Source organism: Cibotium barometz, chromosome 62, assembly GCF_041138505.1.
Source record: "Cibotium barometz isolate CiBa-2024 chromosome 62, ASM4113850v1, whole genome shotgun sequence".
NCBI classification, from domain to species: Eukaryota; Viridiplantae; Streptophyta; class Polypodiopsida; order Cyatheales; family Cibotiaceae; genus Cibotium; species Cibotium barometz.
The window spans coordinates 7,333,681-7,405,769 of record NC_141107.1 but is presented as its reverse complement, the minus strand read 5'-3'; the positions used below and the strand labels follow the sequence as shown (position 1 = coordinate 7,405,769).

The 72,089-nt window shown below is 41.7% G+C and overlaps 1 protein-coding gene across 1 annotated transcript; it reads right to left on the bottom strand.

Moving 5' to 3' along the window:
- Positions 1-32,648: 32,648 nt before the first annotated feature.
- Positions 32,649-52,641, bottom strand: LOC147604091 (P-loop NTPase domain-containing protein LPA1 homolog 2-like). The gene is made up of 8 exons (XM_086795102.1): positions 52,215-52,641; positions 51,784-51,947; positions 51,208-51,551; positions 35,018-35,099; positions 34,364-34,867; positions 33,519-34,286; positions 33,210-33,323; positions 32,649-33,125 (listed from the first exon to the last, which is right to left on the bottom strand). The coding sequence occupies exons 2-8, from the start codon at positions 51,943-51,945 to the stop codon at positions 32,742-32,744; spliced, it is 2,358 nt and encodes a 785-aa protein (XP_086651228.1). The 5' UTR covers positions 51,946-51,947; positions 52,215-52,641; the 3' UTR covers positions 32,649-32,741.
- Between the last annotated feature and the right edge of the window lie 19,448 nt (positions 52,642-72,089).

Sequence of the window (72,089 nt, the reverse complement as noted above, 5' to 3'; positions counted from 1 at the left end):
TCTAGGGACAGTCCGAGAAGTCTGGGCTACACAGCCGCTAGCTCTCTCTCTCTCTCTCTCTCTCTCTCTCTCTCTCTCTCTCTCACATCTTGCAACAAACACACACATGTACGTTGCAGGAAACATAGAAAGAGCTCACCCGAAGGCGTCCCACTCTCATCTTCCTCCCAAAGAGGCTCTGATACCACTGTCAAGCCTCCAAGATCTCCCTGTAAGGCAAACCTACAAAACAAACCATAAACCATGAAGGGGGTGCAGGCATACTCGACACCCAACCATGACAACCGTGAGCAAGTCTCACAATCTTGGCCGTCCCCACCAAGCCACGAGCTAGAGCGTCATGCCTACGTGAGTGCCCTGCCATCGTCCTCATCTAGCGTCCCATACCACACCCGGGGTTGTCCCCCAAGGATGACGGCCTCCTGCGGAATGGTGCTCCTGCTCCACGTGCTCTGTAGTCCTGTGCTCCATCCATCTCGGTGTGTGCCCAACTAGTACCCCTCCCTCCAATAAATAGGGAAGGAACGCCCAAAAAGCACATGCTATCAATAGTGTGTGTGCCCAACTAGTACCCCTCCCTCCAATAAATAGGGAAGGAATGCCCAAAAAGCACACGCTATCAATAGCGGACCAAAAAGCACATGTTCGCCCACAACATATCACACTCTACCTCGCCAATCTGCCTGCCCCTAGCATGCACATGATAGTAAGCTTGATGACAAAGCCACTAAGTGAATATTTGTGGACTACAGTAATAGTAGTAAAGGCTACCGTCTCTTTAATCTTGCCACACAAGATTTTAAACAGCAGAGATATTGTGTTGCTGAAAATTCAGACCAACCATTGGCTGAATTTTTTGGACAGCCACCTTCAGGCCCACTTAACATGTTTGAAGGACTTCTCCCGTTGGGAATTGATGGCACAACAGATCAACCACATCAACTTTGCTTAATGAACAACATTTGCCATAAACGAGCTCATTACACCTCAAAATGTAGAGGAAGTAGTGGAACAACAGCGGACAGCAAACGGAAGAGGCTAGAGTTGTGCCTTGTTGGCTGCTCTATACCTTATAGGAGAGCAAACTTTCAGCTCCACTTGGTAGTAGCAGGACACGGGCTGATTCACGTAATACAACAGAAAATGTAGATGTTGCTTGCATGAGTACACTTTGTGATGCAGATGAGCCAGATTCATTTAAAGAGGCTCATGAGGATGAGCATTGGGTAAAAGCCATGCAAAATGAGATGGATTCTATTTAAAAACAACACATGGGATTTGGTAGACTTGCTTGCAGCAAAAGAAGCCCATTGGCACAAAATGGGTATACAAGTTGAAAAGAAAGTCTAATGGTACCATTGAGACAAGTACAAGGCCAGGCTAGTGGCCCAAGGATATGCCCCAAAAAAGGGCATTGATTATGATGAGACTTTCGCACCTGCTTCTCGTATGGCCATAGTTAGATGTGTTGTTGCATTGGTTGCGCATCATGGATGGAAAGTGCATTAGTTGGACATAAAATCAGCTTTTCTCAATGGGGACTTGTAGGAAGAAGTTTATGTAGATCAGCTTTTCCTCGAGCTTGGTATGAGAAGATACACAATTATTTGACCAAGCAGGGTTTTCGCAATAGTCCAACGCAGAGCACCCTTGATGTGAAAGAGGATCATGGCACTTTGATTATGCTCATTCTTGGATAAAATTTCAGCATTCAAAGCTGAATTGCAAACGCCATTTGAGATGATAGATTTGGGATTGTTGCATTATTATTTGGACATACGATTTGTGTAGATAGATGTTGGGATTTATGTACAGCAAAAACAAAATACATTCAAAAGCTATTGCACAAATTTGGATTTCAAGATTGTAAGCCCATCTCTACTCCGATGGAGCCAGGGCTCAAATTGAGCATGTATGATGTTGGAGAGTCTTTTGATATGAGTGTTTAAAGTCAAGCAGTGGACTGCTTCATATACTTATGCAATACACACCTGGATGCTCAGTTTGGGGTTTCCCAGTGTAGCAAATTTATGCATAGCCCAGGTACAAAGCATTGGCAAGCAGTGAAGCAGACCTTCCACTATCTTTAGGGCTCTCTAGATCTTGCTTTGGTATATCCCAGGGGGCAGCTTGCAGTTACATGCTTACAGTGATTCAGACTAAATTGGTGACTATGATACATGGCAATCTACCGGTGGGAATTGTTTTTTTGGGACATTCATGCATATCATGGTTGAGAAAAAAACAACCCACTATTGCGACATCTACTTGTGAGACTGAGTACAAGGTAGTGTTTACAACCACAGTAGATTGTGTATGGTTGAGGAGATCGATGGCTGATCTTCGTGAGTGTCAACAGACACCCAGCACCATACTCACCAACAGTCAGAGTGCTATAGCCGTGGCATGAAACCCAGTGTTTCATGCACGTGCTAAGCACATAGAGATGAATTATCATCAGGGAGAGGATACATGCGAGGGACTACATTGAAGGTGAACATTAGGAGGCACCAGAGATACAAGAGATTAATCCAACTGCTACAGATGTAAAAGAATTCAAGGATTAGAATCAACAAGCAAGGAAAGTCATGTATTGACTTTCTATTTATGAGACACCTAATGGTAGTCATACGAGATGTGGGTGCAAAGTTCTCATCATAATCAATGCCCTTTTGCTAGGCATACCCCTTTGCAACAAGTCTGCCTTATAGCGATCAATGCTACCATCTTCTTTGCGTTTTAAGTTGTAAACCCACTTAGTACCAATGGCCTTCTTTCCATGAGGTAGATTTGTCAAATACCAGGTGTCATTCTTAAGTATAGAATTATACTCATCCTACATAGCATGCATCCAATGATCATCATCATGTGCTTCCTCAAAGGAAACAAGTTCCTCCTCATTACATAAAGTAGAAATGAGAACATGATCCACATGAGAATAATCTACATGATGAGAACCTGCATGAGTTCTGCTAGGTAAAGGAGCTGCCAGCTTCCTATCCCTTAATGTCTGCACACAAGCCATTTTGGCATATGCCTAGATTCTTCTATGGCTACTCTCTCCTCATCCACTACATCCTCAATAATTACCTCATCAAAAGGCTAATTTGTTGGCTGATTCTGCACCTACAAAGGCTAAATTTCAGCATTTGATTGAGCATTCAATTGCTCTACATATGGCTGCCCTCCATTAAACAAAGATAGGAGAGCGAATCAAACATGTCCTGTGAGCATACATTCTGCTGTTTTTTGCATAAAAGCATGGGCTGAACTGAGTTTTTAACAAAAACAGCATCCCTACTTACCAAAATCCGCTTTGAGTCCAGATGGTAAAGTCTATATCCCTTGCTTTTTGAACTGTATCCCACAAACATGCATTTAATTACTTTATCATTAAGCTTACTACGTTGTTGCTCAGGCACAAGAGCATAAACAAGACAACCAAAAACACGCAAATGAGCCACATAAGGCTTCCTACCATGCCAAGCTTTATAAGGAGTTTTAGACTACAAGGCCTTAATAAGGCATTTGTTCAACACATAGTTTGCGCACATAGTTGCCTCTAACCAAAAACCTTGAGATAAATCTTGGGCTTTCACCATACATCGTGCCATCTCCATGAGAGACCCGTTCTTCCTCTCAACCACACCATTTTGCTCAGGTGTGTATGGCACTGTACATCGATGCCTTATGCCTTTTTCAGTCATATATGCATGAAATTCCTTGGACATATACTTCCCCTCCCCCAGGGCGCGATCTGAACGAAGGGTGCCAACTTAACATTCACATGCATTTTCAACCATGGATACAAGGTGCCTAAAGCACATAAAAACCTTTGACTTATGCTTTAATGGATACACCCAGCTATATCTGTAGTAATCATCAATAAAAGTGAGGAAGTAGAGATATCCCCCAATAGATTGTGTCCTCATAGGACCACATACATCACTATGTATAAGCTGTAATTTCTTAACAGCTCTCACAGATCCATCCTTTTGGAAATGATGCCCAATGCATTTTACCAAGAATACACCCCTCACATACATGTCTAGTAGGGGTGTCAAGAGTTGGCAACTCAGACACCATATCATGCCTTTAAAGGCATAACAAACTGCCATAATTCAGATGGCCAAATCGTGCATGCCATAATTCTACATCACTCATTGCACAAGTCATAGAGACTAACCATGCATCATGCTGCAACTTCTCAAATACATCCATCTTGTATAGGCCATGAAACAAGGTACCCGGGACAATGATAGAATAATCATCATGTCCTAAAAAACTGTACATCTGTCATTCACAAATTTCACCGTCAAGCTTGACAAGGCTAAGGCTGTGAACTGACAACAAGTTCTTCTTAATGCCTGGCACATATAAAACTTTAGAAAGAGTAAATGCGCCCCCATTTATGACAGTGAGCACAACACTACCAACTCCTTTTGACAGGATATGAGAAACCATTTGCACATGTGACGGTTCTTGCACTTGGGACAAATTCTAGAGATGCGCCCCCATTTACGATAGTGAGCACAACTCTACCAACTCCTTTTGATAGGATATGAGGAACCATTTGCACAAAGATTCTAGAGATGAGAACAATTTTTTCTATGAAGTAATGTGCTTACTAGCACCACTATCAAAGTACCAAGCATCTAATTCTTTTCCACTGATCATGAATAGAAGGGTCATAACTACAATGTATAGTCCATGCCCAATCATCTTGAGAAAAACTTGCAGATTCCTTCTTCTCTGCACTTGGTGCATATGCATCAGCCACACACCCATGCCCGATTCTTTCTTTTTTTCCTTCTCTAGCCTTTTCTTGCACTCATTTATGTAGTGCACTGGTTTCCTGCAATAGTGAAACTTGCCCTTCTTTTTAGGCTTATCACCTTCTTTCTCTGCATCCTTACCTGACGATTCTGATTTTGGCTTATAGCCACCATGCAAAGAAGCTTTATCTTTGCCTTTCTAATTGGCAACAACAAAGCTTGGTCACCAACTCACATAACAAATCTATTTTGCCTAGACAGCTCTTCTTGCAAGAGTATTGAAACCAGCTCATCAAATGTAAGGGCATTTGGATTTCCCTTCATCTCATGAGTCTAAGGGTAGAGGCAAAACTTTGATAAGAATCCGGCAATGCATTGAGAACTGTGGGCACCAATGTACTATCAAGATATATCTCATCCACACTAGCAAGTTACTCCTTAAAATCTTTGATCTTGGTCAAGAAGTTGTCCATTGAGTCTCCCTCATTCATATGCTCAGACTCCAACTATTTTCACAGATATACAACACGTGCTTCATTGCGCACCTGGTATAATGTAGCAAGTGTATCCCATGCCTATTTTGAAGTCTTACATAACCGAATATGAGGAATAATGCTTCGCTTCACAAAAAGTGCAAGAAATGCATGTGCCTGTGCATATCTTCCATCCCATCTCGTTTGAGCAACAATTGGAGGTACTAGTGGTGCATGTGGAGGAGCTACATCTGTATTAGATTCTACTTCCAGATGTACCTGCAGCACCTGGTTGCACTGGTAGTTGTGAAACAGGATGAGTTTCACTAACATTAACCACATTCCAAAGGCCTTTAGCAACCAGTACATGCCTCATTATATAGGACCACAATGGGTAGTTAATCCCATCAAGTTTGTCCCATCAATGGGTAGTTAATCCCATCAAGTTTGTCCCATCAAAATGGGTAGTTAGTCCCATCAAGTTTATCCTCAGAGAGAAGACAATATGTTGAATATATCACTACTACCAACCATGACTTTCTACCAAATGCAAAATCTTTCAACACACTGTAAGTACCAAGTATTCATTGAATGCAACCCTGGATGGCCGCCAACTGACTAAATCACCTGCAAAGTGTATGAGAAATAACATAGAGTAGAGAATAGAGTGTTACTGGCAAAAGTATGATGGTCGATGTTGTTGAAGACACTGTAGATGTTGCTGCACACCAAATCTTTGTCGCTACATAGCCCAAACACCCAAAATCGAGCAAACAAATCCAAAATGACACCTCTCTAGAACATCTGCAAAAACCTTGCAGAGCCCAAAACGCGCCCGAATCGCATCGTGCAGACCCCGAAAATGTTGTATACTTACTTTGTATACATCACACTACAATATATACCTTCTTCTCCTAAGACTGTATCTCAATCAGAGACAAAAAAAATAGGGTCGTAAAGGAGGGAGGCAGACTACTAGATCAAGTGTCAAGGAAGCTAGCTCTGATACCAATTGTTGGAATTAGGGTTAGGGTTGAAACAATGCACACACACAAGATAGAGAAGCTTGAGAGCACACAAACTCACTAGATTAGAATGAACAAATGTGTGCCACATACAAAAGATAAGTACACACCCCAAAATGAGTAGATAAAAGGGTGTACATACGCACAGGGAAAAAAACCTCCTGAGGGAAAAAGTGCCCCGGTGGTCCTAAGTGTGTTCACACACATCACTACCATATAATGATACAGACATCTGTTGGGCTAACACAAAGTTTACTCCACCATTTATAGGGGAGGTGTTTAAGCTGCATGTTTAAGAGGATGTGGCAGTAACCAAGTGCTGAGATGCATATTTAAGAGGATGTGGCAATAACCAAGTGCTCATATGCTATTATGAAGAAAGAGTTTGGTGCTCCAAGGGTTAGGAACCTGCTGATGCCACATTAGATTTTGACCTATTGATGCCACACCATCATCTAACCTATTGATTCCACGTCAACTTCTGACCTGCTGATTCCACATCAGCTTTTGACTTGCTGATTTCACATCCAGTCAATTCCACCCTACACCGTTGATTCTGCATCCGTTCAATTTTATCTGCATCTTTCGACGTGCAGATTATTGGTTTGGTGAGTTTACACATGCATTGAGCAGACATTTGAGGTACTATGAGTCACGTTCATTTCTGCCTTTGTCAGATATACTTTAATTTGCGCATTAATCTACTATGTAAAATGTCTGGAAACACCAATGACTTTTTGGCTTGTTGTATATATTGATGGCAAGTTAGATGGAACCAACTATCCCATGTGGGCATACATGATGAAGCATGTACTGATGTGGCAAAGAATCTGTGGATGTATATATCTACTAGAGAAGAATTATGACCTTTTGGTTTGCATCTACTGGTTCCACATCTATAGCTAGCATGTTAGGCAGATCCAGTGTTGGAACGAGTGATCCTAGTTTCAGTGGAGTCGGTGCACCACCTGCACCTATTCCTTCTACACAAGAACAACTCCATTGGGATGCTAAAGATGTGCAGGTTCAAGCCTTGATTGCGCTCTTGTGTAAACAGTAAGCCATACCTCATATCCGTTCATGTATCTCTTCTAAAAGTGCATGGGATATACTTGCCTCTCTGTATTAGATCCGCAACAATGAAGCTCGTGTAGCTTATCTACGAAAAAAGCTTGACTTAGGGCATACGACTGAGGGTGACTCTATGGATGGATTTTTAACTCGTGTCAAGGATCTGAGAGAGCACTTAATCAATATGATGAGGTCATACCTGACAGTTCGCTTGTCTTTACAATTCTCAATGGCTTACTTGAATCCTATCAAGGATTTGCTACCGCTCTCCACCTCCTGATGAAGCGGAATACATATTTATATATATTTGATGATTTGGTGACTCTCTTGTTTTTACGGGAAGAATAATCTTGTTCCAATCGGAACAATATAATTGCTATAGATCAGGCTTTTGCTGCCTCCCATTATGTGACAAAGGAAAATCTGGGCTGCTTCTAGTGCTAAACCTAACGGCAAATCACAAGCCGAGTCAGATCCTCCTAAGTCCTGAGAGGAGAAAACTGAGAAGAAGAGATACAACTATTGTCAGAAACCTGGTCATAATTGAGGAATGCTGAGTGCAAATAGAGAATGAGAAAAAGAAGAAGCACCAAGGTCTTGTTGCAACTACCACTGACAATGCCAAGGAAGCAAATTTCACACATAATGGCTATGCCTTAACAGTCACAATGATTTTCCTACTTCTTGTTTGTCATTGTCGGATGTTGATTGATACAAATGTAGAATTGTCAACTGGTGTTGGTTCATATGATGCAAAGGAAGAGGCTAATTGGGCTCATGATGATTGTGCCTTAGTCACTACATCCTCATTGCATGATGTTGCTCTACCAGGCATAGATTCTAGTTATGATCCGTACTCTGATGATTATGCTTTATAGCAATTGTCAACTGAGTTTTCTCTATGGCTATTGTATTTGAGGGGGGGACACATGCCATGTATTGCTATTGGTGATGTCCTTGGTCACTTATGCATTTGACCTCTCAATTGTGCTATCTCTTGGAGACATACCTTTATGCAGTGATGCTTACTTGATGAGATGTATTACTTTCTTTCCTAGCTTCTTGTTTGAGTTTCCTACCCTTTGCAGCTCATTTACATGGATGTTCATGATGTCAAACTATTACATTGTCTTCACCTTTGTTGCCTTATCACTATGCATAATCCAGGGTTTCTTTACATCAATCTATGTGGGATCCCACATCCACCATATTTTGCCATACACATCACTGTGCATGGTGTTAGTGAGAGGTTGCCTTATAGTTTCATAGTAATGGCTGGATGTATACCTTACTGCCCCTACTTGACATATTATTTCATTTAGGATTTATATCTCCCTTTATTTTCAGCATTTTCAGCCCACTTATTACAATGCTGAAAGATTGTTATATCAGCCTGTTTCCATTGTTGATTATCACCTTGTCAGCTTGGCCATTAACTAAGGTTTCTTTATTAATGTATTGACATTCATTAGACCTTGACAGCTTATGCATTTTTGTAGGAAATTTTACCATAGCACATTGTCCATAGTGCTAAAATCTTTATGCCATTGTTTGGTACCAGTGCTAAATCTGTTGAGCCTCCTTTGGCTCCAAATCAGTCTTCCGCTTTGCTGTTGATAATCAGCCAATTATGCATCCCAACTTTCGCATATTGCTCCAGATCAACCACACTTTGATCAAGATGCCATGGTTGATGCATTAATTGAAGAGGATGCAACCATTTGTTCCCCACAGAGAGTTCCCCACTGACAGCAGTAGGCAAGCTGACTACACTTATGTGAGGTCAAACACACGCTGCCTCTTGACATGCATCTCATTTTCTGATACAATCCTTGTTGCTTTTGCATTACATGAGGAGCCACTTTCTCCTTTTGATGGATTGGAGGATGATAAATGGATTGATTTTCTCATACTAGCTCTAATGAGGAAAAAAATTTAGCTTTTATTACTGAATTACAACATGTATTTGATGTTAGAGACATGGGGCATCTGCATTATTATATGGGTATCCAGTTTATTTAGCAAGCTGCCAGATGCCTTATCTATCTATACGCTATCTGTCTTGATATTCACTATGTAGTATCATGGTTGAGCAAATTATGCATACTTTTATGCATAAAAATCAAATATGATAAAAGTAACACTTTTATAATAAAAATAATAATCTTGTATAGTTGTTGCTGTCCGTCTCATAGTACCTCCAGTACTCCTCAAGTACCTTCAATTATCAATTTTTCAACACACTTGCAAGGTAATTAATTTCTTACATCTTTTCGGAGTCTCCCGCACTACATGGACACATCTGTCATTTGGGGTGCGATGTGTGATTGGACAGATTCGCACCTCATCACATCAGTTTGAGAGTGGAGACAGCCAGATATGGACTATTATGGGTACACCTACAAAACAAATCCCCAACACACCCAAGGGTGCAATAATAATAGAGTAAAGAGAGGAAATATATGAAAGCACTTACTACTTTTTTGTGATGTTGAAAGAGAGGATTAGAGGATCTACAAAACCAACAAAAGGGTGAGCAAAAGATTAGTAATGCATACATACAACCTATGAAAATATTAAGAAGATAAGTAATGCATACATACAAAAGATTAGTAATCAACTATTAAAAAAATATAACCTTATGCATACGGCATGAAACTTATGCATAAGGCAAAGCGTAAGCATAAAGCATAAAGCTTATGCATAAGGCATAAAGCTTAAGCATAAGGCCTTAAGCATAAATCTTATGCATAAGGCTTATGCATAAAGCTTAAAGCATAAGGCTTATGCATAAGGCTTATACATGGGCTTAAAGCATAAGGCTTATGCATAAGGCTTAAAGCATATGCATAAAGCTTAAAGAATAAGGCTTATGCAATAACTTTATGCAAAAGGCAGAAGGTCTTAAGCATAAAGCATAAAGATTATGCATAAGGCTTATGCATAAAGCTTAAATCATAAGGCTTATGCATGGAAGGTATACACGAATCATGATACATTAAAGGATTTTTGTAACCAATCTCTTCATCTTCAATCAAAAAAGAAGACGAAACAAATGAGAGTCTAAAGATTGAGAGTAGACAACCCTGCTTTTTTCACCATTTTTGGGGGTAGTCTTATCTAAAAATTAATCTTATTCGTTTGCATCACAGCTACTTTTATCACTTTCTCTTGTTGGCACACGAGAAGAAGAAAGGCTCATTAAAAACTTTGTAAATAAAAAGAGCCTGTGGGGTTCCATGAGTTATGTACTATTGTCATCACCCCACTGTAACCATACTCCAGCCCCTCATTAAAAATCTTCATTCTCTTGAATCTCTGCTTCCTCTTAGCTTTCTTACCATAGAGTTTATGCTCCTGCAACATACAAGCATCCAGCCCCCATTCATTTATGTGATCCCAAATTGCATCCCGCTTATTCAATCCTTTAACATTCCAAGAGAGAAAGAGCTGGCAGAGAAGAAGAAGCAAAAATGCATCATGCTGCAACCGGACCTACAAAAAGCCTATGAGTGACAGAGTCCATTGGTCATTTGAAATTTCTTAACAGAGTGCTTGCAAATTGGGTTTTGGACCCTTAATCTCAAACATTATTTATGTGCTCAGCTTTGGTGCTAAGTCAAGTCTTATGCTCAATGGCTTTCTGGTTGGCTCATTCAACCTTAAAAGATCGGTCAGACAGGGCTTCCCACTTGCTCCATTGTTATTTGCTATAATTTCTCATCCTTTCATTCTAGCTCTTGAGTTGGCAGCCTGCTGAAAATCAAATAAAAGGTCTACAAGTGAATGATGAACAGTAGATGGTGATTCAATGCTTTGCTGACTCACTTCTCTTCTTGGATGCATTCAATGAAAATGTTAGCATAAAGCTTTTGGATGAGGCCTTAAAGCTTTTGCATGAGGCCTTAAAGCTTAACATGAGGCTTATGAATAAAGCTTAAAGCATAAGGCATAAAGCTTATGCATAAAGCATAAAGCTTAAGCGTAAAGCATAAAGCTTATGCATAAGGCTTATGCATAAAGCTTAAAGCATAAGGCATAAAGCTTAAGCATAAGGCCTTAAGCATAAAGCATAAAGCTTATGCATGAGCATTATGCAGCATACATTGAAAAATATGATGTGCATGTGAAAAAATAACCCTGTTGTATATGTCCAGATTTTGTAGATAGGAAATCCAAGAAGAAGCCTTATCTTGCATGCAAGGACTTGTACTTCATATATATTTGCATGTTCTTGGCTTAAGCCAGAACAAGAATATGTTCATCCACCAACCTATCATTTCGAACTTGGAGCTTTACAAAGCCTTGTCGCATAGGAGAACCTACCCTAATTTAGACCATTCAATGCATGGAATTTCACATGCCAAATTTTCTCATTTCATGTAACCTCATTGAAAGTAACCTCATTATAGAGGATTCGATTGTGTAATATATCTCTCTCTCTTCTTGTCTCTCTCTCTCTCCCCCCTCTCCCTCTCCATCTGTCTCTCTCTTGATGATGGAGAGAATGTGTATGAACTTTACGATCCCGCTTCCAAGCAAAGTTTGTTAAGCTTTGCATATTGCATTATGAGATTAAAGATGATTTTTGTTGAATATTGTTAGTCCATTGCATTTTCAAGTAGGTATTGTATTACAAAACATGGTCTTCTAGTGAAGAATGTTAATCACGTTACAAGTATTAAATTTTGAGAAATCATACGGAAATGAGAGGATAAGAATGAGGGAGAGAGAGAAGCATGGTGGAACACAAATCACATGAATCCTTTAAGCAGGTAAGAAAGCTTTTCAGAAATTACACGTACAAAAAAGAAAAGATATATACTCGCTCTTTCCCAAAAAAATATGAAAAAGATGCCTTTATTATTATGCACTAAAAAATGAGGAAAGATGCCTTTATTATTGTCAATAAAAAGAAGAAAGATGTTTTTTTTTCAAAATTGCAAGGAATATCTCTTTATGTGCCTCTCCCACTCCTATAAAATAGAGATAAGCACCATAGCACTTTGTCAGTTACCATTTAGCTAAGCGTTGTTAGTAGAGTATACCACCCACAACCCTCCTGCATATTGCATGTGATGACCTCATTAAATGTTAGCATTGAAGTTATTATTGGGCGTAACGTGAGGAAGGCCACCAATGTGGAGGTCAAGCAAAAGACCGTAGATGGTGCGCAAGCATGGAAAGGTCTCACATCCTCACCACTTCCTGGTAGTGCTAATAATATTTTTCAAGTGGACCAAATTGGTGGGCTTAATTGTGATATGGCGATCCCATGGTTTTATTGATATGCGTTCTCTTGCTTGAGGAAGTGCAGAAGGGAACGAACATTGTGTTCGTTTACTTTGTTCACCACACCAGAGGACAAGTGAAGCCCATGGAAGTAAACAAGATTGTGTACTTCTTATTAGGATCTTGCATAACAAGACTAAACAACAGTTTTGACAGAAGAGTTGTATTTGGAAGTTGTATGTGAATGAACTTGTTTTTATTTTCACTTGGTAGAAACAACCTCAACTTAGAGGATGTAATGTTAACATGTTTCTCTCTCTCTCTCTCTCTCTCTCTCTCTCTCTCTCTCTCTCTCTCTCTCTCTCTCTCTCTCTCTCTCTCTCTCTCTCTCTCGCTCGCTCGCTCGCTTCCTGCCTCTCTCTCTTGATGGAGGAAGGGAATGTTTTTGGAATCCGCTCACCCAATTGCAAAAAAACGCTTGTTAGAAAATGCTCACCAAAACAAATCCCACAGATTACCAAACAATGCGAACCTTGGGCATGCGGTGATGCTTTGATTTTTTGGGTTTCTCTACCTCTCTTGATTAGCATGGGTGTAGGCAAGTTTTATGCCTTGGAGGGAGATGCAAAGCATGGTTGATTGAATCGCCACTTTGTGTGAAGATATCCATTTGAGTGCATGGATTTGATCATTCCATATATCATGATTGGGATGCCTATTTGATTGGGCAAGCTATGGATGGAAAGAGGGCTGGACTGAGAAAGGGGATGAGGCTCACTAAAGAAGACGTGACAAGACAATTGGATTGAAGGCAAGCATGCAAAGTGTTGGCATGGGCCATGGATGGTAAATGCAAGAATGATATTCGATGTCGGAGTGCTTTGATAAGGTGTGGTTAAGACCATGGTGTGATCAGCATGAAAGGCATGGATGCATAGATGAGTGATGGATGGATGACAAGGTAGCAAGGATGCATAGATGAGTGCTGGATGGATGACAAGGTAGCAAGGATTGTCTATGTCTAAGTTCCCAATGGCAAAAAGATGTGAGTGAAGAGAGCTCAGATGCACACCAAAAATGTGTAAGGGTTTGGTTATAAGAGGAAGCTGATTTGATTTATAATAATAAAACTAAAGAGTATATTGTTAAATGAAATATTTCCTACGCTCATAGAAAATTAGGCCCAGGTGTGGGTGAAAAATATTGGCCTTAGAAATTGTAAATGGGAATGTGCACATCAAATTGTCTCAGGTCAAATGGGTAAGGTTAGTAGCCTAAGATTGAATTTTGGAGCCAAAGTAATAAATTAATTAAGGACATAAGTATAGGGACTATTAGTTAGAGTAAACCGTGCTTGATAAGGGCTAGCTCTCTAAGAGTAAGGGTTAGTTTCATGAGAAAGTATTGTTGAGATATCGAGCTCATCTAGTGAGGCGGTGGACACTGATGACCCGCCGCCTGGGGGATAGGCCCCACACTTACACCACTGGCATGGTTGGTGAGATCATGGGTGGTATGCGGCCAGTGGGATGACAGGCTGTGTGACAGCCATTCTAGAGAGATTGGCATAGTTATAGCGCTAGCTCATTTAGTTGGGTTCACACTATAGAGAACCCTAGTATGTATTTAGTTGAGTACCTTTTCATATTGTGTGTACTCTTATCTTTGTATATGGTGTGTTGAGTGTTGTGTGAAGGAGAAGAAGATTTTCAACCTCTCACCTTGTGTATTCTCTTTTAGGGTTTTGTGAGTGTGTGTGTGCTTGCAAGAGCTCAAGCTCTCTTCTCCCCTACATCTTTTCATGGTATCAGAGCCTGGTTCATGGTAAGGGCTGGCAAGGAGGTCAACAGTTGCCATTGGGTGTATATATGGACATTGAGGTCACTGGTTGTGACATTTGAGTGTAGTACAGTACGGCTGCAGAAAATACAGCAGTTTGTCACTGGTTGTGACATTTGAGTGTAGTACAGTACCGCTGCAGAAAATACAGCAGTTTGTGCAGGACAAACCAGAGTGCTGTTTCTCATAAATTTATGTTTGGCAAGATGTCAAATGATGGCATAAACCAGATTATTGCTAAGAAGCTTGATAAGAACAACTTCCATGCTTGGAGGTTCAGGCTGACAAATTTCTTGATGGGAAAGGGTTACTGGGACTATATAGAAGGTGAGCATAAAGAGGCACCGGAGATACCGGAGATCAATCCAACTGCTCCTACAAATGTGAAAGAATTCAAGGATTGGAACCAAGGAGCCAGAAAAGTTATGTATTGGCTCTCTATCAGTATACATGACACTATGATTGGGCACATATAAGATGCCAAGTCCCCCAAGTCCCCCAAGGAGGCGTGGGACACCTTGGTAAAACTCTATGAAACGAATACCAAGGCACAAAAGATACAGTTGAAGAATAAACTTCATACTGTGGAGAAAAAGAGTATGTCTGTGAATGACTATGCATTGAAGATAAAGGGTATTATGGAATCCCTTGCATCTATTGGCCTTTCAGTAGATGATGATGATAAGGTGGAAGTCTATCTACGTGGTCTCGGGCCACAATACAAGGCGTTCAAGATGTCTATTCAGACTCGGAAAAACATTCCCAATTTCACAGATTTGGTGTCTATGTTGATTATAGAAGAGAAGAGCTTGGGTGAAGACCAACAGTCTTCACAAAACAAAAACAGTAACAGGCCTTCTACACAAGTTCAGGAAGAGGACGAGGTAGAGGAGGTCGTGGACGCAGCCAAGGAGGTGGCCGAATAGGTAATCAGAATTATCGCCACCAGCAGCAACAACAACAATAGCCCCAAAATTCACAACAACAACACGCAGGTGGAAGAGGCCAATTCAGAGGCAGGGGGAGTCAAAGAGGTCGTGAAAATTGGCAAAGGCAGTATAATGATACATGTGGATGCTTTTATTATGGTAAGCCTGGACATGTGCAGGGGCAGATTGTTTTATAAGAAGTAGGCTGACATGCAAAATGAAAAATTGCAGCAAAACAACTATGCATCCTCGAGTAAAAACAATGAGGATAATAAAAGGTTGTTTGTTATGCAGCATGTTGGTAATGCCATGTCTGAAAATGTTGAAGCAGCACATAAAGATGATGTATGGTACGTTGATTTCAGGTGCTTTGAACCACATGACAAGTCCACAGGGAGTGGTTCAAGGAGATGAAAAACCTTGAAAGACCAGGTTTTGTGGAAACAGGGGATGACAGTGCTCATCCAATTGCCCATGTTGGAGATGTGCCATTGTCTATACAGGATGGCAAAGTGAAGTACCTTACAGATGTCTATACAGGATGTGCCATTGTCTATACAGGATGGCAAAGTGAAGTACCTTACAGATGTACTTCATGTTCCGAACATAACAAAGAATCTGGTTTCAGTTGGCTAGATGATTGAGCAGGGTTTGCAGGTTCGGTTTAACCTTGATGGTTGTTATATTGAAGACTTTAAAGACAAGTGCAGGTTGGTTGCAAAAGGCAACAGAGTGGGCAGAATGTTTACATTGAATGTAAACATACCTGAAGAAGTGAGTACTGCGATGTTTGCAAATGGTTCAAGAATTGTTGCAGACACAGACATTTGGCATAAAAGAATTGGACATGTGAATGTGCAGAGAATGAAGTCTATGCAGAGACTACAGGAATTGTGACAGGGCTGCTAAAGTTTAAAGTTGAAGGTATGCAGAAAATATGTGAAGCATGCCAATTTGGAAAGCAAACAAAGCATGTATTTCCACGTAACAGAAATGTGAGCAGAAATGCACTAGATGTTGTGCATTCAGATGTATGGGGTCCTACGAAGACCATGTCTATGGGAGGCTGCAGGTATTATGTGACATTTATTGATAACCACACAAGGAAAGTGTGGGTATACTTCATGAAGGAGAAGAGTGAGGTGTTCACTCATTTTCACAATTTCAGAGTTATGGTTGAAAAGCAAACATGGAAATATGTAAAGTGCCTAAGGTCAGATGGAGTCAGATGGAGAGGGAGAGTACTTCTCCTATGAGTTCTCTGAATTTTTGAAGAAGAATGGTATTCGGAGACATTTTACATGCAAATACACTCCGCAGCAAAATGGAGTTGCTGGCGAAAAAACCACCACATTGCTAAGATTGCGTGAGCATTGATGGGAGAGAAGAATATGCCGCATAGCTATTGGGCTAAGGCAGTTTCTACAGCAGTTTACATCATGAACAGGACTCCAACTGCAACCATACATGATGTAACTCTACAGGAGAGGTTTACTGGCAGAAAACCTCATTTGTCTCATCTGAAAGTCTTTGGATGCATTGCATATGTGCATGTGCCAGATGAGTTGAGAACTAAGCTGGATCCAAAAGCTGAAAAATGTGTGTTTATGGGTATTCACTTGAGCAATAGGGATACAGGTGTTATAACCCTGCTACATGTGAGTTGAGGGTACGCAGGGATGTTTTTTATGAGATGAGCAGCTGGTATGCTGCTGGAAAAGAAGCTGTTGGGGCTGATGTGAGTGGAAATGTGGTTGCACAGAATGCAAGTCAACAATCACAGTCTTTGATTGGACCAAGAGAGTCCTCATCTAGTGTTCAATTGATAGACCATGGAGTGGCAGGTTGCATCATAATACCAGTCCTGCAAATGTGATTAGTACATCACATAAAGGCAAAGTGTCACGTAGGCTGTAATGCCTGTGACCGACGGCAGACCGGATGGCCATATCCGGGGTTCAGTGGGAGAGGACGCCCATGCGGAGTCATGGGCGGCCAGGCTAGTGTGGACGGCAGGCCACACACTATATAGCCTGGGGGATGAGGGGCAATCCTCATTCTTCCTCTATGGCTGGGTGGTGAGCCAGAGGCCGTCCCCTCTCGTGGTAACGCCCGTAGCGGCGTTACGGTTATCTAACACTGGTATCAGAGCATGGTTCGAAGGGATCGTCAGAGTCCGCGCGCGAACGAGGGACCGGAGCCCACTCAGTGGTTTTCATCCACAATCTCCTCACCCTTATCTCCACAAGGGAATGTGTGGATGAAGGAGGGCCAAGATCTTTTGAAGGGAAGAACTCTTTCTCTCTCTCTCTCACTCTCTCTCCCGACACACACAATCGCAGGTAAGCAAATTTCTTTGTTTTTCTTTTGTTTTCTGCGTTGAATCGCTTTGAAAAACTCTTCGTTGAAGGTTTTCAAAAGATAAAGACTGTGTGTCGAGGTGGGGGGGGGGCGCAGACCAGCCCACGAGAGCCTTGAAACGTGTGTTGAAGTGGGGGGGCGCAGACCACCCCCACGACCAGCAGCCCGTGTGTGTGTGGGGGCGGAAGCTGCAATTCCGTGTGTGAGGCGGCGAAACCCAGTAGCTTAGGCTGCAAACATGTAGCTGAAACTCAGCGTGGGGGGCTTGCCTTGCAAACGACCTGTGTGTCCAGGTGGGGGGGACGCAGAGCAGCCCCACGAAAGGCTTGGAAACACACTACCGTGTGTGGGGCGAAGGCCCAAAGCGAAAACCAGCCCAGGACCATTAGCGTGGGGGGGCGAAGAGCAAATAACTATGCGTAGAGATGGGGGGGGGAAACCAGCCCCATGAAAGCTGTGCGCCATTGTAAGTCTGCGTCTTCTGCGTTGAGAGCCGACTTGCATTGACCTGCTTGTCAACGTCTGAAGATACCCGGCGTGAGCCAGCAGCCGACTTGAACTGCGTCTGAAGATACCCGCCGGCGTGAGCCAGCCGACTTGAACCTGCGTGTGCGCCGTCTGAAGATACCCGGCGGCCAGCCTAGGCGGCCAGCCAGGCCAGCCAGCAGGCGGCGGCGGCGGCGGCGGGGGTCAGCCGGCGGTGGCAGCCAGGCCAGCCAGCCAGGGGCGGCCGGCGGCCAGCCAGGGGCGGCCGGCGGTGGCCAGCCAGGCCAGCCAGCCAGGGGCGGCCGGCGGCCAGCCAGCATCGGTCACCAGAGCAGCCGGCGACAGACGGCCACCAGCGCTGCAGGCCACCAGAAAAGAAAAAAAATACCATTAGTTTATATATATATATATATATATATATATATATATATTTTCATTATCAAATTTGGAAAAAATAAAAAAAATAAAAAATTCAAACAAAAGCTCTCTCTCAGCTGGGGAGGAGAATCATTCCCGCAAGAAATAATCCCGGCAAGGGATAAGTGTTTCCGGAGTTAATTTTGTTATGAGTTGCAGGCATATTTTTCTCGTGGATCGGAGCATCTCGGAAGCGTCCTTGTAGAGGCTTGCAACGCAACAAATCGACAGGCGACCGTAAAGGGGGGTGACTATTATTCTCTCTCCACCATTGCTCATTTTTATTAGCGTTTTTTTTTTTAGTAATTTCCGAGTTCTCGCATTATTTTTGCAAGAATTAAAATGTCTGCTAGGCGTAGTGTGTCTCCACCGCCTTCTACTTCTCTAGGTTTTTCCAGTCTCTTGTCCTCGGTCGCGGGTTTGACCCCGACCGAATTGTCAGGCCGTACACGCCCGACCGTTGTTCGGTCCGGAGCGCGCTTATCGATCACTCGTGATCCGCCAGCGCCCTCCTCGTCTATTGACCCTGCCTTAGGACCCAGCGAGCCCGCAGCGGCCGCATTGGCTGATGACCCCTTTCTGGCCGATGAGCCAGAGGACATGAACACTGACGTCGCCGAGGGGACCGAGGAGGACCTCTTGGATTATGACGACGATGACTATGACCTACTAGACCCTGCTGATGTCCTGACAGAGACGGAGCTCTCTAGTGGACTGTTTAAATATCTTAATGCCAAATTGAACACTATGAATAAAGTCCAGGCTGATTTAGTCACGATGTTACAGAGCATCTCCACACGGTTAGATGCACTGACAGCCGCCTCGGCTAGTACTCCGACTCCTCGTAGTAGCCGAGCTCCTACAGCACGGGTGAGCGTAGCCTCACCAGTGGTTGTAGGAGTACAGGCCGATGCGCCTGCGGGGCCGTCCGTAGCGACAGCTTCGTCGTTGTTAAAAGACTTAAAGCCGCCTAGTTTTGGTGGCGAGGAAAAGGAGAGAAATAAGGACTCAGTCAATATGTTTCTAGCGAAGTGGTCAGATTTGCACGCGCTGCGACAGCAGCCTAGCCGTATACAGCCCGTAGAGGCTAGCCTCTCTTTAACCGGCAAAGCGTACAAGTGGTGGATGAGTCTGACAACTCGCCCTGCCACTTGGACGGAATTTGAAACGATGTTTCGAAAAGAATTATTGCCTGTTAATGAAGCAGAGAGAAGCTGGGAGTTATGGGACAAGTGCTCGATGGAGAACAAATCCCTAACTCAGTACATCTCAAACTACAGGGAGATAGTACTCAAGTTAAAAGGAATCGATGCATTCCAAACATTGCGGGGCTTTAAGAGAGGCCTCAAAGATGATTACCTTGAGTACGTAGAACCCCTACAGCCTAAAGACTTAGCAGAGGCAATTCAATATGCACAGATATTCGATGACATCAAGCGCCGTAGTGCGCGTGGTGGTTCTAGCAGGGCCGAGGGTAGTGAAAAGAGGAGGTCAGGCCTCAAAAGAAAAGGGTTCCGCAGTGAGAAACAAGGGGATAGGACGGACCAAGAAGGACAGGGTGGTCATTGGTCTAAAAAACCGCGACCATCCAGGAAGAAAAGAGACACCGAAAACCAAAAGAAAGAACAATATATTAAAGCGCGAAAGGAAAATCGCTGCTTTAATTGCAATGAAGTAGGACACACGAAGGCTGAGTGTCCAAAGCCTAAAGCCAGCACGAGTGGCAACGAGCCCAAGAAAGATGGTAAATCTTCTAGGCAGTTGCATACAGTGCAGAGACTCCCTCTCAGTTCCGCAGAGTTCAGAGAGGTGACAGTGTGTCATAGTGATGAGCATCACGCTTGTTCAGTGACACCAGCGATGTGGCAGCCTACTGTAGGTCCGCATGACATGGTGCGCATGTATGGCACCATAAGTGGCCGTAGAGTCACAGTTTTTATTGATGATGGAGCTAGCCACAACTTCTTGAACTATTCGTTAGTCAAGAAGTTGGGGTTGACTGAGACCTGGAGTGATCATGAATATACTGTTGGCCTAGCCAACGGATATGACAAAACGGTATGGAATACCGTAGTATTGGGGGTCCCATTATCTATGCAGGACTACAAGGCTCCGCTTGACTTTCAGGTCATGCACTTAGCCAGAGCAGACGTATATCTAGGCAGGGAGTGGCTGTATAGCTTGGGCCCTAGTCTAGTTCGGAATTACTTACATAACACGCTATGTTTTGAGCATGGAGGTAGAGTCATCACCCTGCAGGGCGACCGTACTGTCCCTGCCACACCACTTATTTCCTCCATGGAGTTGTGTACAGCGGTCCGCAGAGACCAAATAGCAGAGGTATATGCTTGTTACCCTCTTTTGAATTCTGTTTCCGTAGATGAAACGATAAATGATGTTTGCGTAGACAAACAAGAAAAACAAAATAACCTTGAACGAGACCCACTGTTTGAAAACCCTGTTTGGCATGCATGTGATTCAAACAAGAAAAAATCCAAGGTGAATGAGACATTAAAGAAAAAGTACGTAGATACTTTAAAGAATTTATTAGAGGAATTTCAGGATGTTTTTCCTGATGATTTACCAGATGGTTTACCACCATCTAGGGAAGTAGACCATGGCATCGAAGTTATGCCAGGATCAAAACCTATAAGCAAACCTGCTTATAGATTAAGCCACTCCGAGGCACAGGAGGTGGAAAAACAATTAACGGAATATTTGAACAAAAGCTTTATTCGGCCTAGTTCAAGTCCGTGGGCATCGCCTATTCTTCTGGTAAAGAAGAAAGACGGATCTATGCGGATGTGCATAGACTATAGGGCTCTTAATCAGATAACGATTAAGAACAAGTATCCGATGCCACGCATGGATGAGTTGTTTGATCAACTCTATGGATCGAGATACTTCACAAAAATAGACCTGAGATCTGGGTATCATCAGGTTAGAATTAAACAAGAAGATGTTGCGAAGACAGCATTTAGGACCCGTTTCGGGCATTTTGAGTTTTTGGTTATGCCGTTTGGGCTAACCAATGCTCCAGCGACGTTTATGACGCTGATGGATAGTATTTTACGTCCATATCTGGGAAAATTCGTAGTAGTTTTCCTAGATGATATTCTTGTGTACAGTAAGACACAGAAAGAACACATAGAGCATTTGCGTCTAGTGTTCAAGTTGTTGCGAGAGCACAAATTATTTGCAAAGAAAAGCAAATGTGAATTTTTTGAAACAGAAATTCACTACCTTGGCCATATTATATCCGCCGATGGTACGCGGATGGAGCCAGAAAAAGTAGAAGCTATTCTTAAATGGCCAGCGCCGAAGAATCTCGAGGAACTGCAGATTTTTCTTGGCATGTCGGGGTTCTACCGACAGTATGTGAAGGACTACGCGAAGATCGCAGTCCCGTTGACTGACCAGTTACGGTCAAAAACAAAAAACATTAGTTGGGGGGACGCCCAACAGAAGAGCTTTGACAAGCTCAAGGTGACCGTAGCAGCTGCACCTGTTTTGACAATTGTCGATCCAAATGAGCCGTTTGTTTTGGAAACAGACGCTAGTAATGAGGCCATTGGGGCCGTACTTATGCAAAGGGGACGCCCAATTGCATTTGAAAGTAAAAAGTTAGATCGTGCGCAGCGTAACTACTCGGCTTACGAGCGAGAGTTACTAGCGATAGTTCATGCACTGAAAAAGTGGAGACACTATTTATATGGTGCCACTTTTGAGGTCCGGACGGACCATGAAAGTCTGAAATGGCTTTCAAGTCAAAATGAACTGAAGGGTAGAAAAGCTCGGTGGGCGGAGACTCTACAAGAGTTTGACCTTCAGATACGTTACCAGAAAGGTAAGTATAACGTGGTGGCAGATGCACTTAGTCGCATGCCACAGATTAATGAACTTAGTTTCACAGTCTTCAAGAATGATTTCTTGGAGTCCCTACGTGGTTTATGTGAGCACGATCCATCTTTTACAGAGGTCTGGCGCGCTGTACGCGTACGCACTTCTTCACAGACGCGACCACCTCCCTCGTTGGCACGTATTGCTAGTCCGGAGAGACTAGCCGAAGGTGCAACGGGAAGGGAAGCGAGAGTTAGTCCGGAGAGACAAGCCGTGTCTTCTGGGTATAGTTTGGAACCGGAGAGTTCTGACGTAGGCCCTTCATCACCTTTGACTGCCACGGCTTCAAAGGGGAGTGATAAACTTCGTCGGGGGGAAAAATATGCTAATTACTCCATTGACGACGGGTACTTACTCTACAAGGGTAGAATATGTGTACCAACTATTGGTGACTTTCGGGCCCAAATTCTTAAAGAAAGTCATGATAGTCCAAGTGCGGGTCATCCCGGGATTCAGAAGACCTATGCACTAGTAAAAAGACAGTTTTATTGGCCTAGCTTGTTTAAGGACGTCCAGACTTATGTGCTGAAATGCAATAAGTGCCAGGTCAATAAACATGAACGTCTTAAGGTTGGAGGACTACTCCATCCGCTGGAGATTCCTCAAGGGAAATGGGAAAGCATTTCCATGGATTTCATTACCGGTTTACCCAAGACGAGTCGAGGGAATGACTCGGTGTGGGTGGTAGTGGACAGGTTAACTAAAATGGCAAAGTTTATTGCCACGAAGAAAACTGTTAAAACGCCAGAGTTGGCAAAACTCTTTATTGAACATCTCTACAAGCTATATGGCCTGCCCGCAGATATAGTGTCGGATAGAGATAGAAAATTCAACAGTCATTTTTGGAGGGAAGTCTTCAAAAAGCTGGATACTACTCTGAGTATGAGTACGGCAGATCATCCGGAGTCTGATGGTCAAACTGAAAGAGTTAACCAAATTCTAGAGGATATGTTGCGTTCTTATGTTAGTAAGAAGCAATCTAATTGGGAAGAGTACTTACCCTTACTGGAGTTTGCCTACAATAGCTCCAAACACTCAGCGACTGGATTTACACCATTCATGTTAATGTATGGATTCCAGCCGAGATCTCCAACGGCTGTAGGCCTAGAAAAGGAGAAGATTCAATCTGTCAAGGATTTCCTTGAAGATATGAATGATATGCTCAGAGCCGCACGTGAGAGCATTCGTAGCGCTCAGGATCGCGCTAAAACTTATGCGGATAAAGGACGAAGAAAGGTGACCTTTGCAGAAGGTGACTTTGTATTCCTCAAGGTTCCTGCGCAGTCAGAAACCATGAAAACGGGAAAGTGTGATAAACTTTCTCCGAGATATTGTGGTCCTTTTAAAATCCTTAAGAAGATTGGGGACGTAGCATATAAACTTGAGTTACCGGAGAGTTCTCAAGTCCATCCTGTCTTCCATGTCAGTAAACTGAAGAAATCAGTTCACGGGTTAGAGAACGCAGTTTCTCCAGAGATTTTGGTGGACTTGATAGAGCCACCAAAGATACCACATAAACCTGAAAAGATTCTACAGTATCGTGATAGACAGACCCGACATAAAGTGTACCAGGAGGTACTTGTTAAATGGACAGATAGGGATGAGGAGGTAGCTACCTGGGAACGCCGTAGTGCAATTTCCAAAAGGTTTCCCCAGTTTGTTTTCGAGGACGAAAACTCTTCTTAAGGGGGGGGTAATGTCACGTAGGCTGTAATGCCTGTGACCGACGGCAGACCGGATGGCCATATCCGGGGTTCAGTGGGAGAGGACGCCCATGCGGAGTCATGGGCGGCCAGGCTAGTGTGGACGGCAGGCCACACACTATATAGCCTGGGGGATGAGGGGCAATCCTCATTCTTCCTCTATGGCTGGGTGGTGAGCCAGAGGCCGTCCCCTCTCGTGGTAACGCCCGTAGCGGCGTTACGGTTATCTAACACAAAGAGAAAGTGGTTGAGCCCCTTAGTATGCCTAACATTTCTGCAGGGCATTCTCATGTTGATGGAGAGTCTAGTGGCTCATAGATGAGCCTTGATGAGGATCTTGGGATACCAGCTATGAGAACACCTGGTGTAAAGAAGGCTATGGAAGCCATGAATGCAAAGCTGCGAAGATCTGGGAGAGTGAAGAATCCTGTGCGGAGGTTTACCTATGATGGTTATGTGGCACATCACTATGCATACATGGCAAAAGTTGTACAGATTGTAGAGCCCACATGCATTGATGAGGCTGTTGGAAATGTGTGTTGGGAGAAAGCTATGGATGAGGAGATGGATGCACTATATGGAAATGAGACTTGAGATTTAGTGCAATTGCCTGAAGGCAAGAAAGCCATTGGATGCAAGTGGGTGTACAAAGTAAAACATAACAGTGATGGAAGCATAAGCAGGTATACAAGGCTAGATTGGTAGCCAAAGGATATGTGCAGACATATGGCATTGATTATGAGGAAACTTTCAGTCCAGTTGCCAAGATGACAACAGTGAGAGTTGTGATAGCAGTGGCTGCATCAAAGCAATGGTCTTTACATCAGCCAGATGAAGAAGATTTTCAGCCTCTCACCTTGTGTGTTCTCTTTTAGGGTTTTGTGAGTGTGTGTGTGCTTGCAAGATCTCAAGCTCTCTTCTCCCCTGCATCTTTTCAAGTATAAGTTGCATAGAAAATAGGTGGTTGCATACATTTCTAGCTCTAGTTGAATGAGATATTATGGGCTACCAACCTTAAGTTAACTAGGAAGGCTTATGAGGTGGTCAACCATCATCATTTTCAAGTTGACTAAGGGGGAGCTTGTGGAGTACATCATTTTCAAGTATATAAAGGTTGGCTATCCCTTAAAAAATACATAATTTTTTTATCTAGGGAGAGAAGAGTGTACTTTGCATAGTTTTCAATATGTGCACATCAATTCACCTAGTATAATCATTATTTTATACTTTGGGTACTTTAATTACACATGCACAAGAGCTTTGGGACCACTATAACACATTGGAGAGCTAGAAAAAAAATCGTTGACTTATAGGGACATGTCCAATATCTATACTTCATAAATTAACTTTACTCCAGCCCCAAAGCTATGCCATAAAGGTACAACGTATTCTCATATTCAAAATTTGCTAATTTTCTTGCTAGTTCTTGAAATTCAATTGAATTGATCAATTTGACTCCAATTGAATAAATAATTTAATAATTCTTAGTTTAATTTAGCACATTATATCCTAGGAAGGTCCATTTACATCTTAGGGTAAGGTTTTACTAAGGGTGTATAAACAATAAGGCTTAATAGCCTAAATTGACCCTTTATTCTCAAGAAAACATAAATTAGATGGGGGTAGATTAAAGTTGAGTTTTTTTAGTAATTTTTTTAGAGTGGGATAAGGTTATACACATATCCTAAACCTAGAGAATTAATTAACCTCCTTCATTTAGTTTGTGAACCTTAGGATTACTAAAGAATTATTATCACTTAGATTTACCTAAGCAAGAGGTGTAGAGAGAGAAAACCCTATGCTCATACACATGTAGATTTCATATTGATTTAGGATCCAAATTGGATAAATCATTACATTTCTAAGTGACTTGAGTGATTTTTTTTTGGGATAAACTACAATAATTACCCTAGAATTTAGATAAAGAAAGCCACTGATTATCTCATTAATCAAGGCTTTGATGCACACAAATATTATCCAAGTGATGTACAAATCCATACCCTAAGTTTGGAAAAAAAAATGAGAAATGAAAGATTCATGTGAAACCAATTTCTCATTAATAAACATAGTTTAAATTTATAGTTTCTATCTCTAGAAATAAGGGAAGAAAATAGTGAAACCCTAGAAAGAAAATAGAAGATTAAGCTTTGTACCTTAAAGTGACCCTAGAAAACTTCATGATAAGGAACCTAGATTAAGGACCTTAGGGACCCTAAGTCATAAGGACTTAATCTTAGACAAAAGTCATACTAACCTTAGAAGACCATAGAGGAGGAGAGTTGTGATCTCTTGATATATACGAGTGAAATCACAGGAATGATGAAAGAAATGTCACGAGATTCTCCCATTCTCTTTTTGTAGCTATGCTAAATCTTGCACCACCATCAAAGATAGCTGTGGATGTTCTGGTTCTTACTCTCAATGGCAGGGTAGCAATGAGCTCTTTGCCCCCTTAAAATATTTGCCCAACTTGTTTACACACATGCCCTTATAGATCTTCCTAGGATTTTCTTTCTTTGCTCAGATTCATTGTTAAGATTTGAAACAAATCTTGCATCCATCCATTCTATCATGTCTATCCAACCAGGGTCTCCTTAGGAATTCTCCCAAGGTGATAAGTGTGATTGGGGCCAAAAGAACATCACTCACCCCTATCATATCTTTTTGTCTTTAGGATGACCAAAGGCGTGCTCTGATTGAAGTGATTGTGCCTTTTGAGCCAAATAGAAGGGAAGCGTTTTTTAAGAATTAGGTCCAGATTCTTGTGGTATTAGGGGACTTCAACGCCAAGACACAGAGCGAGTATGCATTTGTATATGACCTAGAGGAGCCAACCATAAAGGAGATAGACTCATAAGAGATTGGCATTCATCAGTGGGCATCATAGGGCAAAAGAGGCATGCATCTGTATATGACTACTAGGAGAAGAGCCAACCATAAAGGAGATAGACTCGGAAAGAGATTGGCATTCGGCGGGCATCATAGGGCAGAAGGGGCATAACAGCATTAGGGAGAGAGCTCCTCATGCTGGGGACCTCACATGGCTGAGCCATCTTCAATAATAGAATGTCCTCTTGGCCTTTTTCTGAATCTCACATGTTTTCCACATGGCGGAGGCTCGAGTATAGTAGATTACTTGATGGGATCTTTGGCTTTAGCCACATCCATACATGCCTTCACCATTCCCACCCACCCCTTAGAGCTGATCATGCCCATCTCTCCTTTTTTCCGTCCATCCTCACCACCACCACCCATCTCCCACTACACCTAGATTGACTTCCACCGTGATAGGGACTCGACTAATTCCGACTACCTCTACCGACATTTAACATATGTAGAGCCCAATCTCCCACTAGCCAACCTCACCTCTCAACTCACCACAATTTTACACACCTCAGCCCATAGCCACATTTCCATCCACCGCCAGACCCCCTACCGGCATCATGCCCCATAACTATTGATTGGTATGATGAGGAATGCCACACAACATGTGAGCGTCTTCTACATGAGGTTGCAACTCGCCAAATCCGAGAGCGAGATGCTCAAAGAATTAACCAATACACGACCGTGAGTAAGAAATTAGAAAATGTTACGGGCTAATACAAGGAGTTTCAAAGGTGGGGATTGTAACGAGGGCTAGAAGAAGATTTAAAAGAAATGTCCACCCACGGCCATCACATGTCCATCCATATGGCACACACATGCACATCCCTATATGAAGTACTATATTAGCTCCCCATCCCACCACCATTACATTTATGTCCCATCACCACATCCACCTTTTTCACACCCACAATGGTGGTCCGAGCCATCTAGAGACTCAAAAATGGTAGATCGCAGGACCACGAGGGCCTTTTGGCATATCATATCTCCCATGTGGGGGAAACTCTAGCACCCCTCTTATAGCCCATATGATCAACTAGGCTCTTTCGGAAGGCTTCCCACCCACCCATAAAGCCGAAGATCCCATAGACCCCAACAATTATAGGACTTTTCACGTTGGCCAAACTTTATGGGTTAGTACTTGGGATGGAGCTCAACACAGTTGCAAAGAGACATGGGCACAGAGCATCAGGGTAGGTAGGCTCTAGAGGCTCTCTAGTGGCATCTTGACACATTACAAGACCTTTGTGCATAGCGGGATCTCATAGTAAACCTTGGGAAAACCAAGGTTATGGTCTTCAACACATCCCCTCTTTTCACATCTTGACTGAGTTTCACCTACATGGGTAGCCCAATTGAGATTACACACTCATATGTGTACTTGGGAGTGACTTTTACCGAACCGATCTTCTCGATGATCCATGCTACAAAGGCTAGATTGATGTGAGGGTATGTTTCTCTCGCTCTCATGGAGAGACAGTGCTTCCAAGCCCATTTCCAGGAGCCAAGAACCAAGATGTCACTATTTAACACCTTGGTCACTCCGGCATTGATGTATGGAGCACCCTTTTGGGCACCTAATCTTACAGTGCGACCAAATGGTTGAAGATAGAGAGGCCTCATGTCATGATGCTCTTTTATACAATACGTAGCAAACCATCGGTCCCACATGATATTATCCTGGCAGATTTTGCTGCAGGACCCATGGTAATAGAGGCACTCTTCCAAACATTCACGGGATTAGTGCCATGGCCCCCTAGAGACTCCCGAGGCTCGCTGCACATCCCTCCCAGTAGCTAGCTAGCAGATGGGAACAAGTCATGGTATAGCTGAGTATGCACGTGCTGGTTCATGAGGAAGGAACTTAGGATGGATCACCTCCCACCACTCCAGTATGACTGGACTCCCCATCCATCAGGCTCTCTCAAGACGACAAGGACCGGGTGATCAGATATGATTTATTGGGACTATACATATAGGATACCTAGGTCACAACACATGAGCCTTTCACACAAACGGCAATACTACATGGATACTTTCATGAGGCTTACAGAGGATGGTTTCATACTAAGGGCTAGATATCTTGACATATACCTGTCACATGCCATGCGGATTGTAGTGGGCGAGCTGTTGCGAGTGTCATTGCACCGCCTAAGGATAGAGACAGGGAGAGCCATGTAGAAATCTCATGAGGAGAGTATATGCACTATGTTTCAATGGGAGGTCGAGTCAGAGGAGCACTTTATATACAGGTGCACCGTATATTATGAGATTCGCACGAGGGAGGTTCCACTATCTCTTTAGAGATGGCTTTGGACCCTTATCTAGGATCGTGGATTACCCAGATAAGGCCTCTTCCTCCTAGAGCTTCATTGCCATAGAGAATCGTAGATTAGGGAATCAAGACTCCATGGGAGACGTCCACCTCGGCCCCACGACACACCAATCATGGATGGCATACCCATAGCCTCATCGAGCCATACATTCTCAAGTGCCCGACCTCCCACCATATCCCACTCTAGTGTGTCTCTAGATCAAGCCATGGTACTACTACAAGCCCAATGTCCCAGACTCGCAGGACCTCGCGAACAACACAAACATTAGCCCCAGGTTGAGGAGATCTTGGAGAGGCAGAGAGCCACCTTCACACGCCTAGTGGATCTGCAGAGCCTTCTACAGGCTACCCCCATGCTTGATATCCTTGATGGACCCTTCTGCTACCAGGGGGTTAGCTCCATAGCCTATATGATGATAATTGTCCCACTTTGTATCATATTGCTCGTATTTAACATTCCCAGCTCATAGCTCTACTCTTTGTTTTAATTTATAACACGATTAGATTACATGGACACTATTGTATCACTTTTGGTCTCATAGACCCATTGGGTCTTTTGAAGACATTTAATATAACTCTCTCTCTCTCTCTCTCTCTCTCTCTCTCTCTCTCAAAAAACAATTTGAGCTTAGCCTTCTCAAATTGATGGGAGAAAGAAAAATACATCCTCAAAATTTTCAAGTTTTAGTTATATTAGTGTGATAAAAATGCTTGTTCAAAACTACAATTTCCTCTTCAATTCATGGATTGATGTAATGTTCCCTAAAAAAACTAACAATGCGACAAAGAGAGGATGGTCTCACTTCAAAGAGCGAGATGCTCTGATCCAGATCCTCTAGCCACGACCCCAAATCCGCAACATGTTTTGACGTGACAAAGACACTACTAGAGATGTGGTGGATATTACACCACGGCATTCATACATGAGGAGAATGAGACATGATAAGTCTAGACATGAGGCTTTTATGCATACCGGCATGGGGCTTGCATAGTACGTAGCCATGTTCTTCTTTTAGCACAACTAGTTTTCTTTTTCATGTCTTAATGTCCACTTTACAAATATATCAGACCCTTTGGGTCTTTTGTAGATGCTAAATATAATCTTTCTTTCTCCAATCCCCCCTAAATCTAAGTCTCTCTCTCTCTCTCTCTCTCTCTCTCTCTCTCCAAAAAAAATAAAATAAAATCAAGCAATCTAAAGGGAGAAGGAAAATACCTCGTCAAAATTTTCAATTTTTCTTTATAATTAAACTGAAGTGTGCTTGTTCAAAAGTACAATTTTCTCTTCAATTCATGGATTGATACAAGGTTCCATAAAAAATAGTTTCCTGAGCAATGTGTCAAAGAGGGTGGTCTCCCTCCAAAGAGCAAGATGCCCAAATCTAGACAGTCCAACCACCAACTCCCACCGGAAGAGCCATGCATTGTTCAAGAAGTTGTTTAAGAGACTTCCATTGCCAGCCCTTGTCTATTGCATGTGATAATTTATTATTTTAAATTCTTAAAAAGAAAAAGAAAAAGAAAAAGACAAGCAAGACTCAAGCCAAAATGTCATATACTTATATAGACTTTAAAAAAAATACAACTGTATTATGCCAGTATGCAGACAGAGATACCTTGATACATGGCCGCAGCGCATCACCCTCATAGATAAGAAGGTACCCTGAGGGGAAAGGGCAGTGACAATAGACTGCAATCACCTCTGGTTACGAGTCAATGAGTCATAAGATAGCATCTCTGTGCTCAGCCTTAGCCATCAGTTAATCAATAGAAGAGAAGGAGGTTCTCCCTCCACATCAAGGTGAGTCTTGCATAGGCATGGATCATCTCGCCAAAGAGCCACATGAATCGTCGATCATGATCAATGGGAAAAAACATCTCGACATATCTATGCCCTAGGTGACCTAGTGGCTTGCCACTCTTGGAGTGCCATCAATCTCCTGAATCTGGATTATGCGACCCATCCTCCCCGTGTAATGAAAAAAGGGGTTGTCGGGCTCTCCAGGCTGAAGGGCTCCTGCCAGTCCCACTCGCGTAGATCCCATTGGATGTGAGTTAGAGGGCAGCTATACGCACCAGGAACTACTAAATGTGGAGATGTTAATATTTCAAAATGAAATTTCTAATCACTACAAGAAAGGTATGGCTAGAAGCAAGAATAAGATGAAGCAACTACGACATAACGAGACTAAACACACGAGGTTTTTCTGCCTCCTCCATTTCTCTCTCTCTCTCTCTCTCTCTGCACTACTTTTCTATTTGGTTATAAAGCCCCTTAAGGCAACTTACTATATGGGTGGGGACCTACATGGCAGCAATTCATTAAACTCCACAAAATGAAAGAAACACATAAAGGCAACATTTGATGGAAAGTTCACGTTTATTTCTAGGTAAAACATACTGGGAAGTTGAGTTTATTTCAAAATGAGAACATAATGATATTCGCAACGGCACTATTTTCACTCTCAGCTGAAGAGAGCATCTTAGATTATATAATTCAAATTCTTTGAATGGTGACCACAAGTCTGTAAGAATGCTTGTTATTTGCTTCATTAATGGAGTGATTTCTTGATCTTAACTGATAATTGACGATCACAAAACTGCTAGCCGCCTTTGATGACAGACAATGGCAACCAAATTTTGAGATCACAAAACATCCTTGACTATAAATATTTCATAGTGCAAGGATTGCAGCAGAGGTTGACGAAAGTGCTGCACCAGTCTCGGTTCGATTTAAATGGTGAGCTTCCAGTACGGTGGTGAATGAGGGACCAAGGAAGCGGCCTACTATGAGTGAAGCGCTAGGTCACCTACGAAGGATCCTAGAGGGTGCTGACCATACGGCGCTTGGGCTTTGGGTCGCCAAAGATACCCACACGTGCGTTGGGAAAGATATTGAAACAAGGTGTAAGAGTTGTTTTCTGAAACCGGACATGAATCTGGTTGATTGACCTTGCTGGTCCTCAACGGCTGAGTCCATGGCTCTTTTATATGGAGCTGTTGGTTGATCTTGCTGATCTTCAATGGAGATTCCATCTTGATTTTTATAAATGAATATATTGTCGGGTACTATGAGCTAGAAACTATCGAAAAGGCGCCTGAGGGACAGGTGGTGAGCATTCTGGTTGCCAATGATACCATGGGTACACCAATGAAGGAATGATTGAAAATTAAGATTCAACCGGATATTTTGGAGGATTATGATCAGTGACACTATGGTTTCATTAAAAGATTGTTTTAAAGATAAGCAATATGAGTTATGAAAATGTACTTCCCAACACATGGCTAGCTATAGGGCGAGATTTGAAGGAGCTAAACTCTCTTTGTGCATTCTATAAGAGAGTTGTCCCAAAATGAACTGTAAGTTGCGGTAAAGGGAGGAAGACTTTTTGACCGCCCATGCAGGTGCTTCCCATTTGCTTCCCTGCCTGTCACATGGGCACTCAATAAAATGCTGTGCTGGGTCCTATCAACTTCGTTGAACTGACCAACAAAATTAGCTGAACTTAAATCTTGATAAAGTAATTTATGTGACTTGTGTCCATTTTCAGAAGCAACTCTGTAAATGCTCCTACTTGTACATTCTAATGAATCCAATCTCCCATCATCTGCTAACTCGTCTTCTTGATCAGCAGCTGCAGCATAGTCATCTTCCTCATCTGATCCAATGCTTTGATCATCAACAGAGCCCTCAACCTGTAAAGAACCTCGCAACCAATTTTCGATTAGTTGAAAAGAGGGCAGATTTACCTTAGATTAAATGATTGTGCAAATGCATACCAATTCTTCAAGCTGCTGTTCCCTTTGATCGTTGAGCTCTTCTTCACTATCAAAAGCCACTGCTTCCTCTTCTTGCTCTTCATCACTCCCAGATACTCTACTCTCATTAACAAGCTGCGAATCAAAGTTACCAGAAAACGTAGAATATAGGCAGGCACCCAAATTAAATTAACTTCTCCAACTCAATGACTAAATGAGTGACAGATTCAGTTACTCAAAGCTCCTTGATAGCTAATTTTCCTGACCTAAACAAATGCAGAAGATGCTACCTAGATGTTTTACAAACCACCATGTTGAGCCAAAACGCACCTCTTTTTCAGTTCCTTCAACCAGACGGGGAGAACTTGAACAAGATGATTCATATTGACTACTTCGATGACTGCTCTGGTAGTCAGTTACATCCCCCCTTGTGCTTAAGCCATCCATACTTCCATTGTAGCTTGTGCCCCCCATATCATTTGACCAAGCACTCAGGCCAAAATTACCAAATTGTAGATTAACAGGGCTCATTTCCAAAGCCTCGTTGTTGTACATAGAGCATGAGTTTTCCTCCCCATTATCATTTCTGATAGCTAGTTTTATTGCAGTATCAGCAGTGTGAGCAGTCTCAAAAGGCCATGCTTTGGCAACTGAACCATCAGTATTCATAAGTGCCATCAGCTGACGAGACGATCCTCTCCTCCGTATAACTTGAAGCATTCCCTTCGAGCCTAATGAATTTGCAGCACACTGGTTTTTGTACTCCTCATCAACCATTTTGACTGTGTTTGTGGTCTCATCATAGAATGGCTCTCCTCCCTCTCTCCTACGCAAACAAGCAAAAATGGTTGCATGTATGGAAGCTACACTCTGGTCCATATTTGTGTTGTTTACCTTTGGAATAAGGTGCTTATCTGCTTGCTTGCACTGATAGTCTTGTATGGCTCTGATGTTACAAATATATTTCACATACTTATTTTTTGCAGGGTCCAAAGTCATGTACTTCGCACGAACAGCAAACCTCTCCAGATGTTTCTCTTCATTTGCAATGTAAACCATAAAAGGTATGATTGACGGGTGCTTCTTCATCAGTCCCATCTGGAAAAGAAAAAGAAGTGCATCAGAACGTGAAACAAGGCATCCCTATGATAGAAATAAGCATGATTGTTACATACCATAAAATTCAGGCTCAAATGCACGCCTTCAACAATTACAGACTCACATTTCTGCTCCCATGAAGTGAGCAACCTGTCAAGACTATCAATTACCATCTCACTCTGAGCCTTGTAGCCCTGTACAGCCAAGGTTTTTGAGCTAACCATCACCTCCATTGAGCTAGCCCTCATGTTCCTTTCAATTGTCACAAGGGCCTTCCCTTTGATGTCCATCTCTGCACTGAGTGAATGCTCTTTTGCCCATTCCATGACTCCCTTCTCTCTCCCATTCGAGGAAGCCCTTGAGAACTGAGAATTCTCAGGCTGAGAATTCACCAACGTTCTAGCTATTTTCTTTGCTTTCTTTTTAGCCTTTGCCTCTGCAACTGCTACTGGATCGAGATGTTCTCCAGCAGAATAAGTTGAAGCCCATAGGAGAGGGTTCTCCTTTTCATCAACAAAGCTCCTCATCATATGCCGTATTGAGTCTGTTGACACAACTGTTGTGATTCCCAGCCTACTAGCCTGAACACATCAGGTAAGTAGGGATACTCAGTACCAGCAACAACACTCCAAAAGACAAACTTTATGTGTGTGTGTGTGTGTGTGTGTGTATATCTCGGGAACTTTTGCCAGAAAATGATGCAAGCATATAACGTTCTCACTGCTGTGTACCAGCAAAGTTGACAAGGTTGACTTGCCACATCCACTTGTCCCACACAGCAAAATCGTCACCGATCCTTTTTTTTCTCGAATTCTGAAACTCCACATATCTTCCAATTCAGACATCCAAAGCTGATTGAGTTTAATGCACAAAGGTTAATTGCTGAAGCTCTCTACAGGCCACCCAAAATCAAGAAAAAGAGCTTGGCATTGACAGTAAAACTAAATAGAGTGACTAAGAAGACGCTGATAAACTTTATTTATTATACAAAATCTCTCATAACAGTAACTCAAGGGGGAGAGAAGCCTGGCAGGAGGCACACAAAAGCAAGCTAGTCTTGCCTCATTAATTTCTGTAATGGCTAGCTTGAAACTTTTCTTTTGGAGAACCAGTTCTGGGAAGATCCTGTTAATCTTTTGCCATGTGCACACATGGACATGGCTGACTTCCAGTGCTAATCCCTGATTGCATTAATAGAAGATTAGGACACTAGCAGGGCTGCGAAGACATCCACCTGAGCAAGGATCAGGTCGGCCAGATTTACAGCATCTTCCGAAGGCTGTCAGCCAGCATGTTATTTCTGGGATTTGTCCCAGAACAGGTCGACAGCAGGTCGGCCCATAGGATTCATAGCCTGGTTGTGTTACTCTCCTTGGACCTGTGAACCTTCCTCGGACACTTTTAGCACTTAGCCTTGCTGAGCCTGATGCTCTGATACCAAGGTCACATGCACGGAAGCTCTGTGTGTTTGCTTTCAGCCCTAAGCAACTGAATAGGAAACTTGATGCAAATCACCAACAAAGAGAGAGAGAGAGAGAGAGAGAGAGAGAGCTGTATTTTCAGTGTATTCATATGATACAAAATATGTATGTTCTATACAATTTGTGGCCTTTGGCATTCCCCAAAAGGAAATAGAAAAGACCCCTAACTCTAGACCCTTGACCTGCCCCAAAAGGTGGTAGATGCTGAAACTAAACCTGGCCTAGCCTTTATATAGGCCTAGCCTTTATATAGGCCTCAAACAGCACCAAGAACTGGGCTGGTTGGTGTCAGCAAAACCCAAGGGAACGGCAGCCCTTGGTATGCCATTTGGGGCATACCAAGGAGGACTCTCAGGAAAACGGTTCCAACAGGGTGGATGAAGAATGCCAGGATCAACCTCGGGAAGGAGACCATTGTAGTGTTCAAGGACAAGGCATGAAGGCAAGGGGACAAAGTGGAACAGGTGCACTAGTAGATCTGGAGTGGAATCAGAGACATGGCAAGATTTTCAACAAAAAGGTTGCCAAGGAGGAAGGATGACAGATTTGGGATGTCCACGGGGAGACAAAAGGATGATGACAGTCATCCAAGGTCAAAGGTTGGAAGCCTGTCATCAAGTTTAGCAAGAGGTATCACCAATCCTTAATTTTGTGGAGCTTCTTATGTTAATCTTGGGCATGTGTATGGATGTTGTGGTAGCATATGCCAGGCCAAGGACATGACATGTTTTTTTTTGGGAATTTGTGATCTGTACAGACACTGTAATGCTGGGGCCTAGATTCATGATCTGTACAAGGCCAATATTTATTCATGGTCTGTACAGCTGTTTCTGCTTGGGGCTTCTACATATCTTTGGTCTAGACACGTATTTATACCTAGGGGCTGTAATGGATTTTTGGAGTACAAATGAGTTGATGGGAAATTTTTCCAATCTTCAATGCATGCATGTGCATGAATGATTTTATTTGCCTGTGTGAGACTTGTTTTGATTGTATGGACAATGCCTAGTTTTATTGCGTGTGTTGTCCGTGGGACCGGGGACGCCTAGGTACCCCTGTGGACACGTGTGCTGCACACCTGTTTGGGACCAACAAGTGGTCATATGGGTTTTGCAAGTGGCAACGTGTATTTTCCAGTTTAAAAAATTTATTTTAAGTCATGTTACTAAGGTTCATGAAGACAGATTCACACACCACCAGGGTTGGAGATGTCCAAGGACAGGACCAAATCATCCTGTTGGGCACTATGATGGGGGGAACTACCATCTCGAAGGGTCACAGGACACGGGCACCCAGATTGTGCGTGGAATTATCAAGTTTGGGCCATTTAAGAGAGAAAAAACAGTTATAAGTGACTTTCACCAATTTTTGGCAGTTTTATTAAAAAAAGAGCTCTATCTTCAGTGAAAAAGTAAAACATGGCTCATTGCGTGGAGTTTTTCAGGACTACAGGACTTGCAGAAATACCTCGTTTTGGGTGCCCGTTGATCCTGGCCCTTTTCTATCGGGCATTTTGGGGTTTTACCCCCTTTCTGAAGCTGGTTGTGCAGTCACAATCTTCATCAGAGCTTTGTATCTGCCATTGGGTCATCCTTGATTGCTGTTTTTGTTGGTTGTTGGAACTATTATGCTTTCTAGCACTTCTTTTCGTGCAAGCGCTTGCTACAGAGCTGATCGCTTGCCGTTTGGCATGTTTTCTGGTGTTCTATCTCTCTTCCACACATAGGCCCGGTTTGCTCGCTGAAAGCACACAAGCAAGGCATTTTTCTTGGATTCAGCGAGGTCTGGAAACAGGTTTTCAGGGCTGGACAGCACCTTTCATCATGAAGAAAGTGTCTGACTCATAGGTACCTGGGGTGTCCGTGGTGCCTTCCAGGTGTCCCATGCATAGCAAATGCCACAGGGGTTGATTTGGGACTGTTTTGTCGTGAGGTCTTGCTTTTCAGGTGAAGATTGAAGATCGAGGGTTCTACTCCAACAGGGGCTGTCACAAAATTCCTCACAACTTCTATTTTCTACTGTTGGCATATGGAACCTGACATGACATACATGTATGGCTTGTGGAGCCTATCATGGTGTGTCTGTATGGCATATGGAACCTTACATGACAATACATGTATGGCTCATGGAGCCTGACATGATAGTACATGTGTGGTTTGTGGGGCCTGACATGGTGTACATGTATGGCTCATGGAGCTTGCCATGATGTGATTTCCCTAGGACTAGCTATCTTGAAGATCTTCTGTATTTATGTTTTGGGAAGATTCTGGAAGGATCAAGAAGCCCTGGAAACTTTACCTCATAGTAGATACAACTAAGCAAATGGGTGTTTCTTCCAGTCTAGCTGCAATCATGTGTATGCATGACTTTGATTTTATATTTGGATGATTTGGATGACTTGTATTGTTTGCCTCGACAATGCCTGGATTACTGCTTGTGTTGTCCATGGACCAGGGACGATGGGCACCCTCTGGACATGTATGTACTATGTGCACACAGATCACCTGTTTGGGACTGACAGGTGATCTACATGTGTTTTGCAAGTGGCAAGTGTCCCTAAAAACCCAATTTACAGCTTTATGATTTTCACATACTAATAATTATGGTTGCAGTTCCACACTCACTTATAAGTGACCATACAACTATAAGATATTCACATTGGGCAAGACTATTTTAATACATGTGGCAGCCAAAAGGTGGGCACTGGACTTGATTTGAGCCAACTGATAGTAGGCACCCCCTTCTAGACTAGAAAAGCACACGACTGAGCTATTTCAACGGAGGAACTCTATTACGGGGAAAGAACTCTAGTTTGGGGCTAGCGCATGCTTTCTCTGTGCATGATAGAGCTGGTTGATTGGTTAAACAGCTTCCTACAGCCATCTACCACACCTACCGCGACGGAATTCACCCAGTTGTGTGGCCAAGGCTGGTCGACTCCATCTGGTGGCTGTTTTTGCTGCTGGCCGATTGTTTACAGCCCTAAGAAGTTGCTGGTCATGGCATCCGGAGGCAAGAAGTGCTAGCCGATTTGTGTGGGAGGCATCCTCTACTGATCGAAGACCTTCTGGCTTGTGAACTGCTGCTAGTCGACTCCTCTTGTGGCTTTTGAGAGCTGGTCAACTGCTGTAAACAGCCCTTCAAGGCTGGTCGACTTGTTCTGTGAGCTAGACAGGAGGAAGATGAAGATGCAGGGCTATCCCGGGCTGATGTTGGAGTGCTATGGGCTGTCCATGGTTGTCCTACATGTGCTTCATGCCAGGAATGCTCTCTTGTGCTAAGGATTGAATCAAATTCAGCATGTGCTTTGTTTGGTTTTCATATTGTACTGGAAGAAACAGGTGCTAGCTAGTGGAGAATCCATGGGCACCCGCAAAGTTGTATTTGAAGCAGACTATTTTTTGGTTATCTAACCATAAAAAGGAAAAGGGGGGAAGGGGGGGGGGGGGGGGGGTCGGCCCATCTTCTAGCCCGTAGTGTGCTGTGCTGTGCAGAATTGTTATCTTTTTCCTATCCGGCATGCTTTGTGTTTATTCAGTTTTCATGATAGATAAGATTTCCGTGTTGCAACAACCCTTCCGTTATAGGGGCCACCTATAGGGTTGACCTACTCATGCACGAGGTGGGGTTTGACCTGTACAACCTCGTGGTGAGAGAGTAATGTTGGAATATATATCATCTCCGGAAGTTCTACATGTACCTTTACATGCTTGTAATGATCATGACTCATTTCTATGAGGCCCTGCATTGTAGACATCATCTAGCATTTTTCTACCATTTATGAGTCCTTTTCAGGCTTTTTCTCCCCAGGTGGTTCCTCTTCCCAATCTTTCTTCTTTGAGTTTCTCTCATCCAGTTCTTGCTTCCACCCCAACCCATATACCATCTTACAATCCTCCCCAAGTTAGTGACTCCATGAAGCTTACAGCAACCAACTATCATACTTGGTCTTTCTACAATCAGTTATTGCTTGAAGGAGCCGGTGTGTGGATGTCCATCTCCACGCCTCACTTGGTAGACCCTGCTTTGAGAAGCATATTGGATGCTCGGGACCATCTTATCATCATCCATTGCATGACTACGTCTATACATGCACAATTTATCTCTACTCGGAGTAATGCTCATCAAATGTGGACGGAGATCCAAAGGAGGTATGGGAGAGTTTTGCCAGTGAAGATTGCCAAACTCGAGTCAAATTTCGAGAAGCTTACAATCAATGAGTTAGATAATATGGTTGAGAAGATTGGAGAGTTCACCCGTATCAAGCTGCACCTTGAGGAGTACGGGAACACAATCAACAATCCTATCCATGAACTTCTTGGTAAATTGCCTGCTTCCTTTGATTCTTTTAGGGATCATATTCATAGTTGCAAACATTCTCGTTTGCATAGGTTAGCAAACGATTGCAAAATGTTTGCTACATTCTCAGGTTTTCAACACCTTGCAAACTTGATTTGTTTTGCAACTTAAAAATTTGGGCGCCCAGCCATGTTTTAGGTTTTTTTTGGGTAGCATGTAAATACCTAACATTGGGTGGCATGGCTCATCAAAGCGTACGGAATTAAAACATTGTTGAATGTTGCGAATCACACTCAAGTAAACTGCAATGCATGGAGTACAATCGCCATTTACCTTTCAATATTGCGAAGAAGCTTGAAGGTGTATGATGTACCCCACAACCGTAGCCCACTATAGCCTAAAGCCTACAAGCTTCACGTAGTATTGATATTCTCGAAATTTGAAACTCTCCCAAAAAAGCCCCAAATTTAACATGTTAGTCTACCGAGATGGTTTTCTTTTGGAAATTGGCCATCTAGTAAATGTCACAAATGCATCTACGCCAAGGTTTGAAGCATTCCTTAGCAAACTTGGCAAACTCGAATGCGAATGCACGAATGCAACAAATGTTTGCAACTATGATCATATTTACTTCGTGATCCTCTTCCCCCTTTCGAGGAAGTCATGAGTTATCATCAGCTACTCGAAGGTCTCATTGGCATGCAGCTTTGAGAGTTCTTCGTTATCTTCGAGATACTTCAGATTATTGCATCACCTATTCCAATGGTGCTGATTTGGTTGGTTTCACAGATTCTGATTGGGCAGGCTACATTGATACTCGGAGGTCTACATCCGGATATTGCTTTATGCTTGGTATAGGATTGGTTTCTTGGAAGTCTCAGAAGCAGAGGATTGTTGTTGCTTCTTCCACCGAGGCTAAGTATAAATCCTACCTTCTCTCCTCCACTGAGGCACATTGGATTCATCAGATTGTAGAGCATTTGTGTTTTTTTTTTTTCCCGAGAAAAGATCCTTTCATTAGTTATATAAAAACGCCCGTAGGGCTACAAAAGATCCTCTCCTGCTCACACGAAAAACAGAGCAGTGAACAAAGCAAGGCAGCCCGGGAGACTCTCCCTAGGTGCTGAAAAGTACAAGTATCAGTACAAAGAACTGATGGCTAAATCATACAATAGGAGGGGGGAAGAGCCAAACAGGTGGCTTGTAATGCCAACGGGGGGACCCTGCATGAAGGGTATAGAAGGGGCCGCTACGCCAGGTGGTGTGAAAGGCCTGGCGCCGCAAGATCGCCTCATCCGAGTCGCCCCGAATGCGGTCATACTGTCCTCGCAGGGTGTGGATCAACTCCTGCCAAATCCCCCGTACAGTCTCTGCTGGTGGCTCCAGTCTCCCCTCAAAGGCCCTGAAACACCGGGCCCTCCAGGTGAACCAGATGGTGAGGCTGCTGAGGAGCTCCCATCGTAGATCCCTCTCCTGTGTCCAGCTGGTGGACGAGAAATCCAGTGAAGGAACAAGGCGAGGCTGGCCCCTAATGAATCTGATGGCCTGGCTATCCTGCTCCGTCTCATAGCCCATAGCAGGCCCTGACGAAGTCGACCAAGCAGCGGCACCCCACGTATACATACCCTCTGGAGAGAGGGGGGCCAGAATACGCAGCATCCGCAGATCCACCTGGATCTCCTCTGGGAGACTGCAAAAGGCCTGCCACTCTCCAAAGCTACGTGCTAAAGCTACGTGCTGGGCCTGCCGCCAAAGGTCCCCAGGCTAGACGAGGCCGAGAACCCAGCATATGACCCTGCTCTGTGCGAACCGCTGGGCTCCAGATGAGCGGCTGTCTGGCCCGCTCCTCAACACAAGAAGGAGGTCTCAGAGAGCCCCGGTCTCAGCAGCTCCCAAGCTCTCAGGATGCTCAAAGCAAATTTGTCCTCCCATCCTACTGAGGCCTGTCCTCCTCATCTCTATGAAGATCCATCGAATCTCTAGTGCCCAAGTGTCCCCTGCTGGGGAAGCCCGAGCCTGCAACCGCTGCAAAAGAAGCTCTTTCCAAGGCTCAGCGCCTGGAAGCAGCCCCCGAACAATAAGCTTCCCCAATAAGGCTCTACTCTGATCGACTGGATCTATAATGCCCAAGCCTCCCTGGGCCAACGGAAGTGTAATAACTGCCCAAGCAACCTTTGCCCGAGCTGGCTGACCGTCCCGCCCGGACCAAAGAAAGTTCCTAATCAGCCTCTGTACCTAGCTGATGCAAGAGCTCGAGAAGATCCAGCAAGACGTAATGTACCACATGGTCGCTAAAAGCACCTGATTTGCCACCACCACCCTCCCAGCCAAAAGGATAGCCGAGCTGTACTCCAATACAAAAGCTTCTTCCGAATGCTCAAAAGAAGCGGGGCAATCTGCTGCTCAGGTGACAAATCTAGTCCAATCTGGCATCCCAAATTTCGCACTGCTGTGCCAAGAGGAATCCATCTAAAACCGGGGTCTGGGCTCCATGCCGGAGTGGGAGCACTACTAATCCAAAAGGCCACTGTCTTGCACCAATTGATCAATGCTCCCGAAGCTGCACTAAAAACCTGTAGTGACTGCTCTGCCCGAAGAAGATTGGCCTCCTGGCCACAAAAATAAGCCCGTGTCGTCAGCAAACTCAGCATCGAGCAGGTCCTCCCCCCGGATTGGGAGCTGGAGTCCTCTCAAACTAACCTCCTCTACCGTCAAATACATGCTCATAGCCTCAGCAAAGAAGAGAAATAGAAACGGGGCGAGAGGACACCCCTAACGGACTGATCTGGTCAGCTCAAAACTCGGCCCCCGTCCTCCTGTGTAGAGCATTTGTGTTGTGCCGACACTTCCCTCGTTACCATCTTCTCGGATTCCCATAGTGATATTGTTCTAGCTCAAAATCTTGTGATACGAGGACGATCCAAGCATAGTTGTTTGCATTCGTCACATTCGTGCATTCGCCTACGAGTTTGCAAAGTTTGCAAAGTTTGCTGAAGAATGCTTCAACCTCGGAAAGAGTTGCATTCGTGAGCTTATAATGTATGCATAAAATCATGAAACTTATGATTAGATTACTAGTGACTGAGGAACAAAGAGGTACCATTGCACAAATTGAGATCTACAACTTTGAGTCTTCACCAATACAAGAAACTTGAAAGTTGAAACTTGAAACAAGAGAATATCTTAGGCTACAGCTTGGGTGCAATAGATAATAGAAACAAAAAACATCTACGACGGAAACAAATGGAGCATCTGAACAATCAACTGAAAGCATAAAAGAGTGAAAAAAGGTAGCGGCCAATGGCCACTAAAAAAGATAGACTATCAATGATCATTCTTCATCCTCCTCATTAGAGGAAGATGTGTCCTCATCATCGGTCTCTTGTTGCTCTTCGATGGAAGGTCCTTCTGCATGCATGTTCTCTATACCATCATCCTCTATGGTGTCCCAAATCTCTTGCAAGGTAATGAGTCTATCATCATCTTTCTCCTTGTTAATCATATCTAAAGTCACCTCAAGTTTCTCATAGCCTCTAGCCTTGAGTTTGGATATGAGCCGAAGATTAGTGTGTATGTACACCAACTTCTCAGTGTTTGAGGGCTTCAACTTGTTCCTTTTTCTGGTATGTATGAAGAGAAGGTGCTCCAGTTGCCCTCACATGGTGAAGCTGTGCTCCCTTGAGAAAGTATACGAATGTCAAGTTGCTTCAATTTAGGTGTGCTTGCACCATGGGACTCCCACCACTTCACTCCTTCATGCATTCTACTCTCATCCAATGCAAGAGGGTGAGAAAAAGTACCCTTTTTTGGTCTGTAATCATCCAACTCATCAGTCAAGTCTCCTTGTGCTTTTACATCTCCACCTGTACAACACTCTACAACAGTCTGCATCCGACTCTTGTCCTTTTCCTCTCCAAATAGGATGCAATATATAACCTGCAACATGTAAAGGGAATGCATCATATCCCAAAGACCAACACAAAGTTTGTCACGTGCATCCCGCACTTGGATGCCACGTAGACATTCTGTACAGAAGGTGCAGGACCTGGGATGGTGAACTGGTCCCATGTGAGCCCAGTCCGGGACGAGTCAGCCAGGGATCCATCTCAGTCGTCCGAGGTCAGGTGTGCATTGTCCTGCACATGAAGCAGTGCCAGTCCGCGCTGTGAGTCTCCCTCTGGAATGATGTCAGATGTGCTGAGTATCTGGTTTGCAACTGGATGCCAGGCCTCTGTAGGCATGTAGGTTGCATGTAGAGATGGGGCCAGCCCATAGGGCTACCCCAGTGTAGGTGTTTGCATGTGCATACTTAGATGGGCTTGGGGGAGGTGTAGAACCACCCCCAAGGGGCCAGGAGGGCCCAAGACTATGCCCACCAGCCAAGGCAAGGGCTGGAGGGGCAGTCGGCCAGCTCCAGACCCTCTGGACAGGCAGCCGACAGAGGGTTTAAACCCTAGAACAGAAGGCGGCCAGGTGTGGGGGGCAGTCCCACACCTCTGCGTTGAATGCCCAGCAGCCAGGAGGCTGTCCCAGGGTCATGCGCAGGCTGGACAGGGGCTAAACCAGTGAGAAAACACTTTATTAAAGTGTGAACTCATTTTATTACAAGACTCAGTCGTGGGGCTGTTATGAACAGGCCGACTGGATGATATGAGGGGTATAAAAGCCCAAGTCATAATTCATTCATAGCATCTCACAATTCACCAAGAGCTCCAAGCAACCAAGGGCCAGGACAGCCAAGAACATTGCTAAAGCTAAGGGGTGAAGGACTGAAGGTCAAGGGCAGGTTTTCCAGCCAAGAAAAGGTCAAGTACTTTGTATTTGTTTTCAGATTTACATCATTCTAATAAAGCAAATACACCATCCGTGGTGGGGGCCCTACAGAGGGTAATTGGGACCCAATACTGTGTCCTTCTCCATCTTCCCCTTCTCTCTCTATTTTCTGCACATCGTCTTTCAGTTTTGTGCGTTAATTCCGTCGCGAAAAGAGTGCTGTTTTCTGAGTTTTGAAGTACCGATCCTTCTCCGAAGCTTCCGCATATTACAAAGTTGTTTGCCATGCGATCTGTGAGCTCATAAAGCAGCCCCATTGTTTCTCCCTACCTATCAGTCATGCGAAGAATCTTTAAAATGGGAGCCATCAGCTTCACAATGAGCTTTGCATTTTGCCAAAAAGTAGCATTATATATAGTGTCTGTAATCTCGTGGCCTCTGAAAGTTTTAATAGGCTTTGCATTAATCCACTCATCAGACACTACCATCTTTCTCAAGCCATTGTACACCCTCTCATTAAGAAAGTTTGCAAGTACAATGAATGTGTATGCAAATCGTGTATCTGCTAGCTTCAAGAGCTCTTTCTTGCTATAGGTTCGGAACATAGCCAAAAGTGTTGGCTTTCTAGTTATGAACTTCACGATCTTTTTTCCTGCATCTAGCACAGGAGCAATCCAACTCAAGCTGCCAATATCCTCAAACAGCAAATCCAAGCAATGACATGTGTGACGAGTATAGAAGACATGAGGCCACTCTGCTTCTATGAGCTCTCCAGCACGCACACAGTTGGAGGCATTATCCATGCACACCTCACTTGTATTCACCACTTGCATCAACAACTTTCAAAAACACACTGCCATAGATCTTTCTTGCTTGAATTTACCACGATTCAACAAGCTTTCCTTGTAGCTAAGTAGGTTTAGAGACCCTCAATCTCTTAGTTGATACATTTACAGCACTGCTTGCATTGGAAGAGCCACATATGTTTGAAGGAGAACTTGCAAATGCGGTTGCTTCTCCCAAATCCCCCACTTGTGCATCAATGTCAATAACCCCATCTTTAGGCATTGCACCCACATACAACTTCCTGCATACATCTTTTGCACTCTGTCGTGCACTTGGGCATTTATCAACACCATGACCAGCAATGCATAAGATGTGTGCTCATATACGCAAAAGGACCCCCACCCAATCCACTCATGGGTGCAATATTTGCATCTAACAAGAGCAATGCCTCTTGATTTTTGTTCAATAACATTCACATGCTCCCATTCGAGGCCCTTGTGTCTTATCATACTTGAAAAGTTGTAGGCTGAAAACCAAAAATACTTGCATTAATTCTGGCAAGAGAGTAGTAAGCTCAATTGAAAAAAAAAAGCCCCAAATTTGACGAAAGTCTGCACAATGTGTAGATTTTTGTCAAATTTGGGGCTTTTTTTAAATTTAAATTCAGCTTTCAAAGTATTAAGCTTTGAATCTGAAAATACCCAAATTCAATGAGAAGAAAACCCAATCGAAAAAAAAAAAGCCCCAAATTTTATGAAAATCTGCACAGTGCAGATTTTTGTCAAATTTGGGGCTTTTTTTTAATTGGGTTTTCTTCTCATTTTGCGAAGACCCAAATTCAATGAGAAGGAAACCCAATCGAAAAAAAATGCCCCAAATTTGACGAAAATCTGCACAATGAGGCTTTCTTTTTATTGGGTTTTCTTCTTGAATCTCGTTGAATTTGGGTCTTTCAGATTCGTTTTAATTTCAACTTTCAGACTTCTGCATTTTTTTTCCAGAGAGGAAAAAAAAAGAAGAAAAAACTTGCGATGAGAGAGAGAGAGAGAGAGAGAGAGAGGAAAAAGAGAATCACCTACAGGCTACAGCTTGGGCTCTACGCACACAGACCCGTGACCCGTCACCCACGAGCTCGTGCAAATCGTTTTTTTTTTCCACACAAAAAACCAACAACTGTCGGTGTTATCTGATCGTAACCCTTTTGTTTATTTTTAAAAAAAACAGCCTATCATTTACACACGTCGTTGCCCCTTTTGGCCACTGTTTTGTCCACTGCCCAATAAATTTATTTATTTTTTAAAGGCAAGTTTGCAAACTCCACGTTTGTAACAAACGTTCGCACGCAGTTGCAAACGCGAATGTAGGGATCCAAGCATATTGAGGTGCATTATCATTTTGTAGGCGATTGGATCGAGTTGGGAATTCTTCGGCTAGCCTTCTATTCTAGCAAGGACAATGTGGCTAATCTCTTCACCAAACCACTTCTTAGAGCTACTTTGGAGATGTTACTTCAGCGTGCTAGTATTGGACCACCCCGCTGGCACTGAAGAGGAGGTGTTGGAATATATATATCATCTCCAGAGGATCTACATGTACCTTTGCATGCTTGTACTGGTCATTTCTACGAGGCTCTGCATTGTAGACATCATCTAGGATTTTTCTACCATTTATGAGTCTTTTTTAGGCTTCTTATAGAATATTTATGCTACATGACTGCTATCGGCCTACTACAGCTAGTTGACCAGCTCATGAGTGATATATAAGGGAGCACACCCTTCTCCTCATATTTCATCTCATTCTTGCATATTTGCTAGAGGTCATTGGCTGTTGCAACAGCCTCTTATGCTTGTAAGCACCTGCAGGCTTCCCTCTTGCTCATTTTTAGCAATAATAAACTATCTACAGCCTTCTACAATTTGTGCTTTTGCCCACAACCTGTGTTTTCTCTTTCTTTCAAGTAACACCTATCAGGACTCATCTGGACTGTTTGCTTTTGTTTTTTCATTGCTGTATTGGAAGAATTCGATGCATACCAATGGTGAACCCTGGGCACCCGCAAGTTTGTACTCTAGAGCAAACTCCTTTTGGTAATTGATATTACCTTGGGGGGGGGGGGGTTCAGCCCATCTTTCTCGCCCCTAGTGTTGTGTGCACTGTGCATATCTCTTTTCTCTTTCATGTTGTTGAAGATTAAAGTGTGTTCTCCGTGATCAATGCTTTTAGTTCCGTTACATTGGTTTCAGAGTAAGGCTTCTTTCTCTGCTCAGAGAGGGACGATCTTGGACACACAGAGGATTCAAATTCAGGCGTACAGCTTGCCAATCACGAGTGCTTAGTCTCACCGGCCTGTTCAGGAGAATGATCAGAGGGATGTATACTCACAGTTGGGGAGAGGAGGCAGTGGAATTACACGCAGTAAGATCCTAATGTGAGAAGGATTCTGAATGCCAAAATGAAGACACAAGAAAATGATGCGGCTTCTGGGGCCATGGCTGCAGAGAGGGGATTCAAAAATCCCAAGTACTTTGCCTTGTTTTATCTCATGGGCAGTAAGTAAGTAACTCGTGATACTCATACAAGGAAAATTTATCACGTAGGTACACGTGGGCAGGGGAGAGTGGGATTGGATGTCCCAAAGTGAGGATGAGAGTGTCTCATCCTATGTTGCCCAGTTTTGGAGAATTATGTTGAAAGTCGCACCTTGCATAAAGTATCCAAAGAGGAGAAGATGCGGAAGTTTGAATCAGGATTTGCAGACCACATCGAAAATTCACTGGAACTTTCGTTGATGATATTATTGTATTTTCCACGAACGACGCCGAGCACAGGAGAGTCACCATTTGGTCCCCTTACCAGTCTTGACCAATGTTCACACACTGACCAGAGCCAAGGTGAGAACGGGAATTTTCCATAAAAGAAAACTGAAGCATTCAATGGCATATTTTGGCCTCAAATGTTGGCTACAGAGCATAAGCAGCATGTGCTCAGCAACAAGATCTTGTGCCTTGACATCGACTTCGACATTGGTTTCTACACAACCACCACCACCGACTTGTTTTGTTCCTTCCCTCCTCTACGCGCTAGTCGTACATAGCTACAGCAGCTAGTCGTACATAGCTACAGCAGCCGGCTGCACTCTCTTCCTCCTTGCACTAGCTGTACAACAGGTACAACAGCTAAATCTGGCCGTACAACAAGGCAGCCAACAACTGGTTCTCTCTCTCTCTCTCTCTCTCTCTCTCTCTCTCTCTCTCTCTCTCTCCCCCTTCAACAACAGCCGGCTGCATGATTCCTCTCTCTGGCCGAATAGAAGGCCAGCCGACTGTTCATTGTTTCTCTCTCTTCCCAGTGCTGGTCGTAGCGCTTATTGCAGCCTTTGGAAAGCTTCTGGGTGCTGTTTGTACCTTGATCTTGAGCAACTGTTTGCTACAGCTTTGTGGAGAATCCGGTGCAAGTTTGCACCTGTACCTTGGTTTGTTGTATCAACTTCTACCCTGAATAAAGAAGTTCCTTGGGGGGAGGGGGGCGGGGGCGTTCCGGCTGAGTGCTGTGTTTTGCTATTGTGTGGTTCTTCCACTGTATTTCAAAGTTGTATCTAATACTGAAGTGTCTATCTACTACCCGAGTAAGGGCTGGCCGACTACATCTTGTCCTAGATAAACGGATAAATAATGTAAAAATGCCCATTAAATGCTATAAATTATGGAAAAAGTACTGGATAAATTCTAATAAATGCTAGATGTTATCTAAAGGCTTCTGCAATGGATGAATGCTATGCATTATGCAGAGTGCTTTCTAATGCAAACCCTAAGGCTTCTACTGACTCTACATGCATGAATGCATCTCTTCAAGTGGGTTAAGGGACTTGGACTAACTGACCGACTATCTAAGGCTGAGAAATGACCTATGTAGCTCGTGCCTAACTTATCCTGGACTGAGAATTACAATAGGGTCATGTCGTACGACAAATATCATCCTAAAGGGTACTAATAATGTACACTGTTGCACTGATGATGATGAACCATCTTGTCACCATGCACTACACTGCAGAGTGCACGTGACATTCTCTCCTGCTTAGCTTGGCGGCAAGTTCATGGCTTCCAAGTAGTCTGCCAACAATTGGGGGTACTCTTGAAAGAACTCCTTGTCTAGCCAAACGGTTTTGTGGGTACCTCGATCTCGGAACTTCATATAGAATTGGCGTATTCGTCGACCGGAACCATGCTTCCAACAATGAAGAAGGATCTTCTCAGGCTCAATGACTTCTCCTTCGTCTACCACGTCTGGCTACTGTTCATCTGAAACATCAAAAAATCCTAGTCCAACATGTGGTTTTAGCCAAGAAACATAGAAAGCATCATGCATTGTCCAACTGTTAGGCAACTTCAACTTCATGGAGACGTCACTTATCTTTTTAACTATCGGGAAAGGTCCAAAACTACGGAATGAAAGCTTGGGACAACATTTGCCCACTTGTTTCAATCTATGTTTCATGATGCGCAAATAGACCCAATCCCCTTCCTTGAAGTGGACATTTCGTCTAGACTTATTTGCATGTCTGCTATAAGCTCCCTATGCTTTGGTCATGCAGTCCTTAACTGACTCAATGATTTCGGAAAATGCTTCCGTCATTTTATTAGCCTCAAGAGATGGAGACACCAATCTTATTAAAAGAGAAAAGAAACGGCGATTAAAGGCTGCTTCATACAGAGTCCGTCCCATACTGGATGAATTAGTATCATTCAAGATGGCTTGGACCAATAGAAGATAATGTTCCCTTCGTGCCTGACTTATCCTGGACTGAGGATTACAATGGGATCACGGCGTACGACAATTATCATCCTAAAGAGTACTAATAATGTACATTGTTGCACTGATAATAATGAACCATCTTGTCACCATGCACTACAGTGCAAAGTGCATGTGACATGCGGACACCTCCACGTCCATGATTCCCCATTCAATGGCCTGTGAACACATCACGTCTCAAAACCTCCAAACAATGAACTTGGAACACATCCTGTCCATAGTCTGCTAACAATGAACTGCAAACACATCACATCCATAGAGTGGTCAAGCTGTTCCTTGCCATATGCATGTGCCTTGAACTCCAACACATGGGCCCAAATCACCTGTTGGGAGCTTCGATTAGCCCCCTCTCCCGCACATGCCGTCATGTCCCAAGCACAGAACTCATCCATGCCCTCGATGCCGACCAATTAAATGTCCTGCCCTTCGTGAACTGGAATGTGCCCCAGTATGGCAGTCAAGGTCCTCAGATCTGAATCTCGGGACCAAATCACCAGTACCAAAACTATCTCGTCATCCTGTCCATTGGTGCTGACTAACACACCCTCTCTTGAGAATTGATCTCAAGATGATCTGCCAATTACCGCAGTCGTGGCCTTGTTGATCGTTGCCATGTGGGAACTTCATTGAGCTCCTCTCCGCAATGTCAACATGCCATGAATACAAGACAAATTTTAAAAAAACAAGTCTCATGTTTGTTTTAATGAAAGGGGGGTTCCACAAAATGTATATATAATGAAAAATCTTACTGCCAAGGCAGAAATCCTACTTACTTGCAAGCTAAAGCAAAATCATTCCTCCGATTGGGGCCCATGTACCGATACTCAGACATGGCATTACACACAACGTCCATGAAGTCGTCCCTGTTGAGGACGAGGGTAGATCGCTGCTTCTGCACATCATACAGTTTTTTTGTGATTTGTTTCAACCGGATCCCATTTCCCTCTGCAGCTTTTTTGATGTCTTTAGGCAAATACTCCTTTTTTATGTCGATTTCGGAATCAGAGAGACGTCTTGAAAAGTTGTGTCTGGGAAACTCATAAGAGGCAGATCCATTCCTCTCTAGAATCTTGAATGGAATTTCTTCTCTCCAAATCTCAAAAACGTGCTTGCTAATCTGGTTAAAGGCATGCAGAAAGGTTTAGAAATCAGGAAAAGGAAGATTTGCCACGGTTTCCAGAATCATGCAGAGTAGGCCCCCAAAAAAAAAAACAAGAAAAAATGTGACTTGGTACTGTCTGCATCTCAAAAGCACGCTTGCTAATTTGTTCAAAGGTATGAAAAATCCGAGAAATCAACGGGAGTATTATCTATAGATCCAATTTTTTTAGTAAACATCGTTTGCTCACCTTGAAAGCGTGCCTTGTTTTGCATCCAATAAGCTGCAAAGTGCTCTGCAGAAAGGGCCGAGTGTATCTGAAAGAGCTCGAGAATGACTTTTTTTCTTTCCGTGTGTTGTCTGAAGCTACATCCTGGACGATGATGTACAAAAGTTTCGGCCTTTGCGCCATGACTGCTTCATTGAGGGATAAGGAAAACAAAAACTTATCAGAAAACAACATGGTGAAACGAATAGAATCAAGATGGTGAAGCAAATCATTGAAAAAAACTTCAAGCCTAGATCTTGACGTGCAACACTCAACGAAAAGAGAGACTTCTCTGTCAATGAGATGAAATGAAACACAGATGTGATCAAATACCGGCATGGAAACGTTTCTGAGATGTGCATTAGAATGTTGGGAAAAAAAAACAGCGAGGGAGGAGAAGGAGGAGAGCTTACCTTTCAGGTGCGAGGCAGAGGGGGGGAAGCGATGGAGGGATGGAAACGCAGGAGGCGAAGGGGGAAGTGGTCTGAAGAAATGATGGAGAGAAGAATGCAGGATTCATAGGTATGGGGTTGCCATAGGCGAGGGTCCGGAATTAGCAGAGCCAAAACAACAGGAACAGGAGGCGGAGGATGCGCGTTGTTGTTGTTGAGTGCCGCCATCGCCAAGAGCTCCACGATCCGTCTGGCACATTTTATTTCCTTTCTAATCATTATTTTTGAGCCTTAATGAACACACATTTTGCGTGCGTTGTCGACCTCTATGCCTTAGTTTAGAGGTCGTGAGTTAACAAGCAAGCAAGGGGTGCTGCTGCTCATGACACAAAGAAAGATAGTCAAGCTTGCTTCTTGACTGGTGTCGTGCCCGGAGATAGTCAAGCTTGCTTCTTGACGGGCATCATGCTCATTTTTGGGCATTTTGGCCTTAAAATACAGCCACTTATTTTGAATGACGGTCAAAAAAGAAGGTAAATAGTAAAAAAATAAGTATTATTTTTATTAAACCTGTCATTTTGAAGGGTGACCCAACTTGTCAAAAATCGTCCTTGGAGAGTAACATGGAAAGTTTGCTCTCTCTCTCTCTCTCTCTCTCTCTCTCTCAAAATGGGGGCACCTTGCACATCTCGAATGCTCTTTTTTCTCTTTATCTTTATTATGCTCCTTCTGCAAAACATGCCACCTCTTTCTTGTCTTATTGATTAATTGATATAGACCAAATAAAAAAAGATTAGGCACACATAATTATCTATCTCACCCCATCCTCCCTCTTTCCAATACTATTGGGGAAACATTTATGAGTGACCTTCTCATGAATCCTTCTCACCATGGGTTGAAGAGGAAAAGACAATTTTGAACAATAGTTTTCTTCATAATTTCATCCAATTACCTACTATTTTTTGAAAAATTAGAGGTGGCATTTTCCCTTCTCATCTCACGCGGATTTTTCAAAAGTTGAGTACGCTAGAGACTAAAAACAAGCCCATCCCTTCTAGAACCCTTCTTTCTAATCTAACCTTCCTAACACAAACTCAGTTGCACCCTTGATCACTCGTGACTCTTGGATGAGTAATCTTGCCCATCGAAGCCTCGCACATGCTTCACACAGGGACTTATGAGTATCTAGTCTAAATGGCACCCCCTTGGTTCATGGAAAAGTAGTGAGTCCAATTTAACCTAGATCTATCTCAAAATAAACTTACAACTTAGAAGATGTATTTATAGTTGGATAAAATTATAAGAATTTGCTTTTCTATAATCATTATTTCCTCATCAACCCACCATAGTGAGAATGATGTAAGACCTGGCCAAAAATCCCAAGCATTATCTTGTAAGCTCGCAATCTTCTTGCTTTAATGAAATCTTTGCCTTTCCAACTCAATCTTCCCAAGATCCCTTTTCACTTTTACAATTTGGCCCCTTGATTTTAACCTTAGTTAGCCCCTTCCCTCTAATCACTTTCTCCTTATTATGCCTTCAACATTTACCTTTACTTTTACTAGCCTTAAATACTACTACCTTAATCATATCAAGTGCTTAAGCCCTTGGTGTACCTTAAATGCCCTTGGTGTACCTTAAATGCCCTCAATTGTACCTTTGAAAAAAGAAACTCCACTTCTTAGCTAAGCCCTTGATGTTGACCTTAATGGCATCCCCCTTTTCCACTAAACCCTGGATGTCACCTTAATAAGTACAGAATAGAGATAGGAAAAAGAATTAATGATTTTTAAAGATTCAACTTACATGACTTTGCTCGTATGAATATTCTCTAGCTATTATTTGTGAGAATCATCCATGGGTGGAAAGGAGTTTCAATATCTCTTTTTCTAGCTTATATTTGGCATATCGTCTCTTTCTCTAGGCCATGGAAATTGTATGATTTTTCTATAGAAAATATATGGTTTTTCTTGTGGACATGGCATGTTTTGTTAATGTAATTGTTTCACGTTATGCTTTCACGAGTATTAATGGAATGATATTGATTGATCATCACATATGTTGATTGAAACTCCTAGCTTTGACTTTGCTCGTGGTGACATAACTTGAGTAAATGCTGCAAAGTAATTTTTATTTTTGAAAACAACATTGATTTCACAACATTGACATAACTTTGAATAACTTGAGTAGATGTTGCAAAGTAATTTTTATTTTTAAAAACAACATTGATTTCACAAGTTGCCCCATAAATTGGTCACATTCTACATGTACGACTATAGACTTAGATAAGCAAGATTGTTCATTTTTTAGATGTTCACAATGGACCACTACCACAAATAAAAAACAAAAGGCTTAAGAAGTCAAAGATCAGTGTAGAGTTTGTCTTGAGTATTTTTATGTTTAAGTAAAGTCACTCCTTTCTTACCATGCAACCATCCATTCCCCAATGCATCACACTTAATTTATTATCTCATAATCCCCAAAACATTTTCTTGTGACTCAAAACACCTTTGTTTCCCATCCAATCAAGGCTGCAAGATTAAATAGTTCAAAGGATGTCCACTTTTCCTAAAATGTCAAAGGCATACATTAGCTAAAACCTTGGAGCACTTATAAGGCTTTAAAAGTGTTTTGCATGTGCATCTTTGCCATATGTGAGTACCATATCATGTGTGAATTGTATCATTGCTCAAAAACCATTTGTATTTATATCATGACCATTCTAGAATCATAACATTGGTTTAACTTCAAAATTAAACTACTATAGACTTAGATAAGCAAGATTGTTCATTTTTTAGATGTTCACAATGGACCACTACCACAAATAAAAAACAAAAGGCTTAAGAAGTCAAAGATCAGTGTAGAGTTTGTCTTGAGTATTTTTATGTTTAAGTAAAGTCACTCCTTTCTTACCATGCAACCATCCATTCCCCAATGCATCACACTTAATTTATTATCTCATAATCCCCAAAACATTTTCTTGTGACTCAAAACACCTTTGTTTCCCATCCAATCAAGGCTGCAAGATTAAATAGTTCAAAGGATGTCGACTTTTCCTAAAATGTCAAAGGCATACATTAGCTAAAACCTTGGAGCACTTATAAGGCTTTAAAAGTGTTTTGCATGTGCATCTTTGCCATATGTGAGTACCATATCATGTGTGAATTGTATCATTGCTCAAAAACCATTTGTATTTATATCATGACCATTCTAGAATCATAACATTGGTTTAACTTCAAAATTAAACTACTATAGACTTAGTAAGCAAGATTGTTCATTTTTTAGATGTTCACAATGGACCACTACCACAAATAAAAAACAAAAGGCTTAAGAAGTCAAAGATCAGTGTAGAGTTTGTCTTGAGTATTTTTATGTTTAAGTAAAGTCACTCCTTTCTTACCATGCAACCATCCATTCCCCAATGCATCACACTTAATTTATTATCTCATAATCCCCAAAACATTTTCTTGTGACTCAAAACACCTTTGTTTCCCATCCAATGAAGGCTGCAAGATTAAATAGTTCAAAGGATGTCGACTTTTCCTAAAATGTCAAAGGCATACATTAGCTAAAACCTTGGAGCACTTATAAGGCTTTAAAAGTGTTTTGCATGTGCATCTTTGCCATATGTGAGTACCATATCATGTGTGAATTGTATCATTGCTCAAAAACCATTTGTATTTATATCATGACCATTCTAGAATCATAACATTGGTTTAACTTCAAAATTAAATATTATAAGTGTTTCCTTTAAAAAATATATCAAAATTAAGTATTATAAGTGCTTTAAGAAATATATTAACATTAGCATGTAATTCATGTATAAACCCTTAAAATATATAAGTACATAACAAAATACAAATGTTGTTTGAGAGCTTTCCCTGCAAAGAGAGATGGCTTACTTGTGCATATACAACCATTATGTAGATGAAAACTATTCAAATTATTGAAAATGGTATTTTTGTGATGTGTTTAATTTATCATGGATATTTATTTTTTATTATTTACTACATGGTTTTAGTGACTTACCGCAAGGTACTGGTTACACTGTGTTGGGTAGATAGTCACTGGATATAATATTTGGCATGTGTTTTTAATAACAGATCAGTAGTGGAAAGGCTAGTGCAGGCGACTCGAAGAGGGTTGCACATATGTGCACATTTTTTATAATATTATATTTTTGTAGTAGATTTGTGGCCATTATTATTTTAGATTTATGGCCATCATTATTTTGTAGCCAATGGCGGCCAAGCACATTTGTTCATATGATTTATTTACCTTAGTAGGTTCATGGATCAATTTACTTAAAGTTATAGTAATGTTCATGCATAAAAGCTTAGACTTTTCTATTTTTAAGACCAAGGCCCAAAGTGGAGTATAAAAATTATTTTTGGCTCACAAGTAATGCAAAAAGATATCTAAATACACTTGCTCGAAAGCGTGAGCTGTCAAGAAAGTGAGGGAGATTTAACCCATTTGGTGTCATGCATGTTGGATACATTTTTATTCTTTGTGTATTCTAGCAAGTTGGATATATTTTTATGCTATGATTTTGAACAAGCAATGAGAGAGAGAGAGAGAGAGAGAGAGAGAGAGAGAGAGAGAGAGAGAGAGATGGGAATTATTTTAATTATTTTTGTGTAAGAGGACCATCATCCTCTTGCAACAGTGGTAATCAGAGCCAAGGACAAGTCCAAATCTTGAAACAATGAAGGACTAGTATGGTGAACAAGGAGGTAAAGAAATTGAAGGGAGAAAGGCCAAATCAAAGGTCTTAATCAAGCCTTGGAAACTAGCGGTAATTTTATACATTGGTTATTGTCCAAAGGTCCATATGAGGTGGAAAACCATTTATGGTTTCAAAAATCCAAAACCATCTTTCTCGACACTAATCCTCTTCTTAATTGCGCAACACGATAGATGTGTTTTGCAAGCATAGGAGGCTTTAAATTTGCTCAAACATGATCAAAAGTTCAATTTCACCCTCTACAACAACAATCAATAGCTATAGGCGACTCCAAATAGACTCCCTTCTTTTCACAAATTCATTTTTGTGAAAAAACATGATTTTGAAGCTTGCACAATACAAGCTTTAAAAAGGCCATAAAATTTATTATGCTCAGTTTTTTTCAAATTGCATGTTGAAAAAATCCATAGTTTCCTTGAGAGTTTCAACAATTTATCCATATTTTTATTAAAATTTCCAGCCTTATTATCTATTTTCTAAAAACCATTTAAGCCCGAAAACCCTAAAAATGTAAAAATTTCCCAAATTACCAAAAAAAAATAAAATTCCAATAAATCCCCCCAAAAAAATCTCAACTTTTTCATCAAATTTGAGCTCAGTTCATGTGCAGTTTACAAGGCTCACAATTAGTGTTCTTGTGTGAGTGTCAACCTCTCCATTATCAATTTTGGCATCTAGCGAACCCTTGTGAATCCTCTAAAATGCCTACAAATCATTATTTTGTTGTAGTCAAACAACACAACGAAGCAGCTTGGTCGTTATCTTTCTTCTTTGGCTTATACAAATCAAGGTGAACCTCTACCTACATTTGGTGCCACACGTCGTCATTTTGATCAACCCGATCGTGATTTGCATTGTGCAACTGAGGTAGCAAATCTCCAATTTCATCAACAAATTTCACAATGAATCTTTCTTCAAGTGATGATGATTTGCATATTGACAACACTCATAGCTTCAGCAACTCCCACTTCCTGAGCCAATGCTCAATCAAACGCTTTCTTAATCCAACTTGAATTGGAAGAAAAGAAATGACGAGGCATGCATATGCACGAGAAGTGCACTCAGGCCAAGGATTCTCAAGAGGATGACCACATTGCCAAAATTCTCAAAGCTACTCTATTCTTTCATGGTTAAGCCAATTTGATGATTATTTTACGGATGAAATTTTCTCATAAAAGGATAAGATCAAATATGTTACTAATCACATGGTGGATAAGGCATCTTTATGGTGGATTGTATTATGTTATGTTGCTAACAAACTAACCACTAGTGGATAAGGCATTTTTATGGTGGAATGTATTACGTCATGCTGCTGACAACCCAACCACTTGGGTTGATTTCCAAGACAAAGTCAAGGAGTGTTTTTTGCCACCCCAGTTTCATCTACAAGCACATCATGTATGGAGCAAGTTTTCTTGGCATGATTGTGACGCTATATCTCAATATACACTGCATCGAATGCACCAACTACATATGTTTGCATGATGAATAGAATCTTCTTAAATCACCAAGATTTTATAATTGTCTTTTTTGATAACATTCTTGTTTTTGGTTGCTGTGAAAAAGAAGATGAGGATCATTTAAGAATTGTTTTCATACTTCTAAAAGAGAACCAATGTTATGCAAACTCTGACAAAAGTTATTTCTTTGAAATTAAAATTAAATATCTTGGACATATTGTTTCCGTTGATGAGAGACTGGCCCATTCCTAATATCCTTGACGTGAGATCTTTTCTAGGACTCTCTGGCTTTTATAGGAAATTTATGCAAAATTTTTATCTCCTTGCCTTACCTTTGACTTTATTACTAAAAAAGCAAACTGTTCCCCGTTGGAGACAACTAACAAAAGTCTTTTGATCATCTCAAACATACTTTGACTCATACCCTGGTCTTCAAGCTACCTGATTTTGCTAGACCCTTTTTCGTAGTTTTCACTGATGCTAGTGGATCCGGTATAGGAGCATGACCATCCCTTGGCATTTGAAAAGTAGAAAGTTAAAATCCTCTGAGCTTAATTACATTACCTATGATAAGGAACTTTGCCATAGTACATGCTCTTCACACATGGAAACACTACCTCATGGGTTTATAATTCTTGATAAAGATTAACCAACAAAGAATTAGACACCTTCTTAGTCAGCCCTTGATCTATGACCGTTGTATTAAATGGGCCTCATTTGTTCAAAACTTTCACCCTATGATTTAATATCAAAGCAGGTCGTACTAATGTTGTCTCTAATGCTTTGAGTCATAGACCATCAATAAATAACATTTCTATTATTTACATGTACTTATGCACATGATCTTGATTTTTCAAATGCTTGGAGCGCACTTATGCATAATAACTACTTGCCTTTTAATAGTTACTCTTGTGTTAATGGTTTTCTATTATTTGAAAAAAGGTTATGCATTATTGCACCCTATAGAGAACTTGTTTTATAACAAATGCATGCACCACCTTATATAGGACATCGTGGCATACTCTTACTTATAAAGAAAACTTCTATTGGCCTAACATGAAAAAGGATCTAGCAAATTTTGTTTCCACTTATATTGTTTGTCAACATGTTAAGTGTCATCATGGAAAACCATACTGTCTTTTAATGCCCTTGCCAATTCCAAATGGTCCATGGGAAGAAATTTCAATGGATTTCATTATGGGATTGCCTACTACTTTGTCACATAATGATATGATCTGGATCATAGTAGATAGATTTAGCAAACAAGCAGATTTTGTTCCACACGTAAGAAAAGATTGATTTCTCCACTTGCTGCTAAGTTGTTTATTAAAATTGTTTTCACTCATCATGGTTTTCCTAGACTCATTGTTTGTGACAGAGACTCTGCTTTCCATCTTGAGAGCCGAGGCTACTAATAGAACTATCATGAATCTTCTACAATCTTATACCATTACTTTACCCTCTAATTGGGATGACCATTTGTATATCTTGCAATTTGCTTATAACAATACCACCCATTCTACCACAGGGAAAGCCTCCTTTGAAATCTTCTACAATCTTATACCATTACTTTACCCTCTAATTGGGATGAGCATTTGTATATCTTGCAATTTGCTTATAACAATACCACCCATTCTACCAGAGAGAAAGCCTCCTTTGAAATCATCTATGGTAAAAAGTTACCTATCCCAGCCTCTAGGATTAGAACATAGGTTCTAGTATTGATAATATTGCTCATGGTGGGGACCATACCCAGATCTTAGCAAAAGTCACTCAATCTACTAAACACCTATGCAATTTTAAGAAAATAATTATGTTTGGTTAACGAATTGAGAAACATAGACTCGAGTGCGTTAAAAAACACCCCAAACTTAAACTCGCTCCATGATCTTATTGGCCATTTAAGATTCTTGAGAAAATTAATGACAATGCTTTCCCATTAGAAATTCCATCTCATTGGCATATACACAACTCTTTTCATATCAATTTCCTACGCCCATTTAAGGGAACTCTTCCAGTTTATCTTGTTCTAGATGATCCACCCCTTTTACAAGAAGACTTTGAAATCTTAGTCCCCGAAACATTCATTGACCAAAACATAACCTGTACTGGTACCATAACCGTTTGGAAAACAAACCTTGCCTTGTAGCGATCAACGCTACTATTAGCTTTACGTGCTAAATGTGGAATTGAAACATGAAGAGATCTTGGATATTTATGAAAAACCTTTACAAAACAGAATTTTGAGAGAGTGCTTAGTTTAATGAGAATTTTTCCTTGTTGAAGATACAACTTGAGAAAAAGAAGAGGATCTGGCCAAAGATTATCCCCATTTCCCGAGATGAGGACATCTCGATGCTTAAGTGGGGGAGAATGTAAGATCCCTTCTACCCATGCAAAAAGAAATTATTAAATTGTAGATCTTGTGTATATTATAGGTGGGCATTGGGCAAAAGGTGGGCCTATGTAGAAGCTCCTTTTGATGAAAACTCCAACACACTGCTTTCTTTTAACACTTATTTGTCTGCTTTCTCTGACTTTTACACATGGTGGGAGGCTTTTTTTTTGTTTTTCATATGTGAGTGCTCGAGGGCGGTGGCTCTTTATCCCCTTCTTCAACATCCTTGTTAACATCCTCTATATCCTTGCTAGGATCCTCATTGGGTCCTTTGGGCCCTCCAAAGCTTGATCCTCACAAATGTCTATGTTTGTCCAGATAGTCTTGCCTCTCTATGTTATCAATAAAATATAGGGCCTCATCCCTTGCCATTTTGTCAAAAGTCAGGTAGGCAACTTAGAGTGTAGTAAAAAATAGAACATTGGTCACTTTGTGCTCTTTGATTTAGGCCACAATATGATCGTAAGGATTACCACGCTAATTGGGTTGTAAGTTGCTTTATATGTTTGAAAGGCCTTCCTACCACGCTAATTGGGTTGTAAGTTGCTTTATATGTTTGAAAGGCCTTCCTCCTGAATCTAGGTCTTTGCATGATCCATAATTATATCTACCATGGCACCTATTGTGCTTTATATGTTTGAAAGGCCTTCCTCCTAAATCCAGGTCTTTGCATGATCCATTATTATATCTACCATGGTATCCATTGTGCAAATTGATCTACATTTAGTATAATCGGCTCGGCATCAATCTTGCACATGGGTTTTTTAATATGGCACACAAGTTATGGTAGTTTGAGATAATGGGATGTAGTGCTTTATATGTTGTCCACATGTTTGCAAAGCCTTCATCATGAATCCACATGTGGGATGCTTATATGTTGCATGGCTCTGTAAGGCTTTCCTCGTGAATCAAGTCTTTGCATGATCCATAATTATGTTTACCATGGCACCTGCTCTGTAAAACTAATCCTTTTTTACATTGGCGCCAATCGACTTGGTAGAGTCCAAGCTCATAGGCACTTGGGCACTCTCCTTGGCAAGATGCTACTAGGATTTTAATAATGGCATCCCTCTTGTTAAATTTTTCTACATATATGGCATTAATACCTAGCCTCAAGGATGCTAACCTTTGCTTGTTGCTCTTACAAAGCTTGAAGGGAATATTCTTTCTCTTTCTATAAAGTGCCCAATGGACTTGTCTTTTTTTATGAGGGATCAATTGGTTGGTCAATGAACTATGTTATTAATGCCTCTTTAGATTCCAAAGTCTCATAGAATTGGGCCTCCCTTAATCTGATTTGCACTTGTATAATAGGTATTTGTTGTGCATTCTCTGAAATCCTCTATGCTTGAATTGTTTATACCTAGGAAAGTTATGCTGCAAAGTGTTGGATCACCTTGATATATCTAGCTTAGATGTCTAGTTATCCACTAGCAGTTAAGCTCAAGCTCTCTGAAGTAGCACTGTTGGCAATTACATCCCTCACGTCCATTCAACAAAACGTCCATTTGGAAATTTGTTTTGCATTTGGGGACCATTCCCGTGAATTGCAACATTGGAGGCAATCTTTCAGACTCACTTGGTCCTTGTACCATCCTTAGGTGGTTGCCTAGGTTGTAGATTGGCCTTCACGTTCTTTGTAGTTGCTCTTTCCTTATGGCTATGACTTCAAGGAGGGGGTTCTTTCCATATCAATATCTCTAATTCAAAGGTCATTAAAAAATCAATGCCCCTATTTTTTATCCCATTTTGTTCTATTCTCATTCACAATCTACTTAAGGATTTGTTGTAATACCTGATTCTTGGATTCAGCCTGCTGACCATTGCTTATGGATAATACATTGTAGACTTTTTATGAATAATCATGTGATATTTAGTTAGACTCCGGATAACTTGGTTCAATAAATGTCCACCTTGATCACTAACTAATTCTATTGGGCTGCCAAACCTGGTTCAATAAATGTCCACCTTGATCACTAACTAATTCTATTGGGCTGCCAAACCTGGTCATAATCATTTCAATTAAGAAATTTTCTATGGATACAGCTATGTTATCTCTAAGAGTCTTGGCTTCCGCCCATTTAGTGCAATAATTAGTGGCTACTACCAATATATACTTGTTGCTAGTTCTTTGAGAGCTGGTGGTGGAAAGGACCCACAAAATCCAATCCCCAGTTTTAAAATGGTTCGAGAGGCAACACCGGATTGTGTAGCATTCTATCTGCTACATTTGGTTATCTTAATCTCTAGTAGAAATCAAAGGCTTTAGTGAATTGCCACGTATCTTTCAACACTATCTGCCACCATAATCTAGCTTAGAATATCTTTTGGCTTGTGATTTCTTTGGAAAAATGCCCTCCACTGATTCCTTGATGGGCTTCTGTTATCATTGCTATCTTCTTATGATCTGGAACACATTGCAATTCTCAAGATTTGATCAATTTCCATCTTACACAATTTCCTAGCCCCCACTGAAAATGTTCTGCTTCGAAAGTGCCAGCATCTTCCGATGATCTCGGCTCATGCCTTCTAGAAATGATCCATTCATTAAGAATAACAACATTTTATCATACCATGTATTTGGTAGAATATCCAAAATAAAAAAATATGTGCTCCAAAGCCACGACCTTTTGCAGTCAACAAAGGATCTCCTTCGGCTCCAAGTCAACAAAGGATCTCCTTCGGCTCCAAGTCGATCACAAAGAAGAGGTGTCGTTACTTGACTACATGGTCAGAGTAACTATCTAGAATATGCTAAACAGAGTGCAAACAATCTTGATTCATGCTACGCAAAAGAGCAAACAAATTTTTCAATTTATACTCATTGTAATCATGCCTGAATGTATGGATAAATAATCAAGAAGGAGAGCTTTGAGTATACTTTCTGTTCTCTGCATTGTTTGTGCAATGTTGAATTCATCTGCAGTATGTATAAGCAAACTCTTTATTATTTAATTTTGCGATAATGTTTGATGTTAAATCTTCTATTACTATTTTGGTTTATCCACCTACAACAAAGTTCCTCAACCTTGCCTCCTTCGTTGTTGTCACCACCACAAAGGAGCTTTGCAAATAGGTGGGGAGTACACAGAGAGAGAGAGAGAGAGAGAGAGAGAGAGAGAGAGAGAGAGAGAGAGAGAGAGAGAGAGAGAGAGAGAGAGAGAGAGAGAGAGAGAGAGAGAGAGAGAGAGAGAGAGAGAGAGATCAACCTCTACTTTGATGCTATGGTGAGTGAGAGTGAGAGAGTAGACAAGGGAAGGAGAGGGAGGGAGAAGAGAACATACATCAGCACCATCACTCATCCACATAATCCCTAAGCATGCATGCAACAAAGAAGAAAAGAAAGCATACAAGCAACTTCAATTAGAAGAGCAAGAAGACTCAAACTCAATTGTAAGAATTGCATTATATCTTTTCTCATTAGTCAAAATGTCTTACATACACGACTCAGTTATACAAAACCCGGCTGCCCAAATAATGTCTAAGAGCCCAATAAGTTAGTCTAGTCTAATTGTATACAATATTGACATTACACAGGTCATATGTTTGGTGTTTGAATATCTTTTAGCATTACATAAGTTGTAAGCTTAGAGAATTTCTCATAATCATTTTACATAAAGCGCATTATGTGGTACAAAAATATAGCTTGAAAGTGTTGCCACACATTTGGAGTAATGTTAGAGTCAATGTGCTTAACACATTAGCAGCATAATTAATCCCTAAAAAAAGATTAATTATTTAAAATTCTGATAAAAACTAAAAATTACTTACAAAATACTTGGCTTGACTTTGGGAGAGCGGGAGTTAACATTTTAGCTCCAGAAATTGCTCCAATATCACTCGAGAGTGGAGGAGGTAGTGGTGGGAGGCACTAAGCAATAAGAGGGAGAGCAAAGTCTGAAAAAATCAACTCATCTGACCCAAATTCAACAAGAATATGGGTGGGTATAGCTACAGAAGGAAAGGATATGGTGAGAGGTATCTAGTCCCTTCTAGAAGGAGATTTGTACAACACATGGTAGGGGGGATAGGCAAGCAATCCCCTTGAGTAGGTTTCCCAAGTAGGCCCCTTGTTATTAAGGTTCAATTAACTAAGGTTACAATCTAGTAGACATACCTAGGTGTCTGAACAATCACTTACATGGGATCAAAATTTCATCAATAAAAATATATATGTTTCTAATTTTCTAAAATAATTTGAAATTTTCTTTTAATTTCTTACTAATGCGCCATATCCAACTTTTGAAATTAAGATTTATTAGCATAACTCCAAATAATGGATAGCTTAAGAATTTTTCTAAGTAAAAGTTATATTGTCTAAATATTTACCATAATGTTACCTTGTAAAATTTATATAATATCTATTTACCACACTATTACCTTGTAAAAATGATATAATATCTATTATCATATATCTCTGAGTCTCAAAATTAAAAAGTAATTTTATATCTCAAGGAAATGGGCAACTTAAGAAAATTTTAACCAGCTTCTGAGGTAAAATTCACATCTTCAAATTTTTACAACATAGGAGCATAGTTAAAGAAAATGATTGAAGTCATGAAATATGATGAGGGAGGGACCTTATAGAAACATTGGAATCTAAATGGAAGGATTCCTCAATAGGAGTAAATTTTAAAAATTATATAGACATGAACAACTTGAAGCCATCCATTTGGCTGAGGAAACAAGAAAGAAATAAGTCAAAAGGAAGAAACAAGCTCGACAAGAAACTAAGGCTTGCGAGGAAAAACCTAAATAGCGACGATGAGGCATTTTACATGTCCACATGGCTATAGTAGACATTGGGTGAAGAAGAAGTAAAGCTTGCAAGGCTTTCCTTGGACTTTCCCACATCCACAAAGGTATAGCCAGACTTGTTTTGTTAAATATTGGAGCAGGGAGAAACTTAATGTCCTATAAGACATGGATCTCCTTAGGCAAAGTAGTCCTATAAAGGACCTAGTGACGAGAACTATTTCTAGACTATACAATGAATGAAAAGGTGTTGTAAAGCTTGATTTCCACATAAACTCTTATCCCATGTGAAAGGTAGTTTCTTTATCATAGCTGTAGGAACTATACTATAAGAAGTCATCCTCAAAAGAGGGTAGATTACCAAACATGACTACGACATTGATCGGAGAACAAGGACCACAACCATCAAATTTGAGCAGAGAACCATAAATTTTCTTCTTGTAGAAAGGGAAGCAAAAAAAGTCTCCGAATCCCAAGCTAAAACCAAGGACAAATCACAAAAGAAACATAAAAATAGGCAAGGACAACAAATCATATTGCCTCCACTTCTTCAAGGGTAAACTTTGACAAGTATGGGTATTAAAAGTCTCAGTTATTCTAGCTAATGTACTCGATACTTCTTATAAAACCAAGGTCAAGAAACCAAAACTACAAAACCATCATCCACCATCTATGAAGTTATCGCGCAATTCCTAGATCTCAAAAGCTAGTATACCAAACTTACAATGGCAGATTACATATGAGAAGCTAATATGGATCCCAAAGAGACGGAGAAACACCAAACTAAAGAATAATCTAGGCACACAAGGATGGATAATTGTATAACACTCCCTCAATGCCCGTAAGGATTCTATTAAGGCCAAAGTTTAATTTGGGTACCAAAGATAAAGCCAACATAATGTGGACACCAAATAGCAAAACATGGGAGCTAGAGTACATAAAAAATCATCATATCATGCTCAAAGCCAATACACAAACTTGTTGAGCCAAAGTAGGCATGGGTACCTAAATGGACCAACACAAAGGCAAGGCAAAGGTAGAGGAACTATGGACTAAGGGAGAAAGGGACACAACTCCAAAGATATATTTAGGACCTCCCCTCAACCTCCAGCATGAAGAAGATACCTCAAATCCCAACAGAGGTTTCGGTTGACAAGAAAACCTCACCTCAAAAAGGCCCCAAGGCCCTTAAGTCTTCAATTCTTATATGGGCAAAAACCTTATTTGTAAAGGGGATGTTATCACCTACATGCCAAAATGGCCCAAGGCCCTTAAGTCTTCAATCCTTATATGAGAAGAACCTTATTTGTAAAGAGGATGTTATCACCTATATGCCGAATCCCAAGACTAAATAAGTTATTACTTACCCAATAGCGACACAAAGCTAAAAGAAATGACTGGTGGGGACAACCTTCTGAAATGTCAAGTCAATGGAGCCCAAATGTGCCAAAGGCAGAAGAGTTAAGAATCGGGTTGTTACAAAAGGTCAAAAAGGTCCCAAGTATAAAACCTAAGCACAACATACTATGTTATTCACAAGGTCTTTTGCAATCAAGTTTCTTGTGCTAGAGAGACAAGCATAATTATCAAGTCGAGTTGCCTATGCGGGTGCCTATGTGCGGATGTGATAGGCGTGTCAAGGTCAAGGTTGATGGAGTGAAGAAGTAAGTCCCACTCACTCAAGGGCACTCACAACATTTAAGAAAAACCTCAAGAGCCTCTTACGTACATTCCTAGATGGGGGCATTGGCAAGAGGATGGAAGGGACACCTTTCTTCACTTGGCCTAGTGTATGACCCATCATCCATTTGTTGATAAAATCCTTTCTTCCACAGTCTCCAGGGTAAAAATATCACCGTCAAAAGTGCATCGACCCCCCCATTGAAGTGTATGTTTTATGCATTCAAGAGCATCCCTATGCCTACATTACTCAAACACATGCATTAGGCAACTTGATATTGTTGAGACCCTTGCACTAACACCCAACAATGGCTGAAGAAACCCCAAAAAGGAAAATCATAACTGCCAAGTTTTGGATCACCAATCTATCTTGGTGATACAAAATTTTAGATTGCCTCCCAATTTCCTAATTTGGATCATCAATCTTAACTTTAGCCGATCCTAATCACCTCTTTTTAGATCGCCATCCATCGGATTGCTAATCCCAAAATCTACCATTTCCAAAAATTAGAGGTTGCATAAATTCAAATCGTCGATCCCAATCCTCGGATCGTTTGGTCATTTTTGGATTGTCAAGTCTTTTGGATCGGATCATTGGATTTTTTGGATTGTCAAGTCTTTTGGATCGGATCATTGGATTTTTTGATTGCTCTCATATTTGGATCGCCCAATTTTAGATCATCTAGCATATCGAGATCATTCACGTGTTTGGTTCTTCCAAGTTTGGATTGCTGACGATGTAATTGACATGTGGACAATCCAACTAAGAAGCTTATATAATGTAGAAGGCTTAAGTAGTTTTCATTTTACTACTGGGACGACCCTGTTTGTTAAAATCACCTCCCAACACTATAATTGATCACACAAACCATTGGCACAAGTCCCTACAATGATCACGACCTACAACAATCGATACTTTGCATTGGAATCATTGATTTGTATCATAAGTCTGCGTTCCAATTGCAATCGTCTATTGAGGTATTTGATCTTTGGCACTTCTCTTGTTATAGACTCTCGCATTGGCATAGCTCCCACATCTATTGTGGTTGGAGGTTATGCTAAGAAAATTTAGGGTTTATGCAAGTCAAGTTACTCGTTATAACATTAAAAAGGTGTAAGCCCCACAGTATAAACTCTACCAAATTTTGGAAAGAAGGCCTACACACAAGGTTGCCTTTTATTGATGGGGAAATGAAGCCCATTGCAAATAAGGATAGTGTAAAGACACCGAGTGCAAAAAGATGATTGCCATAGGTGACACAACCAGGTCTCATAAGATTGCAAAAGCGACACTTAAGGAGGCAGTTCCTCCCTACCTCCCTTTCTAGGTGAGAGCCAACAAGGTGGGATATTTTCAGGCTAAAGAACTAGAAAGAGTAAATGGGTAAGTGATATTGAAATTCCATGTAAAAGACGGGCACGCTGACAAGGGTTATTATGTCATGGTGCCATCACATTGTAATGGGTTGATTTTGGAGGATGTCAATGAGATAGTTAGCTCCAACACAAGGGTTATTATGTCATGGTGCCATCACATTGTAATGTCAATGAGATAGTTAGCTCCAACACAAGGTAGGACTCCTCAAATTTTTCAGCTTGCTACCATGGGGAATGGATTGCCTAAGGTATTTCTGGCCATGGCCTCCTATGATGACTACACAACAAAGAATTTTCACATAGATCCCATCCAAGGCCAAGTAGGGCAAAGGGTAATTCTAAGGCCATCCATGGGGGATGGATTACCTAAGGTGTTTCTAGGTTCTTGCCTCCTATGACTGTACAACAAAGGCTTGTTATGAAGACCCCATCCCAAGTCGTAAGGAGGGCAAAGGTTAATTCTAAGGCTGAACATGGAAGGAGTCCATACCTCATTAAGATTTCCAAGAGTTGGACATGCCCAAATAAAGCAAAAAGCTATAGAGGTATAGCAAATAGTAATTTTCGGCCCAACAAAGCTAACCAAGCCACCGAATAGATGTCAAATTGCCATACTTAGTCACATTAGGAAAAGAAATGTGCATATATGTTTCTGTTTATAAGCCAAAACCGATTCATAAAAGTAGACATAGGGGTTCTTCTCAAGATTTATAAAGCATATAAAGAGCAAGATGCTGAGGCAACTTTGCAAAACTGGTCTACAGAGAGCTTTGAAAGTTACTTCCATTGGGAGGCCAATACTTCGGTGGAGGTCTTTTATTGACAAGGATCATCTATTCAGGGCTAGAAGCACTCCAATAGCTACCTAATGGAAAGAACCACTATAGGGAAAGCTTATATATAGGCCTCATAAAGCAAAAAAGAAACATGGTTTATCACTCCCCCACCTGCAAAAGAAGCCCAGAGTCAAAGAGGAGGCACAAGCTATTACTAAGAAGTCTGCAAAAACCAAGGGCCATAAGAAAAAGCTAAAACTGAGATAGCTATTGGAGTGTTTCTAACCTTGAATATCCTTGTTAAGAAAAGACCCACTAAAGGACAAACCTGTACCTAGTCCCTACAAAGCAAAAAAGAAATAGAGTCTATCACTCCCCCACTTGCAAAGAAGTCCAAAGACAAAGAAAAAGCACGAGCTACTTCAACACTCTAAGCATTCGGAACAACATATAAAGTGGTAACTGGAAGTACTCCCTTCTCATTAGTTTATGGTTTGAAAGTGGTAGTACCAATGGAATTTATAATTCCTAATTTTAGGGTGGAAATAACTCATAGATTATCGCCAAAAGAATCACACACATCGACTGGAGCAGTTGCTAGCATTGGGAGAAAAAAAACTCCAAAGTAACTAGAATGCTGATGTCATCCAAAGTAACTAGAATGCTGATGTCATCCAAAAGTGATGAAAGCTTTTGTGGATAGAAATGCTAAATTAAAATTTTTTGATGTAGGAGATCCGGTCTTATTGTTTAATTCCAAAATGGATACACATCTGGGTAAACTTAAGTTAAGGTGGTGTTAAAACCCTAAGATCTCTCTAGATAATTGTTATGCATAAACATGCATAAATCAGGCATAAACTCATCCACCCGACCACCCTCGAGCCCAAGGGGTACACATATGAATTATAATGAAGTCACAAGCAGTAGAATAACTGAAGGCAAGAGTGTGAAATCTGGAGTATTCTGCCTACACCCTTTCTAAACTCAAATAGTAGCATAATGAACATGGATGGGACCTTCTTGTAAACCCCTACAAGGTGGATGAATTTCTCAGTAAATATAAACCAGAGGAAAAATTAACATCCCAAACCCACAGAACCTCATCATCAAATCCGAAATGATGGTGCACAGGTGCTACAAGGCAAGAGTCGTTCGAAGTTGAAGCAGACATCTAAGATGAAGACAAAGATGTACTGCGATATGTAGATACAAATATCTATCAAATTATTCTCATTCTTTGAATTATCAAGCCACACATGCCAATGTAGACATGGTCTTTGATACGATATAGCCCAATGATCATAAGGCAAGATTAGGATGTGATCCCCAGGTAACAAAAAGAATAAAGGGTGGCAAAAGAATAAAGGGTGGCTTTAGTCACACAGACAACACTATTCCACCCCCACCCATCTATCAATCATTCAAGTCAGCTTGTTGGCATAGATCCACTGAGTGTGCCAGGTGTTGACCGTCTGACAGAAGCTGTAGACTGGTGGAACCTAAAGAACTGGCCATCAGACATAGGCCGACAATGCACCTGTGCATACATTGTACTCATATGTATTTTCATGTAACAGTCTTTGTAATAGAATGTTCTTGTACAGTCGGATTGACCACCGACATGGGAATCAAAGACTCAACAAACCATCCAGTAAGTGAGAGACCACCCACTAGAAAGTCCAAGCATGGAGGCATCCTTGTTGTTGCTGATATGCTAAGGAATGCAAAGCACCAAAGGAAGGATTACTCCTTCCTAGAACCACAACTAGAATGGTAATAGAGCAAACAACAACTACATCTATAGATTTTGGCTTAGGTAGCTCTCAAAACACAAACCTTGGAGTCTTTGAAATAGCGTTGAGGCCTTACATGCCCACTATAAACTTTTGGCGAGGCCGCAACAACAACCCATGCTACTAGGGCTGAAGAGTCAATCCAAGCTACTGGGTGGGTACATGATTATGGGAACCTTGTAGCATGGAGTAGCGATCTCTGGACTAGACCTGACACCAGGAGGAGTATACACACTAGAGTATGACCCAGCCTTACATGGTCACCCTACATAATACCCCAACACACCACAAGGATAAGGGAAATACGCATCATATGCCAGTCCACCACTAACCTACTTGTTCCCATATTATCACTCTCACAGTCTACACTACCTACTACTGCTTTAATCACTGAAGATATCTTGAGGATAGTAGCCCAAATAGGGAGGGGGTAGCAAACAAGGTTAGTAGCTGCATCACCCACCAGTGAATGAGTAGCTAGACCAAACCCTAGATATCAAAATACTTTCAAACCTATACAAATCATAAATTGATTCCCAAGTGTCAATGGGACTAGAGATCCCATTGTGTACTTGGAAGTGTTTAATTAGATGTGCAACACGTGGTCGGCCTGATGACCTTGTAAGGGTAAGTTCCTTCAGCCTTACCATGGAAGGAAATGTGGGTTAGTAGTTCCAATCATTGAAACCAGAAGACAAGACTAACCTTGATACCCTGAAGACTACTTTCCACAATTGGGTACTCCTACCAAGGAACCCAATGGAACCTAGTCAATCAACTTTACCATGTCAAATTACAAGAAAAACAATCAATAAAAAACTACAACAGGGTGAGATACCTCCATTCTCGATGTTTTGATAATGAAAACTTCTTTAATGAACAATTAAACTGGAAGCGTCTTGGAAGG

What these genes read in the sequence shown, in the direction of transcription:
- LOC147604091 (XM_086795102.1), bottom strand. Translation starts at nt 51,945, where the DNA reads ATGGCGCAAAGGCCGAAACTTTTGTACATCATCGTCCAGGATGTAGCT. An exon ending in CAACCTTGTCAACTTTGCTG is followed by an intron (nt 34,868 to 35,017) that starts GTACACAGCAGT and finishes TGATGTGTTCAG; the next exon opens with GCTAGTAGGCTGGGAATCAC. An exon ending in ATTTGAGCCTGAATTTTATG is followed by an intron (nt 34,287 to 34,363) that starts GTATGTAACAAT and finishes TTTCTTTTCCAG; the next exon opens with ATGGGACTGATGAAGAAGCA.